This window comes from Hyperolius riggenbachi, chromosome 2 (assembly GCF_040937935.1).
Source record: "Hyperolius riggenbachi isolate aHypRig1 chromosome 2, aHypRig1.pri, whole genome shotgun sequence".
NCBI lineage: Eukaryota > Metazoa > Chordata > Amphibia > Anura > Hyperoliidae > Hyperolius > Hyperolius riggenbachi.
In genome coordinates, this window is record NC_090647.1 from 24,546,327 (window position 1) to 24,618,415 (window position 72,089).

Here is a 72,089-nt window from a genome sequence, read left to right on the forward strand (position 1 = left end):
ACCGGCCCTGTTTAGACCCCGGCATAACACAACTCTAACACCTAATACAGCCTTCCAAAATAACTACAGGTAACCTAGGACGACCTATACCTATATAAGACAGTAGGAACCGCTCTCTTATCTTTCTTTCCTCCCTTTCTTTCTCACTATAGTTAGGCCTAAACTTCATAGTAGGTCAAGTTGATAAGAATAAGTTTGATGCCTCTGATTACAGGATCCGACATAGATGATAAAACTTGTAAGAGTAAAAACTACGGGATCTACTATACCTAGCAAAATAGTACTCCAGGTTTAATAGCCTATCTTAAAGACCATACAACTTTCCTGGACCCTTTATAAGGATTATTTCCCTCAGATCCTTTCAGATTCCCCGATGGCTCTGACCTCCTCAGCAATGTACCAAGTGGGAAAATACTTTACTATTCCCTATTGTACTTCCTGTGATGACTTGCAACATGGTGCTTACCCCTCCCTCAACCTCCTCTTCCTCCTCTTCAGTGGTGTAGCTAAGGAGCTGTGGGCCCCGATGCAAGTTTTACAATGGGGCCCCCCAAGCACTCTGTACATATCAATTGATACGGCGCACCAAAACCTGCCAATGGCAACTACAGTGTCAGAGGTACAAGAAGGGGATGGGGAACAGTTTGTTAATGATTACCACTGTTCAAAGCATCTATAGAAGTGATTATTATGAGCACAGGACCAATAAAGAGCTAATACTGTAGTTGAGGGAGGGCCCTTCGGGGCCCCTCTGGCCCAAGGGCCCAATGCGTTGCAACCTCTGCGACAAGGCTGCATTTGTCATATGGAGGACTCAGTTATAGGGCATGGCTGGATGGGTTATGGAGTGGGAGGTATCCTAGATATACTTGCTCCCTGATTCGAGCACACAGCCTAGTTATTTGTGTGCTAGGCACTGTACATACCCATGTCTATCTCATCATGTCACATGTCACTTTGGGTATCCTTTAAAGAGAACCCTAGCCGGTGCGAGGGGTGGCAGATGGGACACAGAAGCATGTTCTCTGTTTCATGACATGCCTCTGTGCCCCGCCATTGCCGCGCTATAGCCCTCAGAAATTAGTGACAAATTTATTGCTGTTTCCGAGTGTAATGGGAGGAGAGGGATTCCCTGCTCAAAACTCCCACAGGGGGCGTTCCTGCAGGCTTTCGGCAGCTCTCTCTCCCCGGCCACGCCTCCTGCAGCTCCCCCGCCTCCTTGCACGCTGCAAGAGAATCTCTCTCTCCACCCAACGTCGTGACCCCAGAGGTCACAAAAGTGAGAGTGATCGAATGCAGGGGAACGGAGTGGTGGAGAGCAACGGGGGTGGCGGCTACCTGCTCTGCCCAGCCCCCCGGATCAGGTAGCATATATATATATATATATATATATAATTTTTTTTATTTATGAGCCCACCTCAGGCTCTCTTTAAGTACATTTTCAGTTTAAAGCTTACTTTATCCCAGAACTGAACAAGCAATGATCTGGACAGAATATCTGCTTCAAGGGCCAAGAATGAGCGTCTCCCTGCAGTACAGCTTGTGTCCTCTCCTCCCTGGATTCAGCCAACAGGCACGTCAATCAGGTGTGACCACGTGATGTCCAAAGCAGAAACAACAGATGCCAGAGAAGTGGTCGCATGCGGTATTGCACAGCTGTTAATGCTGGCCAATGAGATGCTAATAATTTAAGCTTGCATGCAAATGAAATGCAAGCTGCATACAATTTTCATAACATTTGCATGCAATCTAGAATTATTCATATTTCAATGACCATCTCTCCTGGTTGCGAACCAATTACAGTGCTCAAATGTATGCTTAACCACTTCAGCCTAACTGGACGAAAATTTTCGTCCGGTTAGGCTGCGCGCACTCCTGCGGGTCGCGCGCGCTCCCGCGGGCCCCCCCCCCCGTGCGCGCCCCCGCTGCTGGCCGTTAGCCCAGCGATCAATGAAAGGGATTATAAATCCCTTTCACTGATCGGGCTACCCCCCCCCCCCCCCCGGAGAAAAGCCGACAGCGTCTCTTCAGACGCTGCGGCTTTTCTGAGCTCTTTCTTCTTCCTGGGAGCGAGATCGATCGCTCCCAGGACTTCTTGACTGTGGCCATCTTGTGGCCAAATAGCAAACTACACCAAAAACACACTTTCTATTAAATAAATACATTTTTTAAACATGAAAAATCCCCTGTTTACCTCCCACACCAAAAAAAACCCACATACAAGTTTTAATTAAAAAAAAAAAAATTACAATAATTAAAAAAAAAAAAAAAACATAAATAGTTACCTAAGGGTCTGAACTTTTTAAATATTCATGTCAAAGGAGTATAACAATATGATTTATTAAATTATGGGCTTCTAAATAGTGATGAACGCAAATTGAAAAAATGCACCTTTATTTCCAAATTGAATATCGGCGCCATACATTGTGACATAATTTTAACGGTGTAATACCCGGGACATATGGGCAATTACAATACGTGAGTTTTAATTATGGAGGCATGTATTATTTTAAAACTATAATGGCTGAAATCTGAGAAATAATGAATTTTTTCAGTTTTTTTCTGATTCTTCCTGTTAAAATGCATTTACAGTAAAGTGGCTCTTAGCAAAATGTACCACCCAAAGAAAGCCTAATTGGTGGCGGAAAAAACAAGGTATAGATCAATTCATTGTGATGAGTAGTGATAAAGTTATTGGCAAATGAATGGGAGGTGAAAGTTGCTCAGATGTAAAAAAATCTCAACCCTGTAGGCTGAAGTGGTAGTAAATTGGAGGTGGTAAAAAAAAAAAAAACTAGCTGTACTTACCTGGGGATTCTTCCAGCCCCTAGAGGTCACGTGTGTCCCTCGCCGTAGCTCTGGTCTTCTCTCTGGTCCTGCTGGCAGCCTCTGAAGTATCACCGAACCCCTGCAGGCGCAGTACGCTCCCGATGACATTCGCACGCATGCACAAAAGACGCCAACCTCCTCCGGGGGATCAGCGATATTTCAGAGCCTGCCAGCAGGACCAGAGAGAAGACCAGAGGAATTTTAATCATTTCGTAATATTCAGTTAAAGAGAAACCGTGACCAAGAATTGAACTTCATCCCAATCAGTAGCTGATATCCCTTTTCCCATGAGAAATCTTTTCCTTTTCTCAAACGGATCATCAGGGGGGTCTGCATGGCTGATATTGTGGTGAAACCCCTCCCACAGGAAACTGTGAGGACCATGGTCCTGACAGTTTCCTGTCTGTGAACCTCATTGCATTGTGGGAAATAGCTGTTTACACCTGTTTCTGATTGCCAAAAAAAGCAAGCAGCAGCTATTTCCAGTGACATCACCTGCCAGCAGTAAAAATGTCACCATGTGATAAATGTCAGAATGTAAATCAGGGAGAGGAAAGATTTTATAACGGGCACACACCGACTAAATCATTTATACATAATTATTGTAAAAAATTAAGGAGAATCTGTATTGTTAAAATCGCACAAAAGTAAACATACCAGTGCGTTAGGCGACATCTCCTATTACCCTCTGTCACAATTTCGCCGCTCCTCGCCGCATTAAAAGTGGTTAAAAACAGTTTTAAAAAGTTTGTTTATAAACAAACAAAATGGCCACCAAAACAGGAAGTAGGTTGATGTACAGTATGTCCACACATAGAAAATACATCCATACACAAGCAGGCTGTATACAGGCTTCCTTTTGAATCTCAAGAGATCATTTGTGTGTTTCTTTCCCCCTGCAGCTATCTTCCACTGAAGTGTCAGGCTGTTTCTTCCTGCAGAGTGCAGACAGCTCTGCCTGTATGTAATTCCTCAGTATGTGAAAGCCCAGCCAGCTCAGAGGAGGATTTATCCAGCTTGTAAAAGATAAGAGAGAAGAGAGAAGCTGCCCTAATCTAAATAATACACAGGCAGGGTGCAGAGAGAGGCCTGGAGGGGGAGATGCATCACAGAACCACAACACTGAAGAACTTGGCAGCCTTCCAGACACAGGCTGACAAGTCTGACAAGAGAGAGATAAGTTGATTTATTACAGAGATGGTGATAGTAGAATATGCTGCAGTAAGCCAGAACACATTAGAATAGCTTTTGGAACTTGTAGGATGATAAAAAACAGGATGCAATTTTTGTTACGGAGTCTCTTTAAGCACTTTTTTATTACATTTTTTCAGTGGAGCTTTTCAGTGAGGCTCTGCTACTGTCAGTGAAGGCATGAAAACCTGCACATAGCAGAATGTAATGCACACATTGGCTCAGGGTGGCCTTTGACACATTAACAGTTAGAGCAGAGAATATAATTTATTGTCTTATTGTTTCCTTTCCTGAGATGGAAGGAAATTCCCTGACATGATGCGTTGCCATGGAAGCACAGGGGCGTTAGGATTGCTGTATTTATGCTTTAGAGATAAAACATGCCAGTCCATTAGCAGTGACAGAGATTGCAGCAGCCATTGACACCCCCACCCCCCCTCCTTACTTCCCCCCACCGCTTTATATCTTGCCCAGGTAGTTCAGGGTTAACCCATCGGCACCTGTGACAGAGCTATAATGCTGGTCCTCAGGACGGTGTCTAAGCAACAAGTGGCGTTTCCATGACAAAGTGTGCCCACACAGTCACAGGCCTGCCACCGGCGAGGCGCGGGGCTGCGGCAGATGTCCGCTCACAGGAGCACAATTCACATAATCTGTCACTGGGGAACAATGCAGGAGAGGAATGTGTGATGATCTGTGGCCTGTGCCTCCAACATCACCAGCGTGTGAGCTGCCACTCTGCTCTGTCTACCAGGACTCTGTCTCTGTATATGTAACAATCACTTCATACATACCACAGACAGTCACACAATGTCTAAATCTTTGCTGCCCTCTAGTGCTCAATTACACTATTACATTGTCCAATAATCTATCAGTTTATCCACCAATACAGTACATCATAACATCAAGGTATGATACCATCCAAACAGGAGCACATGTAAGTTTCAAGACCACATACTACAAACATTGTCATGTGTATTAAAGCGGGACTGAAATAACCTAAAAAAATAAGAGTTTCACTTAAAGAGAACCAGAGATGAAGCAACCTCATGTATTTTACCTTATAAATCAGTGGGAACATGACAGTAAACACCTAATCTGCTCTTTGTTACATTGTTCTCTGTTTAATTTGCTTGTTATCACCTCTAAGATAAGAATCCCGACTAAGCAGTCGGTCTGGCTTTGCTACAGAATAATTATAGCTGAGACTGTGTTCTTTGCTGTCTTCAAGTCCAAGCCTGCCCCCTGCTGGCTTTGCTCAGGAATCATTATAGCTGAGTCATTATAGCAAAGCCAGAATCAATGCTCAGTCCGGGATTCTTATCTCAGCTAGATAACAGACACTTTTAGCAGTGAGGATGGAACAGAGAGCATGGTAAATGTTTTCTCTAATGTTCCCACTGATTTCTATGGTAAAATACACAAGGGTGCTTCGTCTCTGGTTCACTTTAACTGGGGCTTCTGCAAGTAGAGATGTCTCGAACAACAAATTTCTTCTGCAAATGTTCGCGAACAGGCAAATATTTCAAACCGCCATAGACTTCAATGGGCGGGCCAATTTTAAAACCTACAAAGACTGTTTCTGGCCACAAAAGTGATGGAAAAGTTGTTTCAAGGGGCCTAACACCTGGACTGTGGCATGCCAGAGGGGGATCCATGCCAAAAGTCTCACCAAAAATTACGGAGTTGACGCAGTCGTTCTTTAATGGCTAAAGGGCAGAAATCACATAACATTCCTACAAATAATGCACTGGAGTGGTTCTGTGCCTGCAATGTGGCCACAATAGACGTAGTGTGCACAGCTCTGGGTGCCAGTGGGCTGTGGAGTGTCACACACAGAGAAATGCAATAGTACTATCAGAATGCAGTGAAATAATAATGCACAGGAGTGGTACTGTGTCTGCAAGTTAATGAGGCAACAGGGGTAGTGTGCACACAGCTCTGGGTGTCAGTGGGCTGCGGAGTGTCGCACACAAAAAAGCACAGGGGACCGATATGCTAGCCCTCAAAAGGGCTGTTTGAGGTGCTTTCACAGCAAGTGAGGAACAAGAACACAGGCCTAGCTAATGCTTTCCCTACCTATCCGCAACAAGTCTGACCATGCTCTCATTAACAGTCAGCAGCCAGCAGAGAATGAATCCAATATGGCCACCACAACTGCATTTTAATAGGGGGTAGGGAGTCCAGAAGGGGGTGCTAGCTGATTGCCTGCCATGTGTCTGCTGACTGTGAGGTACGCAGGGCTGTGGAGTCGGTACAAAAATCCTCTGATTCCAACTCCTCAGGTTCGGATTCCACCGACTCCTCTAATTTGCATATTACAATCTTGTTGATCGAAAGTTTGTAACATAAAATGCATCTCTTAACTGCCAATTCTTAGGAATTTTAAAAGACAACTGAAGTGAGAGGTATATGGAGGCTGCCATATTTATTCCCTTTTAAACAATACCTGGCTATTCAGCTGATCTTCTGCCTCTAATATTGTAAGAGTGAAAAGAGGCGCCAGCAGGATAAAAGGTTCTAAAAGGCTTAAAATCCCTCAGGAGGTTGTGGTGGACTCGCCTTCCCGAAGCAGACAAGGTACCGTCAGTTTTATGACAACAGGTTTATTAATATACTCCAAAACAAACAGTGCAACGCGTTTCACGGGTATGTTCCCGCTTCCTCAGGCAATAAACAGATAGGAGTACACAGTATAGTCTCAAGGTCACGAATAGCGCCTCTGCCTCTAATACTTTTAGTCATAGACTTAGGCCTCGTTCACATCATATGCGCTTCCATGCACATTTAGAAGCGCGCATGACGTGATAACATGCAAGAGCGGTAGAAGGTTATAGACAGCCCTTCTGCCATTCACATCTAATGCTCTGCGCAGCAGTACGATGCCCTATGATGTGCTTGTGTACTGCTGCATGCATTCTGCCCGCAAGCACAGAGCTGACCCATTCACTGTCAATGGATGGGATCAGCAGTGCAGCGGGTAGCAGTGCAGATGGCGTGCGATTGTACGCGTTGCGTTCCGATCGCATGGCCATCTGCACTGCATAGATGTGAATGAAGCCTAAAACTAGTCCTTGTTAAGAGTACTTGTAGAAGGTACAGACTGGAACAAAGACCAGCTATCAGGCCCTAGGCAATGTAACTGTGGGTACATGTAAGAATGATGTGCAGGTACTCTGCAGGGGAATGAGGAGATTCTTCCTCTATTACACATTGTTAAAGAGACTCTGTAACAAAATTTTCAGCCTTATTTCTTCTATCCTATAAGTTCCTATGCATGTTCTAATGTGCTCTGGCTTACTGCAGCCTTTCCCAGTTGCACTGTCTCTGAAATATATCTAATCTAATTTCGTTTGTCAAGCTTTGTCAACCCAGGGAGGAAGGAGCTGCCTCTGTTGTAATGAATACAAGTTATGCACGCCCCCTGCAGGCTCACTCCTGTGTGCTTTGTTTATTCTTCACAGAGCTTTGTCTGCTGTCAGTCTATAGGAGTGTACACACGCACTACAAGAGGCAACGACGGGTCTGCCGGACCCTCCCGCGGTCTTTTAGCCGACAATAGTGTTTGTGCACGCGCTGTCGGCAGACTGATAAGGCTGTTTCTGAACGATCCGCTGTACACGATACTGCCGGCTAAAAGACCGCCCAGCGGGAGGGTCTGGCGGACCCGTCGTTGCCTCTTGTAGTGCGTGTGTACGCACCTTAAAGGAATACTGTAGGGGGGTCGTGGGAAAATGAGTTGAACTTGCCGGGGCTTCTAATGGTCCCCCGCAGACATCCTGTGCCCACTCAGCCACTCACCGATGCTCCGGCCCCGCCTCCGGTTCACTTCTGGAATTTCAGACTTTAAAGTCTGAAAACCACTGCGCCTGCATTGCCGTGTCCTCGCTCCCGCTGATGTCACCAGAAGTGTATAGCACAGGCCCAGTATGGTCTGTGCCTGCGCAGTATGCTCCTGGTAACATCAGTGGGAGCGAAGACACAGCAACGCAGGCGCAGTGGTTTTCAGACTGAAATTCCAGAAGTGAACCGGAGGCGGGGCCAGAGCATCGGTGAATGGCTGCGCGGGCACAGGATGTCTGCGGGGGACCATTAGAAGCCCAGGTAAGTTCAACTCATTTTCCCCTCGACAGTATTCCTTTAAGGCCCCATTAACACTTAAAAGCGCAAACTTGTGGGAGTGATTTTTCCGCGATTTAACGTGAAAAAATCACTGGACACTGCAGCGATTTTCCCACGATCACGTTTAGCGCTTCTATAGCACTGAAACGCGATCGCCGGGAAATCGCCTGAAAATGGTGCAGGCTACACGTTTGTTTGGCGGCGAAATCGCCGGCGATTAACGCAAATCACCTAAGTAAGAACGGGCCCATAGGGTTTTATTGCACTAGCGCTTTTAAAAGCGCTTGTGTGTTTGGCTGAAATTGCCGGCAAAACGCTGTAGTGTGAATGGGCCCTCAATGTGTCTGTGTGTCTGCTTCACAGACCTTCTGCCTCCCACTGCTCTGTGCTGCTCAAACATGTCAAGAATCCTGTAACCTGAGTCCATAGTAATCACAGCTGATCTTCTGAATCCCATGTCTGGGCTCTGCACTGTTTCTGAGCTCTGCTTTTCTCAGTTTTCAGTGTGTGACATCTCTCCCTCAGTCTCACAGCCTCACAGACACACTGAAAGCTAACTGTGAATAAAAATACACCACTACAAGCACTGGGGCTTCTTCCAGCCCCCTTCAGGCTAATCAGCCCCTCGCTGTCCTCCTCCGCCTCCTGGAGCTTCTGCTATGAGTCCAGGTACTCGAGCCAGTCAGGCGTAGTGCGCATGCACACACTCCGCCGCCAGGAGCATACTACACCTGTGCAGCACTATTGCGCAGGTGCAGAATGTTCCTGGCTGTGGAAGCGGCACGCGGCCGGACAGCGCTGACTGGCTGAATTACCAGGACTCATAGCAGAAGATCCGGGTGGTGGAGGACAGTGAGGGACTGATTAGCCTGAAGGGGGCTGGAGGAAGCCCCAGTTATGTATAAAACTTTTCTTTTCATCCTTCTCAGGTACCATTTAATTCGTAGTCACCAAACCAAATTTTAATAACATATCAAATTATTTGATTTCATGAGCAAAGAGAGTGCATACATTTGCATAAATCAGCATCAATGCAGAATTATTTCCATCTCGTTGACCATCTCTATTAGTAACACGGCTACACATCAGGCTTTATTCTTACAGCATAGATGTTATTTAGTATATATAAGAGATTCCTGTGTACACATCATATATACAGTCACAATCAGATGTGTATATACGGGGACTGCTTTATTGAAGCAGCACAACTAACTAATTTTGATTGGTTTATTTTATTTTTGTAGACTAAGCACAGCTATTACTGTATGTATAAATTATTTATGATGACTATTATCTGAGAAATAGAACATTTTATCATATTTTCTATTTTAATTACAGTTTAAATTCATTAATGCAGATTGCCTTCGTTTTTGTGGGTTAAAAACAGTCCAAATACCCTCAAGAGGGGGATGTAGAGATAAATGCTTGCGGAGGGAGGAGGCTAGGTTTATTTCCTTGACAGATGCGTGTGGGAGGCTAGGCCTAAATGAACGGAATGAACTTTGGCGCTTTTTGGATAAACATTGATTGAGTACAGGCTGTGGGCTCTCACCGGACGTTTTGGCGCTTTTATCTCTTTCTTGGCTTTCTATGTCTGCCTGGTCTCCTTTTCCTTCTCTTGTCTTTTCTCTTTTTCTCCTCTTTACCAATTGGTCCGGTGGTTTCCCCCAGCCTTGATGACCCCTTTAAGTCCAAAAGTAAACTTATTTTGCTTATGGGTGATATATCCTAATTGTCCTTATATACTTCCTTTGATTGTTAACCCTATACTTATTTGGTTATTGCCAATCAGATGATTCTATGTGTTATGTCCTGGTATGCTAATTGCCTGCTATATATTAATTGGTTTTATTCTCTTCTTCTTCTTCTCTTTTTTTGGCTGACACAACAGGACGGGTTGCCTGGACAACCAGACGCCCGTCAAGACACTCCCCCCTGATACTGCGGCTATTATTTTTGGACTGCGAGTTTGGTAAGGTAGGATCCCCATTGATATGCCTCAAGGAGGCGGGGTTTTCCTACGGCGGCGGCTCGGGGCAGCGTCTTTTGACATCTGCTCGGCTGGGAGGAGCGACATTTGAGGATGCATACTCTATGGCGGGTTGCCCTGACTACAGGACGCCCGCCGGGCCACTCCTCTCTGATACCGCGACTTTCAACTACGCAATCCGCGTAGCTTCCGGTTTTGGATACGGAATCCCCTATGACGTGCCCGGAAGGGGCGGGGCTTCCTTATGGCAGCGGCTCGGGATGGCGTTCTCACTCTCATTTGGCTGGGGGGAGTGACACCTGGAGTGGTAAGCCTATTTTAGGTGCTGTTGTGATGTTTAAAGATGTAATTTTTCTTGCCTCTGAGGAAGCAGAGCCAGACTTTGCGAAACAGACTGTTAGGCTATAACATCCAATTTTAATCTTTGTACTGAGGATGGAATAAAGGTGTTTTTCTGCTATCCACTGGTGCCCGGAAGATTCTCTCTTGTTGCTGCTACATTGGATCTCAAATCTGGAGGCACAGTGGTTACACCGTTCCCTCAGTGGTTCAACCAATGATCTAGTGCCAGTCCGCTTTTTGATCTCCCCTTACATAAATTCATTAGGAGTTGGAGTCGGTGCATTTTTCCCAAACTCTGACTCCGATTCCAGGTACCCAAAAATTGCTCTGACTCCGACTCCTCGACTCCAACTCCACAGCCCTGGAGGTACGGGTTCAAAGTTTAGCTCAATGATGATGTATAGGGGGCGGTTGGAACACGCCAAATGTTTGCTGTTTGCCGCAAATGCGAACAGCGGAAGGTTGCAGAATACTGTTCGCCAACGATAAGTTCGGGCCATCTCTATCTGCCAGCCCCCTGCAGCTGACCTGTGCCCACGAAGTTACCATACCGTTCTCCCGCCGAGGCTCACTTTCACTTCACACAGTTGGAGTGCACTGCCCCTGCGCGGCCGCGCGCGGCCAATAGAGATTTTCTCATACTGCGACTGCCCAGGATGCTCCTGGCTACGGGAACGTGTACAAGGATATGCGTGGCCTGGGCGCAGTGGACGTCAACTTAGAAGTTGGCTTTCACTGCAAGAAGCAAAGTGAGCCACAGTGTGGGACCCAGGGCCGGTTTAAGCAACAATGGGGCCCCAGGGCAAAATAAACCTGGGGGGCTCCCCCAACAGATACCCCAGAACAAAAATCGGCATTAGGGGACCTTTTTTGCAGCCGGTATAGTCAGGGTGTGAAGTCCCAATCGGTCAGAGCTCCACATTCTGGCTATCCCAGCCTGCATGGGGGACAAGGGGTTAAAAAGTTTCAGGAGGGGGGACCCCACATAATTTAAAAAAAAAAAAAAAACTACCACACTCTAAACATAAAAAAAAAATTGGGAAAATAGGAAAAAATGCCAGGGATCTTCATACAGCCATATTGCGGCTGTATAGCGATCCCTGGCCAAAGCGCTGCGGCTGCGTATAGACCCCCTGGAAACCCCATCAGGAAATTTATTGCGCTTTCGTTTGATGCATGTAAAATTACACTACCGTTAGGTTTGCGACTAAAAGTGACATTTACCACATTTAAAACTATACTTTTTTCCTTCTAAACTTTAAAATCGATTTTCTCAAAAACTATAAGGTCTTTTTGAAAAAAAAAAATTTCCTCTTATTCCTAATGATCTCCTTAACATATCCTGAAAATTTAGGGTTTCTAGCATTTAAGGTGGATTTGCTATTAACCATTAAAGTCGGCAGGTTTTTAAATGTTTGTTTTTTTCCTTAGAAACTTTAAAATCGATTTTCTCAAAAACTATAAGGCCGATTTGAAATTTTTTTTTCCTCTTGTAGCCACTGGGGCCCCTACAAGCTCTGGGGCCCTGGGGCAGCTGCCTCCTTTGCCTTAATGGTAGCGCCGGCCCTGGTGGGACCGTAACATCGGTAAGTGGCTGCGAGGGCACAGGTCGGCTGCAGGGGGCTGGCAGAAGCCCCAGGTAAGGGAAACTCTTATTTTTTTAGGTTATTTCATTTCCACTTTATCAATATGTTGTCAGTTCAGTTGCTCTTTAGACTCCTTTCACACTTTGCAAATTGCAGCTTGGGCAAAAAGTTGCATCACGCGATACCTTTGCAGCACGACAATACTGTGAAGCACCCAATACAATGAAAGTATGCCTCACTGCCGCCGTACACATGCACATTGCCCTGTAAACATGCTGCATGCAGTGTGCTACCCCGACAGAACCCGCCGCACCACACTCAATGTGATAGCCCCATAGGAATATCATTGCACCGCGTTGCGATATTATCCATTACGATGCGAAGCAAAGGACGCAGTGTGAAAAGAGACATAAAGAGCAGAGAGTCTTATGTATCCGAAAGAAGTTATTCCTCAACACACCAACTTCTATATCCAAAATGATCTTTTGATTACATTTTAACTAGGTACTGCACCAAGTGCCGTATATCTACGTCCCATAGGACTTCATCTGAAGTCCTAGGGTAGTAGATATTAGTCTCTCACCGCTGCGTGTTCGGTCCTCCGTGCGTTCTCGTCACTGCCCATGGGGAGATCAGTGAATGGGAACACGGTTCCCATTCATCGATCTAAGTCCCCGTGTCAATGATCGTCGGCATCAATGAGATTCCTGCGGTCATTGCAACAAACACAATAACAAATACATACACACACACACACACACTCAATTTTGTATGTCATAAGGGTATATTGCTGTTATCTTTGCAAACAAGTACTTGTAAATAGTGATGGACGCAAAACTGAAAAAATACACCTTTATTTCCAAATAAAATATTGTCGCCATACATTGTGATAGGGACATGATTTAATCAGTGTAATAACTTGGACAAATTGGCAAATAAAATACAGGGGTTTTAAATACAGTAGCATGTATTATTGTAAGAATATAATCAGGGGCGTAACTAGGCCCCACCTGCAAAAATTCTGAGCGGGCCCCCCCCCCTCCCCGGGACCCGCTCGGCCCGTTTTGGGGGGCTGGAGGGGTCGCTACACGAGGGGAAAGCCATGCCCACAGTTGGCGGGGAGGGGGGGAAGGTCCCCACCCTCCCTCACCTCGGGGCTTTCCCCTCTGCGCTCCCCTCCAGCTTAATAAGTGTGCGGGCAGCGGCTGATACATACCTTCCTTCCCTCTTCCGTGCGGTCCAGCGTGCGTTCCTCACTCTAGTCTCTGACGCGACTTCCTGTATAACAGGAAGTTCCTCACTCTAGTCTCTGATGCGACCTCCTGTATAACAGGAAGTCGCGTCAGAGACTAGAGTGAGGAACGCACGCTGGACCGCACGGAAGAGGGAAGGAAGGTATGTATCAGCCGCTGCCCGCACACTTATTAATCTGGAGGGGAGCGCAGAGGGGAGAGCCCCGAGGTGAGGGAGGGGGGAGACCTTCCCCCCTCCCCGCCGACTGTGGGCATGGCTTTCCCCTCGTGCTGCATCCCCTCCAGCCCCCAAAAATGGCCCTGAGCGGGCCCCTGGCAGGGGTCGCATCCCCTATTGTTACGCCAGTGACTATAATGGCTGAAAACTGAGAAATGCATTTTTTTTTATTTTCTTCTTATTATTTCTGTTAAAAATACATTTAGGATAAAATAATTCTTAGCATAATGTACCACCCAAAGAAAGCCTAATTAGTGGCAAACCCCCCCCCCCAAGATATAGATTTTTTATTTGAGATAAGTAGCAATAAAGTTGTTGGGGAATGAATGAGAGGAGCGCTGAAATTGCTCTGCAAGTCTGAAGCCTAAAAATAAAATAAAAAAAAAACAGATTTTTACCTAAGGAGGGGGAGGGCTCTGGGTCCTATAGAGCCTTACCAGTCCACTAGTCCCCCCACAGGCTCTTCCGTTTAAATCTCCTGCTGTGGGAGGCTTCAGCAGTCTTTGGAGCCCGAGTGCAGTTTAACTGCCAAAACAGTAAGATACCAGACAGCTTCCCAACTCACTTGCACACTATTTTGGCAGTTAGACTTAGCAACTGCTGTTCAGGAAATGCCGTTGAAAACAAAGAAAACCCTCAGAATCCCCCATGTGGAAATTAACTGTCCCAAAACCTGTTGGTTCGGTCAAATTTTAACTGCCTACTTTTTTTTCGTAATAGTGGTCCTACGATGAAAAATGGTGAAATTTAAAATATGTGCAAACATATACAAATAAGAAGTACGTTTCTTCCAGAGTAAAATGAGCCATAAATGACTTTTCTCCTATGTTCCTGTCACTTACAGTAGGTAGTAGAAATCTGACAGAAGTGACAGGTTTTGGACTAGTCCATCACATCATAGGGGATTCTCAGGGATTAATTTTATTTTAAAAAGCACTTAGTGAATGGCAGTTGCTCTGTCCAACTTCCAAACAACTGTGTAGTGAGCAGGGAAGCTGGCCAGCATTGTTGTTTAAATTCTTTTTAGGGAATAGCTTTATAAAGAATAAAAGCATTGCTGAGAATCCCCTATGAAGAGATGGACTAGTCCAAAACCTGTCCCTTCTGTCAGATTTCCATTACCTACTGTAAGTGACAGCAACATAGGAGAAAAGTAATTTATGGCTCATTTTAATCAGGAAAAAACATACTTCTTATTTGTCTATGTTTGCACATATTTTAAATTTTACAATTTTTGCCGTAGTGCCCCTTTAACAATTCTGCACAGCACAACATATATTGCACAGTCTGCCCTGGTGGATTATAGTGGAGGAAATCAGGAATGCTGGTGGACAAGTACAGAAAAGAAAAATAAACTACAGTCCAAACGCGCAATCCAAACGGAGTCTAATGACCCATACCCACGAGGGACAATTGTCGCCGCAACACGCAGGTCGCCCGTGAGTATGGGCCGCGCGCACACCGAACTGTTGCCCGGAACGGGCGCGCACCCCGAACTGTCGCCCGTCGCTGATGTCGCCAGGCGATTGAAATGTTCAATCGCCTGGCGACAGTCGCCGAGGCAACTCCGCCGCAGCTGTCGCTAGTCCGCGTGAGTACGCAGACTAGCGACAGCAACCTCCATTGAGCTACGCATAGCTTCCGGCTGGGGGAAGAAGGAACGTCGGCGACAGCTTCCGTCGCGCCTCTGGTCCCTCTTCTGTGTGTGTACGCAGGGGGACCTGGCGAGGAGCTGTCGCCGGCCTGTCACCCACACGTTCACGTGTGCTGGCGACAGGCCACTTTTGATGCCCGTGAGTATGGGCCATAAGGCCTCTTTCACAGTGCAACGTTAAAGTCGCACGTTAAAACAACATTTAACGCAGAATAACTCACTGCAATGAAAAATCAATGCCCCATTCACAGTGCACACGTTGCGTTGGTGACTAACGCTGCACGTTAAGTGAAAGTGCTGCATGCAGTGCGTTATACACGTTATTAGTTGCGTTAGACTGTTTGCACATGCTCAGTAATCACTTGGAAGCATACTTTTCATTGCCTGTATGCTCTACTGTATGCGATGATAACAGGGCATTAAGTTGCGTTGCGACTTTTTTTGGGCGTTACGTTGTAATTTGCGTTCCGACTTTAACGTCACGTCAAAACGCAATGTCCTACTGTGAAAGAGACCTAAAAGGTATAAGTGTTTATTGAGCTGCAAAATTCTACTCTACTGATCATAGGAACAAAGCGCACTTACAAAACACACTGTATTATTACTAATTTATATATCGCCAGCATCTTCCGTGACGCTGTACAACAGCATACAGGGTATAACGATACAAAATAAACAATGCAACAGTTAATACAAGATAATGGTGGATTATCGCTGATGCAGGGAACAAATAAACAACAGATTTGTGCAGGGGCGTAACAATAGACCCTGCAAGGGATACAGTGGCAGGGGGGCCAGAAGCCACAGGAGGCCCTGTACTGAGAGAGTGACAGCTAAGGGCAAGGAGAGGAAAAAACGTTCTGCTCTCTGCACAATTGTTTTAATGACTGCATCTGCTCAGCCACTGATAATGAATCATACAAGGCTTTGTAGACAAATATTTGTAGACAGTCCCTATTTAGTGTGCAGGGGGAGGGGGCCCCATCCAAACTTTTGCAGGGGGGTCCATTGATTTCGAGTTATGCCCCTGAATTTATGGGGGAGCCAGCAGTGGAAAGCAGGGACCGTAGGAACAACAGGAAGACTCTATAGGACCCAGAGCCTCCCCTTGTTAGGAGAGTATCTTTTTTTTTTTTTTTTAACGCTTCAGACCTTTACTGCAGTTGCTACCCTTGGAAATGATGCTAGATTATGTTCCGGGATAACAGAGGGTTTAGTGACCAATGGCTGGCCAGTTCTTCTGGGAGTCCAAAATTTAATCTGCTAGGTTCTGATATCAAGGATAGGCCGGGTAGTCAGCTGTCATATGTTAGAAATTGTTTATTGTTTTCTGTAATTGTAATAATTTCTGTGATCATGTTATGATCAAAAGCGAGGAATTGTGGAGATTTCAATATATTTGCAATAAATATTCATAATAAAGTTACATATACATATACAGTTCATAAGCCAATATAAAAACTAATAATAGGTTCTCTTTAGAATTAGCTCTAGAGATGTCTCGAACCTCCGATTTTAGGTTCGCGAACCTCGAACTCGAACTTCCCAAAAAGTTCGGGTTCGCACAAACTTTTCGAACCGCAATAGACTTCAATGGGAAGGCGAACTTTGAAAACTACAAACATTTATGCTAGCCACAAAAGTGATGGGAAAGATGTTTCAAGGGGTCTAACACCTGGAGGGGGGCATGGCGGAGTGGGATAGAGGCCAAAAGTCCCGGGGAAAAATCTGGATGTGACGCAAAGCAGCATTTTAAGGGCAGAAATCACATTGCATGCTAAATTGCAGGCCTAAAGTGCTTTAAAACATCTTGCATGGGTATACATCAATCAGGGAGTGTAATTAGAGTTCTGCAGTACATCAATAGCAGCCGGGCAACTGTATCCTTATTCCGCTTCTTTGTTTATTTCATCTTGATATTAAACATGATACATGCGTGCATACATACAGTTCTGGTGCATCAAAGCTATTGCAGACATACAAGCACGTGAACAAGCGCCGGTCAGGCGCGAAACGGCGTTGTGCTGTCCTCTCACCCTGGTCACCCACACCCTGATACACCTCAACGCGGACATCTGCAATAGCTTTGATGCACCAGAACTGTATGTATGCACGCATGTATCATGTTTAATATCAAGATGAAATAAACAAAGAAGCGGAATAAGGATACAGTTGCCCGGCTGCTATTGATGTACTGCATGTGTTTATACTCTTCTTTAAAGTGAATATACCGGCTGCACGTTCCTTTGCTTTTTATTACATGGTGCTGCACAGAGCGCAGAAGTAAAGATTTGAGGGTTTTATGCAGGCTGTTCTTCTGTTGTCCTTCAAGAAAAAATACTGAGTGCCGAGTGGCGTGTGTTTGCTACAGTGTACTACGTAATTAGAGTTCTGCTTCACACTGACACACCAAACTCACTGTGTAACGCACCACAAACAGCTGTTTGCGTAGTGACGACCGTGCTGGACTGGCGCGCACCGTGGCGAGAGTGCAGGCCGTGGCGGTTTTCAAGTTCATATGGTCGCCGGGCTGTGGTAGCTCAATGATAGAACAACAGTGACTGTCCAGCTGATCAAATTTGGTCTGTCCACAATGAAACAATGACCTTATTATCTTTGGTGTGCCCCCCCTGCCCCCCGAGACACTCAAATAGCCGGCGGTCATTGCTTCATTGTGATACGCAAGCCCCTTCACCGCGGCAAGGTAACGATCACGAAGGGGAATTGACACATGTACATGCCTTTGTTTTGTTGTTGCAGCCTAGGTGCAGCCAGAAAAATTAGGCAGGCATGCACCAGAAAAAAATGATATTGTTTTTGTTAGCGGCCGGTGCTAGCAGTGGCCTTAAAAATTCAGGAATCCACCTGGAATCCTGGACCCTATTGGTGGTGGCGGAGAAGGCAGTCACACGGCATGCAGGCAGAGATGCTGTGTGTGGGGACTGACTTAGTCTTCGGGCAGGCCTGACCGTGCTTTGCAGACCACGTGGTCAGATGGACCCTTGACCCAAAGCTGTGTGCCAGAGATGACACCACTTGCCTTTCAACATCACGGTACAGTTTGGGTATTTTTGAGAAAAAATTGCGGCCTGGTTTCTTCCACTGCGGTGTGTGGCTTTGCTTTTGTGTGCTGCTTTTCCTCAGGTGGTCATCCCATTGCAGTTTGTGCTTTGTCATCATGTGCCTTCGTAAGGAAGTTGTCCCTATGCGGGTCTTGGTCTTTCCATGGCTCAAGTTTGGTGGCAGAGAGTACAGATGGCATTGCTCTCATCTGAGGCATACACACAAAAAAATGTCCACACAGCTGAGCCCTGGGATGATGGCCCTTTGGTGGTGGCGGCCGAGTGAGTGTTAAGTGGGGTGCCAGAATCAGAGCAGCAGGAGGAAGATATGTTACGGTTCCGTGCGGAAGATGAGGTGTTCTGGGTTAAATAGTCAACTACATCCTGACAATCTTGGGGATTGATGGCACGTGCCTTCAGAACACTGTACTTTGGTCCAGGGCCACACGAAATCACGACAGCGCGACCTCGAACAGACCTGCCGGGTGGCCTGCCTCTGGGTCTGCCCCTTCCTCTTCCTGTTGTTTTGTCTATTTTGGGGGGGGGGGGGGTATAAAGTGAAAGGTATGCACTGACTTGACTAATACAATGTGCAGCTATCACGCAGGTGCACTGAACAGGTATGCAGTGAGTAGTATTACAAATGAGCAGCTGTCACACACTCAGGTACCGTCAGCAGGTATGTAGTGACTGCTATATAACACTGTGTGCTGTCACGCAAGTGCACTGAACACAGGTATGCAGTGAGCCAGTGACTAGTATTACAAATGAGCAGCTGTCACACACGAGCAGTGAAAAGGTAGTCACTGAATGTGCTGGAACTTGCAGTATAGGAATTAGCAAGGACCAGTTGGGACTGACTGACAGACAGGGCTGTATATGCAATGCAAGTGTCAGTGAGCCACGCAAAAAAAAAAAAAAAAAAAACAGGTCACAAGAACAGCATTATCTCTCAAAAGAGCTTTTTTGGGGTGCTTCTTAGCAATAAGTATTAGCAAGGAGCAAGCTAACAAGCCTTTAGCCTAACTAAGCTTTCCCTAATGTCTCTCTGCAGCACCTCTCCCTTCTCTAATTACTGCAGCAACACCGAGTGAGGGAAATGGCCGACGCTGCTGCTTTTTATTAGGGGGGGTTCCAGGAGGGAGTGTAGCCTGATTGGCTACCATGTGTCTGCTGACTGTGATGTGGAGGGTCAAAGTTGAGCCTAATGATGTAATATAGGGGGCGGGTCAAACTCACCATTCACCGCGAACGCGAACCACCGAAGTTCGCGTGAATCTGGTCGAACCGTTCGGGCCATCTCTAATTAGCTCAGATGGTAAAAAACCCATAATTTTAGCTATAAAGAAGAAGCTAGTTATTGATTTTTACATAGAGAAATAAATCCAAAGTTGTTTTATTTTTTGTTTTGTATGTTTGATTAAAGTGAACTGTAACTGATGAAATAAAAAAAGTTTAACTTACTTGGGGCTTCTACTGGCCCCCTGCCGATGTCCTGGGCCTGGACCATGACAAGGTGATCCTCCAGTTCCCAGTTTTGTCTCTGGCAACTGGCCAGTCAGTGGCCACTGAGCCTGGCCACACATGACCTCGATCACAATACCGTTGCTAGGAGTGTCCTGCACATGCGCAGTACGAGATTTCTCATACTGCGCATGTGCAGAATGGCGATGGCAGCCAAGCCCGGTCCGCCCATGATGCCAAGTGAGGTGATTTCCTCAGGCAGCAGAAGTCTGGGGGCAGCACCAGGCAGAAACAGTAAGTGAAGAGAGTGCCTGGCCAACCTATACTGGGGGCAACTGTACCTAGCTAACCTATACTGGAGGCAATTGTACCTAGCTACCAATATTGGGGCACCTATACCTGGCTACCTACCTATACTGAAGGTGTTTTGGGGGGGCTTACCGCAGCTATAACGTGCAGTGCAAATTGCCGGGTGCTTTGCGATCATTCCAATTTGGGGGGTGGGGGCACATTCTCACAAGTTTGCCTCAGGCAGCAAAAAGTCAAGAACTGATGGCAGCGTGATCGAGGCGCAGTGGCCACTGACTGGCCAGTCACACGAAACTAGTGCGCTGAGGGGGACTGGAGGATCGGTTTGTACCAGTGTGGGCACCGGACATCTGCAGTGGACCAGTAGGCGCCCCAGGTAAGTTGAACTCTTTTTTTTTGTCCTTTCTTTTTTTTTATCAGTTAAGGTTCACTAGAAATGACCCAGCTACAAGCACAGTTAGGACATGTAAAACCGATAAAGTATTTTTCTGCTAAAATATTCTTTTTTGCTAAAATATCTGCTGACTTGCTTTTTAGGATCACCCTCCTAGAAGTAATAATTAACTAAATAATGTGATTTTTATGCATTTGAATGTTATAAACATGGCTGGATTTAGGGCACCAGGAAAGCTAGTGGGCAGCAGGCTGGCATCAGCAGTAGCCTGCCAAACATTCCTTCTATTATACACAGTTTGCATATAGCGGAGGGCAGCTACCAACAGGGGGCAGCGAATGTGCACTGACAGTGATCTCTGAGCTTCCTGTCACTTACCAAAGACCTTTCAATCAAATCCCTGCCATCATGTCACTAACTATCCTCAAAAGAGCCTACAATCGAAATCCCTGCTGTGTTGGGGTGTTGGGATGCTGTTGGTGTGGGGGCAGCTTGTTATAGTGGGCCTTGGACAGTAAAAAGTACAAATCTAGTCTAGTCTGAATAAACTTTGGGAAGCCTATTGGGCACCGATACTGAAGGTTACTAGGCCTATGCTGCGGCCTTCTACTGGGAGTCCACACTGCCAATGTAACTCTGAGGTGTTGGGCCTCGCATTCAATTCACAGGTCCTGAGTATGAACTTAACCATTTAAGCCTTCTGGACGTAGAAGCTACGTCCAGGAGGCCATGTGCACTCCCTCGCACTCCCGCGGCCGATCGCATGCATACACGCGTGCTCCCGGCCGCAGATCGTTAGCCCAGGAATCAATCAATCGGGACATGGTGCCCGATGATTGATTCCTCTCCCCGCAGAAAAAGCAACCCCTTCCTTTGGAAGCCTAGCTTTTTCTGCCTCTTGCATCCCCCTACGTCTCTCTAAGCGTACATGTAAACAAACTCATGGCTGCCATCTTGTGGCCAAAAAGTAAAACTACATCTACATGTAAAAAAAAATAAAAATAAACATATATTTACATAAAAAATTACTATTTACATCTCACCCTCCCAAAAATACCCAAATAAAGTGTTCAATAAAAAAAAAATGACAATAAAAAAAACACCTAAATATTTATAAGGGTCTAAACTTTTTAAATAGCAATGTAAAGATGAAACATTTCTATTTTTTTTTTTAATTTTCTTATTATTATAAGCTTGTAAATAGTGATGGGTGCAACAAGGTGTGTATTGAGATCTGCAGATATCATAGACTATGAATGCATTTTGCAGGAACGGATCTTTTGCAGATACTGATCTTTTGTGTCTGTACAGCATCTTTGTGTGAAGCATCTTGCAAAGATTTTTATCCGATGGGGAGTTCAGCTCCATAGAATAGACTGTGTAGGTGTGGCTATCATACTACATGGAAGGGGGTAAAATTGGTCTGTGATCTTGTCTTTTCCAAAGACTTTTATTTCAAGTGTGTATGTAAGTCAGTCTACTGTGGGGGATATTCTGATTTCTGTATTTATGTCACATGATTTCATTTTGTATCAGGTAAAGATAAGAAATTTACAGACGTTCACAAGAAATGAGGATTTCATGGTATGCTTGTTCAAAACAGAACTCCAGGGATGCTTTCAGTGACAGAAATTCTTATGACAGGACGGTCCTTAAAAATCATACATAACTAGCAAGTATTTGTGACATAATGAGTCAATCAGAGTTACCTCCCTGTGAGGTCGCCAGTGGGTGGATCTCTCACATACCCTCGATTCCCCCCAGTTATCTTTAAAGTACTTCCCCCTACACATAACACAGCATGGAGGGGCTCAGTGAAGGCAGCAGTGAAGGTGTGGAGGAGTCTGATCGGGTCACACAGGGCATAAAAGGAGATCTTCCCGGCCTTATAATCCAGCTCTATCCTGACTCTATTACTGGGGGACTCGTCAGGTAACCGGATAACATTCCTGTCATATGTCACGAAATACTGATTATACCTCCTGCACAAACCCCAGGACTTGTTATTATCTCCAATCCCTGACTGATCTCCTCTCCTGGCTATACTGGGGTAACACATCCCAAGTACCCAGCTATGTGATCCCCCAACATCCACTTCCCAATAATGTTGCCCTGAGGAGAATCTCTGGCTGCTCAACACCTGAGGTACATTATGAAATCTCTCTGGTGTTTCTGGGCGATGCTGCCTTCTGCCTGCCCTGAATGCAGATCTCCTGTCAGCTGATAGATGTAGATCATTACTAGCTGTGTTTACATCCAGTAATATGTCTGCATACACTGGTAGCCCTGATGTTTGCTGTGTACCCCCAATATTTGTCCCCTCAGCCTGGCGCTGTGGGTGATGTGTGGTAGGAGTGGGTTGGGGTTGTGGCACAGCAGTGATGGGAACTTTGTCCTCTGTACTAGAATGTGAATAGGCCTGTGTGTGTTGTGCGGTGGGGGTGGGTTGGGGGCGTGGCCTGGATAGTTTAGCAGTGATGGGAACTTTGTCCTCTGTACTAGAATGTGGATAGGCCTGCGTATCTGTATGTTTCTGCACAATTACCCCAGACATGATATCAGATAGTCCTGTGTGTAATGTGTGTGAGATGCCGGCCACATCCAGATCCCCTCCATCATGGAGCTGTTTATCATGTCTCTCTCTGTCCTCCGTGTCACACAAGTCACCTGTGTCTGATTCCTGTAAGACAGGCAGTGGATCAGTCATGTTACACAGCTCCTCAATGTGACGCATCTTCCTGGACAGCTCCTCCTTCTTTATCTCCAGCTGCTGAATGACGTCATTGTATGATTGTGACACCTGCTCTGCCTGCCTAATGATGTCACCCAGGACTCTCTTCTCCAGATCTTCCAGCCGTCTCCTGAGGTCTCTAAACAGGGTAGTGACTCTCTCTGTTTCACCATCTGCTTTTTCTTGTGCTTTTCTCCTGCGTTCCTCCAGACTCTGGACTCTTTTCTCGGCCTCCTCTGTCTCTGCCATCAGTTTCTGCAGATCATTTCTCAGCTTCTTTTTCTTCTTCTCAGAGGCCTCATTCAGCATCTCCACCTGGTGTCCTCGATGTTCTAAATCCAGCCTGCAGGACACACAGATACAAGCAGCATCCTCAGTGCAGTAATTCACCAGGATCTTCTTATGGACGGAGCATTTCCTGTTCACCGGGGGAGTGTTGGGGTCACATAAGACATGTTTTGGTGCCTTGCTGTGGACGGTCAGGTGTTTAACACACAAAGAAACGTCACAGTGCAGACAATATTTAACAGCCTTCACAGATGAGTCCACGCAGTTACTGCAGCAGACTCCAGCCTCCTCCTGATCTGGATGAGTAGACAGGAAACTCTCTGCTATCTTCCTCAGAGCAATGTTCCTCTGCAGTGTCGGCCGTTCCATAAACCCCTCTCTACATTCAGGACAGAAATAAACTCCAGACCCCTCCTGTGTATCCAGCACACGATCAATACAGCCCCGGCAGAAGTTGTGGCCACATCTCAGGATTACAGGATCGGTATAAATGTCCAGGCAGAGGGGACACTCCAGATCCCGGCTCAGATCAGCAGAAGCCATCGCTACAGTAAAAGAGAGGAAATGAAAGTTAAATGTTTGTTAATGCAGTATGGCCAGTTGCTTAATTATTGCACATGGTGTAGCAAGGCTATTGTGTCACAGTTATTTAAAGAGGAACTTTAAATTAACCCTGAACAGCAACAGTTGAAAGCTTTTGTACTTATAAGCCTGGGATTCTAGCTGTCACGCTCGGTGGTATATTCTCCACAGTCAGCACGTAATGCATATCCTGACGTGAAGGAGACACACACGCAAGCACAAGGAACCAGGATATCCCCAGTTGTAGTGCGAACACACTAGTGGAGGAGAGGACTGACTCCAGTAGGAGATGTGGCACACAGAGCAGGCGTAGATCCGAGCAACCACAAACAATACTTAACAATAGTGGCTCAGCGCAAGGTAGTGCTGAGCGTATTAGCCAGAACTCAGAAAGATAAGGACAGGTAGACAGAATGAACGCTTGCTAAAACTAGTCACTGCCTCAGTGACAGCAAGCACTCATAAACAGGGCAGACTGAAACGAGGTAGCCAATCGCGGACACAGTGATGGCCTACTTCGCAATAACAGGACTGAGCTAACAAAGAATGGGTGATCACGATAAGCACAACCTACCGAAACATGCTAAGACTGACTGACTGAACATAGGATATAAACAGTTCGAGTACCTATATATCAGCAGCACTGATATATTAACGTAACACGAATACAAGGAAAATAACAAACGCGCTAGTATGCGTATATATCGGCGAAGAACCAATATATGATGCAAAACTAGCAAAGTAACAAATACTGATAAACAGGAACAGGACTAGAAGGACTCACTGACTCCTACGCAGGAGATCAGTGCCGTCCACATGAAAAAACACTAGAATTAGGAACACGATCTGGGGCCAGAGTAACAGCGAGACAGGCTGATGCTGAAACTATGATAGCCTGTGGAGCAGTGCAGGAATAAGCTCTTAATACTGAGGTCATCCAATGGGAGCAGACATGCAGATTCCCACACAGGTGAATGATGATCAGTCACAAGCTGGCAGCAGGAAAAGGCAGACAAAACTATGCAACCTGCATGAAAGGGATTGCAGCTCCACTGCAACAGACAATGGCTTCAATTCATCAAGCATTACCGCATTCGGTAATGCTGAAAACAGCTGACTTAACGAAGCACTTTAGAAAATGTTAATTCATCAAAGCTGTTACCGAATGAGAAGCTGAAATGACACAGCAATGAGATAAATTACCGACATGTGCTCAACAAATGTTAATTCATCAAGGTTCCCACATTCGCTAACACATTCGGTGTTTATCTCAAGCTCTCCCCTGTCGTTACAGGCTTCGAAAGCCTTCTGTGTGAATGTTTTCATGATTAGCAGGAGCAGGCAGCCAATAGAAACAGCCCCTGTTCTCCTGCAAGTGCTGCTGATAGGTCACACAGGCTTCTCCACACAAGCTTTCAGACCCCCCAAGCAGTGAGCAGAGAGAACGGGTCAAAATATATCCCCAGATTCCCTTCGGTGGTGTAACCCTTTCAGGCCCTGTTTGATAATGCAAAGATGCTGGTGGTGAAATCACCAAGCATGGCATTTGTAATGTCTCCAGGAAGTTCATCTACGTTGTGGCAAATAAATAAAATGTTAAGAAAGACTGATCGACAGATTCAGAGCAGCAGAGGCAGTATAAATAACAGTAACTATAACACCTTTACATCTAAAGGGATGTCTGGATGCCTTCTATTGTTATCAGCTTGTAACAACACACGGACATTCCAAGCTGCTCTGCACCACTCTGCAGTTATCCGAACAGCCTTTGATGAATTGAAGCCTAGTAGTTCGGTAACTTAACGAACCTCTACCACACATGGGAAAATATTGATGAATTAGCACAGTGAAGTGTAAAATACCGAATGCGGTATTTTAAGGACTGGGGTTTTGTTATCGAACACCCTTTGATGAATTGAAGCCAATGTTTGATTTCACAAGAGCATCCCAAACTGCCATGAACTGCAGAGCGACTGCAGATGGAATCAACACTTAAGGTGCGTACACACATGCGACTATAGTCGTTTGAAACGATCGTTCCCCGATCATTTCAAACGACGATCGTTTGAAAAAAAGCAGCCAACGACCATGAAGTCGAACGACGGACGAGCTAGATCGTTCAAAACGAACGATCTAGCTTGGCGGATTTTTCCCAACGACGATCATTTGCAAAAGTAGTACATCGTTGGAAACGATCGTTCGTACTAGGCTTGACATGCGCATTTCACTATTTCTCCTTGGAACTTTTCATTTTTATGCGCAGGCGCAATAGGTGCTTTTACGTGGTGTAACGTTCGTTCTAACGATGTGACCGTTACACACCTTTTACAACTAACTTTACTTAGGTCGTTCTTCCGTCAATTAACAGTTCGTTCGTCGTTGACAACGAACGATCGTTGTCGCATGTGTGTACGTAGCATTTGAGTGAATGCAAGCAAAACTATGCGTGCAAATGCATGTAAAGAAATAAAAAACTGCTTGTCTACAGAACAACTGCAGCCAGCAGTACATGCTGCAGAAGCGATCATAACACTAGCAGAACTGTTCATCACAGCTAGATACTGGTGGGGGAGCGGCTGTGTGCCCTGTATTGTGCTGTGTGCAAAGTGATTGCCTAACAGACTGTGCATAGTGTCTAGACCAGTAACCCAGCAATGACCACTGTGAAATCCAGGCTGGAATAATGAGGATTGTGTGGTATATCATTAGATGTAGGGTCAGCTCAAGGCAAAGCCCCGGAGCTCTGCCGCGGTGTCAGGCTTATGGAGATCACTGTATGGGTAAACCAACCAGTAGAGACCTGCTCTATCTGCATCAGGCTCAGCTAATACGGTGCCCACACTGATGGGAATATGTTGGTGCCAGTAGTGCTCATAATGGTAATTATGTTTAAAGTTGGATCAGATGTCAGATTCTGATTCCGATAACGATGTGTATTTACGCGTAATTACGTGCAGAATTTAAACGTAAAATTTGCTTGCATTGGGCATGATCTCATACAGTCAGGTCCATAAATATTGGGACATTGACGCGATTCTAACATTTTTGGCTCTATACACAACCACAATGGATTTGAAATGAAACGGACACGATGTGCTTTAACTGCTGACTGTCAGCTTTCATTTGAGGGTGTTTACATCCAAATCAGGTGACCAGTGTGCAAATGTGCCTCCCACTTGTTAAAGGACCAAAAGTAATGGGGCTGAATAATAATCATAAATACATGTTTTCACTTTTGAATACTTGGTTGCAAATCCTTTGCAGTCACTTACAGCTTGAAGTCTGGAATGCAAAGACATCAGCAGACCAGTGGTGGGACGAAATTTCGCATCTAAATTCGCATTTACACATCGTAAAATTGTAATTAATTTATATAAAATAGTAGTATTTCAAGGTTTCGCATAATTTTTTGCGTAATTTTCGTGAAATTTTGCATAATTTTATACCGATTTTAGAGGTTAATAGCAAAGCCCCATACATGCAATTTCTACCAAAATTGCTACATCTGTTAAGCAGAATAGTGGGTTTAAGTCACAAAAATAATTTTTCAAAAAGTATGTTATGGATACAAGAAAAATTTTTTTTTGCAAAAACACCTTGTAGTTTTTGAGAAACTCGATTTTAAATATGCAAAGAGAAATGGTTTTTTAACTGTCATTTTTCTAAGTTTAAAAACCATTTTTAACTTGCATTTTTTAAAATCGAGTTTCTCAAAAACTATAAGGTGTTTTTGCAAAAAAAATGTTTTCTTGTATCCATAACATACTCCTAACATACTCCTTAACATATGTAGCAATTTTGATGTCAATAGCATGTATGCTTTGCTATTCACTTCTAAAGTTGAGAAAATAAATTACGCAAAATTTTATACGAAATTACGAATGACTACACAAAATCAATTGAATTTGCAAATCGTAACTACTAGGGATGGGACGAATCCACAATTTCTTTGAATCCAAATCTAAAAAGGTTCTTGCATATCTCGAACCTTTCGAATCCCGAATCTAACGAATCCTGCACATAAGAATTGTGTGATCCGTGATATAATTGCCTGCAGTATAGGTACACAGGCATAGGTACCCACAGTATAGGTAGCTAGGTAAAGGTGCCTTCAGTATAGCTAGCTAGGTATATGTGCCTTCAATATTGGTAGCTTTCAGTATAGGTAGCAAGGTGTATGGGCCTTCAGCATAGGTAGCTGGGTATATGGGCCTTCAGTATAGGTAGCAGGGTATAGGGGCCTTCAGTATAGGTGGCAAGGTATAGGGGCCTTCAGTATAGGTAGTAAGGTATACAGTGTTCTCCCCAGGCTCTTTTAGCCGGGTGCTTCACCCGGCTAGATTTGTTGACCACCCGGCTGTCATTGGCTCACCTCCTCACCACCTCCTATGCTGTAAGCAGAGTTGACCTGCATTTTCATCTCTCCCCACCCGGCTGCTTTTTCATGCCACCCGGCTACAATTTCTTGCCACCCGGCTGGAAAATAATTCTGGGGAGAACACTGGGTATATGTGGCTTCAGTATAGGTAGCAGGGTATAGGGGCCATCATTATAGGTAGCAGGGTATATGTGCCTTCAGAATAGGGTGCAGGTTATAAGGGCCTTCAGTATAGGTAGGTAGGTATAGGGGCCTTCAGTATAGCTAGCAAGGTACATGTGCCTTCAGTATAGGTAGGTAGGTAAAGGGGCCTTCAGTATAAGTAGCAGGGTATAGGGCCTTCAGTATAGGTAGGTATGTAGGTAGGTACTGGGGCCTTCAGGTAGGTAGCCCTGTGCTCCCCCAACCCCCCCATGGCCTCCACCGTGTCTCCTCCACTCGCCCCCCCTGCATAAATACAGTGGTGTGAAAAACTATTTGCCCCCTTCCTGATTTCTTATTCTTTTGCATGTTTATCACACTTAAATGTTTCTGCTTATCAAAAACCGTTAACTATTTGTCAAAGATAACATAATTTAACACAAAATGCAGTTTTAAATGATGGTTTTTATTATTTAGTCAGAAAAAAAACTCCAAACCTACATGGCCCTGTGTGAAAAAGAAATTGCCCCCTGAACCTAATAACTGGTTGGGCCACCCTTAGCAGCAATAACTGCAATCAAGCGTTTGCGATAACTTGCAACAAGTCTTTTACAGCGCTCTGGAGGAATTTTGGCCCACCCATCTTTGCAGAATTGTTGTATTCAGCTTTATTTGAGGGTTTTCTAGCATGAACCACCTTTTTAAGGTCATGCCACAACATCTCAATAGGATTCAGGTCAGGACTTTGACTAGGCCACTCCAAAGTCTTCATTTTGCTTTTCTTCAGCCATTCAGAGGTGTATTTGCTGGTGTGTTTTGGGTCATTGTCCTGCTGCAGCACCCAAGATCGCTTCAGCTTGAGTTGACGAACAGATGGCTGGACATTCTCCTTCAGGATTTTTTGGTAGACAGTAGAATTCATGGTTCCATCTATCACAGCAAGCCTTCCAGGTCCTGAAGCAGCAAAACAACCCCAGACCATCACACTACCACCACCATATTTTACTGTTGGTATGATGTTCTTTTGCTGAAATGCTGTGTTACTTCTACGCCAGATGTAACGGGACACGCACCTTCCAAAAAGTTCAACTTTTGTCTCGTTGGTCCACAAGGTATTTTCCCAAAAGTCTTGGCAATCATTGAGATGTTTTTTAGCAAAATTGAGATGAGCCTTAATGTTCTTTTTGCTTAAAAGTGGTTTGCGCCTTGGATATCTGCCATGCAGGCCGTTTTTGCCTAGTCTCTTTCTTATGGTGGAGTCGTGAACACTGACCTTAATTGAGGCAAGTGAGGCCTGCAGTTCTAGAGATGTTGTCCTGGGGTCTTTTGTGGCCTCTCAGATGAGTTTTCTCTGCGCTCTTGGGGTAATTTTGGTTGGCTGGCCACTCCTGGGAAGGTTCATCACTGTTCTATGTTTTTGCCATTTGTGGATAATGGCTCTCACTGTGGTTCGCTGGAGTCCCAAAGCTTTAGAAATGGCTTTATAACCTTTACCAGACTCAGAGATCTCAATTACAGTACTTTTGTTCTCATTTGTTCCTGAATTTCTTTGATCTTGGCATGATGTCTAGCTTTTGAGGTGCTTTTGGTCTACTTCTCGGTGTCAGATAGCTCCTATTTAAGTGATTTCTTGATTGAAACAGGTGTGGCAGTAATCAGGCCTGGGAGTGGCCACAGAAATTGAACTCAGGTGTGATAAACCACAGTTAAGTTATTTTTTAACAAGGGGGGCAATCACTTTTTCACACAGGGCCATGTAGATTTGGAGGTTTTTTTCTCACTAACTAATAAAAACCATCATTTAAAACTGCATTTTGTGTTCAATTATGTTATCTTTGACTAATAGTTAATGGTTTTTGATGAGCAGAAACATTTAAGTGTGAAAACATGCAAAAGAATAAGAAATCAGGAAGGGGGCAAATAGTTTTTCACACCACTGTAGGTACCCACTCACCTTCCCCATGGAGCGCAGAGCGGCAGACCTTTTCCTTACTTCCCTGTTCCCCCTAGTTGCCAGACCGACTTTTACTGATGATGTAATAGTAAGAGCCAGTCACTAGGGAAAACAAGGAAGTCAGCGAGAGGTGTGCCGCTCTGCACTCCGCTCTGGATAGGTGAGCGGATACTTCTTCTTAACTATGTGGGGGGCGAGCGGAGGAGGCGCGGGGGGGACGGAGGAGTACGAGGGCGAGCGGGGGGAGCCGTGGATGCCTGGGGATGCAGCGTCTGGATTCGGCGGATTGCAAAGGTGTGTGTGTGTGGGGGGGGGGGGGGATATATTGGCTACCTATACTGTGGGGTAGGGAGCATCCGACTATCTTTACTGCAAGGGGGAGGAGAGCATTTGGCTGCCTGTAAAGCAAAGGGGGGTTGGGGAGAAGCATCTATACTGCAAGGGGGAGGGGCTACCTATACTGGAGGAGGGGGGTGCATCTGGCTACCTATAATGCAGGGGGTGGGGGGTTATCTGCCTACCTACAGGTCCTTTTCAAAAAATTAGCATATTGTGATAAAGTTCATTATTTTCTGTAATGTACTGATACACATTAGACTTTCATATATTTTAGATTCATTACACTACAACTGAAGTAGTTCAAGCCTTTTATTGTTTTAATATTGATGATTTAGGCATACAGCTCATGAAAACTCAAAATTCCTATCTCAAAAAATTTGCATATTTCATCCGACCAATAAAAGAAAAGTGTTTTTAAAACAAAAAAAGTCAACCTTCAAATAATTATGTTCAGTTATGCACTCAATACTTGGTCGGGAATCCTTTTGCAGAAATGACTGCTTCAATGCGGCGTGGCATGGAGACTATCAGCCTGCGGCACTGCTCAGGTGTTATGGAGGCCCAGGATGCTTCGATAGCGGCCTTAAGCTCATCCAGAGTGTTGGGTCTTGCGTCTCTCAACTTTTTCTTCACAATATCCCACAGATTCTCTATGGGGTTCAGGTCAGGAGAGTTGGCAGGCCAATTGAGCACAGTAATACCATGGTCAGTAAACCATTTACCAGTGGTTTTGGCACTGTGAGCAGGTGCCAGGTCGTGCTGAAAAATGAAATCTTCATCTCCATAAAGCTTTTCAGCAGATGGAAGCATGAAGTGCTCTAAAATCTCCTGATAGCTAGCTGCATTGACCCTGCCCTTGATAAAACACAGTGGACCAACACCAGCAGCTGACATGGCCCCCCAGACCATCACTGACTGTGGGTACTTGACACTGGACTTCAGGCATTTTGGCATTTCCCTCTCCCCAGTCTTCCTCCAGACTCTGGCACCTTGATTTCCGAATGACATGCAAAAGTTGCTTTCATCCGAAAAAAGTACTTCGGACCACTGAGCAACAGTCCAGTGCTGCTTCTCTGTAGCCCAGGTCAGGCGCTTCTGCCACTGTTTCTGGTTCAAAAGTGGCTTGACCTGGGGAATGCGGCACCTGTAGCCCATTTCCTGCACACGCCTATACACGGTGGCTCTGGATGTTTCTACTCCAGACTCAGTCCACTGCTTCCGCAGGTTCCCCAAGGTCTGGAATCAGTCCTTTTCCACAATCTTCCTCAGGGTCTGGTCACATCTTCTCATTGTGCAGCGTTTTCTGCCACACTTTTTCCTTCGCACAGACTTCCCACTGAGGTGCCTTGATACAGCACTCTGGAAACAGCCTATTCGTTCAGAAATTTCTTTCTGTGTCTTACCCTCTTGCTTGCGGGGTTCAATGATGGCCTTCTGGACAGCAGTCAGGTCGGCAGTCTTACCCATGATTGCGGTTTTGAGTAATGAACCAGGCTGGGAGTTTTTAAAAGCCTCAGGAATCTTTTGCAGGTGTTTAGAGTTAATTAGTTGATTCAGATGATTAGGTTAATAGCTCGTTTAGAGAACCTTTTCATGATATGCTAATTTTTTGAGATAGGAATTTTGGGTTTTCATGAGCTGTATGCCAAAATCATAACAATAAAAGGCTTGAACTACTTCAGTTGTGTGTAATGAATCTAAAATATATGAAAGTCTGTTTATCAGTACATTGCAGAAAATAATGAACTTTATGTAACAAACGAGGCAGCTTTCGGCGAACAGGACGCCGAGGACGGAACGTACATTTGGTAGGGGGGGTCACCGTCTCGCGCGGGCGCACGCACAGACGGGACCTTTATGCTGGGAGGAAGCCAGTCAGCTGACCTGCTGGTCAGCTGATCGCAGAGGAGACTCACGGCGCCCAGGATTGGCTGTGCGCAAGGGGGCGTGCCAGTGAGGTCTCCACTGATTCTTAAGCCTCCGGGCTTCATTCAGAGGTTGTCTGTTGTCGTACATACATAGCGTGTTAGCGCTCAGACCTTAGACTAGATCCCAGGTGTTGATGCCAAGGACTTCACACCTAGACTAGGATATTGCTTGTATTGTATTGATTTCCTGTGTATGACTCTTAGCTAAAACTTTGACTCTGATCCTGCTTTCTGATTCTGTACTTCTGCCTATCTGCCTTATTAGTTGCTGAACCTCCGCCTGATTACCGATTACTCTCTTGCCTCACGATTCTGTACCGATACTTACCTCTCTGTTGCTGAACCTCTGCCTGATTACCGATTACTCTCCTGCCTCATGATTCTGTACCGATACTTACCTCTCTGTTGCCGAACCTTGCCTGTCAGACCATTCTACTCACCAGTGGGCCCTTGCCACTGGTGAGGTGCTAGCTTCACCAGCTTCTCTGGTGAAGTTATTCTTTAGTGCAGTACTGTTTGCATTTTCTGCTCCTAGGCTGCAGTACAGTCTGACTCACCTGTTTCTCAGGCGATCATTAGTGCAGTACTGTTTGGGTCTCCTGCTCCTAGGCTGCAGTACGGTCTGAGTCACCCGCTCCTCGGGTGACCACTCGGCTGCAGTACACTCCGAATCACCCGCCCCTCGGGTGATCCGGTTTCCGCAGTATCGTATCTCCAGCTTGCTGGGGTTTGAACTCTATTACACGGTCAGTGTACCGATAGTACCTCACCAGCCCTCTGGTGAGGTCTCATAAAACTATTAAAGTTACGGTTGCACCAAACACTATACACTCAGCTCTTTGTGTTGCTATACTGGCATTATTGGTGATTCTGCAGATCACACATAACCAGGTATAGCGTCTGTATTGTTGGTGATTCTGCAGATCACCAAATAATCAGACATCTGAGTTGCGACACCCTACCGTTACAGAACAACAGACCAATAAAATATGGAGGCACTCTGCCACCGGGTTGATGTGTTAACCACCACAGTTAATGAACTCATTAAAACGGTTAACGCACAACAGACTCAGATTGAGCAACTGACTGACTCAATTAACCGTTTACTAGACCCTAATGCACGAGTGTCACCCTCTTCTGTGATCGAGCCGAGGTTGCCCCCACCTGAGAAATTCTCGGGGCATCGCTCAGATTTTCGTAATTTTAAGCATAGATGCTTATCATATTTTGAGTTACGACCCGTTTCTTCAGGTACAGAAGGTCAGAGGGTCACTTTCATTAAGACTTTATTGTCTGGAGATTCCCAGTCCTTGGCGTATAGTCTCCCTACGGGGCATGAGGCCTTGACCTCAGTGGAGGAGTTCTTTAAGGCCATGGCCGTAATTTACGACGATCCTGATTTAGCAGTAACTTCTGAAAGGAAGTTAAAAACCCTCAGGCAGGCTCACAGTCCCGTTGAGGTTTATGCTGCTGAGTTCAGGAGATGGGCAGTGTCAGCTAGGTGGGGGCAGTATGCACTCTTAGACTGTTTTTTGTCAGGATTGTCTGACGCCGTGTCTGATCTCATGTTGGGTCATCCAGAACCCAAGACTTTGGATGAGGCCATATCTTTGGCCATCAAGATTGATAGGCGAGTTCGCTATCAAAAGCAAACTCGGGCTAAGCCCTCAAGAAGCTTCGCTTCTTGTACCTTCTTGGCTCCTACGCCTTCCTCTCCACCCGCTGACGAGCCAATGCAGATTGGACATGCCAAGCTCTCAGAGGTCGAGAAAAATAGAAGGCATATAGAGAAACTATGTTTGTATTGTGCTGACAAAGGGCATAGAGTTTCCGTCTGTCCCAAGAAGGCGGAACTCTATCGCCTAGGAGTAGCGGGAGGTACTACCCTAGGCGATCCAGATTTACCTCTGAATAATAAACGTGTGTTGCTTCCATGTACTATCACCTGGGAGGGTCAGGTTCACACTACTCAGGCTTTTATAGATTCAGGTTCTGCTGTAAATGTCATGTCTACAAAATTCGCTAATCAATTTGGATTTCCTTTGATTCCTGTGGGGGATTAGATTAAGATTACAGCTGTGGACGATTCTCTACTGCCACTCACCATCACTCAGACTCCTGTATTGTTATGCCAGATTGGGGCCCTGCGTAGGGAACAAATGCAGTTTTTGGTGTTAGAGATGTCCACATCCACGGTCATCCTGGGGATGCCGTGGTTAAAAAAGCACTCCCCGGACATTGATTGGAGTACCAGACAGTTAATAAGCTGGTCTCCATACTGCCATGTCCACTGTCTAGAACAGATTCCCCTTGCAGCTACTGAAGCCCAAGTAGTTGAAACCGTTGAACAGGATGTGGAACCCTCTGGGGAAGAGGTTGGGTTGATTGGGCATCACAGTTGGCCCCTTTTCAACAGGAAATCCCTGAAGGCAAACCAGAGGGGGTTCTTTTTGTTCCCCTTCAGCTTAGATTTAAGGTCTTGCAGACATTTCACGCCCACAAAAGTGCTGGTCACCCTGGGGTGGCTCGTACCCAGGAATTATTAAGTCGGAGTGTATGGTGGCCCTCAATCAGTTCTGATTATAAAGAATTAGTGGGAAGCTGCGCCGTTTGTGCCAGGAGCAAGGCTTCTAGGCGAGCTGCTGCAGGCACCTTACAGGCTCTTCCAGTGCCCGAGGAACCTTGGACCCATGTGTCCATGGATTCCGTGGGCGAACTGCCTCTCTCTGAGGGTAAATCGGTCATATGGGTGGTGGTCGACAGGTTTAGTAAGATAGCACGCTTCATCCCTTGAACGGACTCCCCTCTGCACAGGAATTGGCAGAGCTGTTCGTACTCCACATCTTCAGGCTGCATGGGATTCCCCAGGATGTGGTGTCAGATAGGGGAGTCCAGTTCACTTCCCGCTTCTCGAAAGCCTTCTGTCGTCAATTGGGGATGAAGTTATCGTTTTCCTCCGGCTACCACCCACAGACCAACGGTCAGACCGAGAGGGTAAATCAGGCCCTTGAGCAGTTCCTCAGGTGTTATGTGGCTGATACCGAGACCGATTGGGTTAAGTTTTTACCCTACGCCGAGTTCGTCCACAATAACTTGAGGTCTGCATCTTCAGGATTCTCTCCATTCCAGATTGTTACGGGGAGATCACCTAAATTTTCACTACTGCCAGTGGTGACGTCACCATTTCCAGCTCTGGAACACTGGTCACAGACCATGAGAAACATCTGGGAAAAGGTGAAGGGAAATTTAAAAAAAGGCTTTTTCGGTCCAGAAAAGGCAAGCTGACAAGAGACGTTCCGTGGAATGGAAATTCACACCGGGAGATTTGGTGTGGATTTCCACTCGGCACCTGTCCTTAAGGCAGCCCTCTGTCAAATTGGGTCTCAAATTTATAGGGCCCTATCCTGTTTCTAAGAAAGTGAATAATGTTACCTACATGGTGTCGCTTCCTCGCAGTTTCAGGGGTGGTAGGACATTTCACGTGTCACTTTTGAAACCTGCCGTGTGTGTGGATTCCACTCCCCCCTCCCGTGGTGGTTAATGGAGAGCCCGAGTACGAGATAGAAAAGATCTTAGATTCCCGGCGAGTGCGTAACTCTTTGCAGTATCTGGTCCACTGGCGAGGGTATGGTCCAGAGGAGAGATCCTGGGTACCACTCTCTCGCATGCATGCAGAGGAACTCAGGGTGGAGTTTCATAGGTTGCATCCAGATAGGCCGGGAGCCTCCATGCCGCCACCTGTCCTCCCAGCGTCTAGGACGCCGAGGACGGAACGTACATTTGGTAGGCGGGTCACCGTCTCGTGCGGGCGCGCGCACAGACGGGACCTTTATGCTGGGAGGAAGCCGGTCAGCTGACCTGCTGGTCAGCTGATCGCAGAGGAGACTCACGGCGCCCAGGATTGGCTGTGCGCAAGAGGGCGTGCCAGTGAGGTCTCCTCTGCTTCTTAAGCCTCCGGGCCTCATTTAGAGGTTGTCTGTTGTCGTACATACATAGCGTGTTAGCGCTCAGACCTTAGACTAGATCCCAGGTGTTGATGCCAAGGACTTCACACCTAGACTAGGATATTGCTTGTATTGTATTGATTTCCTGTGTATGACTCTTAGCTAAAACTCTGACTCTGATCCTGCTTTCTGATTCTGTACTTCTGCCTATCTGCCTTATTAGTTGCTGAACCTCCGCCTGATTACCGATTACTTTCTTGCCTCACGATTCTGTACCGATACTTACCTCTCTGTTGCTGAACCTCTGCCTGATTACCAATTACTCTCCTGCCTCACGATTCTGTACCGATACTTACCTCTCTGTTGCCGAACCTTGCCTGTCAGACCATTCTACTCACCAGTGGGCCCTCGCCACTGGTGAGGTGTGAGCTCCACCAGCTCCTCTGGTGAAGTTATTCTTTAGTGTGTCTCCTGCTCCTAGGCTGCAGTACGGTCTGAGTCACCCGCTCCTCGGGTGACCACTCGGCTGCAGTACACTCTGAATCACCCGCCCCTCGGGGGATCCGGTTTCCGCAGTATCATATCTCCAGCTTGCTGGAGTTTGAACTCTATTACACGGTCAGTGTACCGATAGTACCTCACCAGCCCTCTGGTGAGGTCTCATAAAACTATTAAAGTTACGGTTGCACCAAACACTATACACTCAGCTCTTTGTGTTGCTATACTGGTATTATTGGTGATTCTGCAGATCACACATAATCAGGTATAGCGTCTGTATTGTTGGTGATTCTGCAGATCACCAAATAATCAGACATCTGAGTTGCGACACCCAACCGTTACACTTTATCACAATACGCTAACTTTTTGAGAAGGACCTGTATATTTAGAGGAGGGGGTTGTTGTTTGAGATTTGCTGTTGATCAGGGGTGACTGGTGACAGTTTTCTTGGGTGGTAAAAAGTACAAATCTGGCCCTGACTGAACTCTATGTCCATAACACATGTGGTAAGTATTAGTACTGTAATGCAAATAAAGGAATACAAATATTATTTTACTTTTCAGATGTTGTCATTTTCTTGTCGGCTGTCTGGTGCTACCAGAACATGGGGGCATTCGGTGAGATTTTGTTCGTTTGGCTGGCGCAGTTGTGCTCTGCACCGCATTCCACCTTAAAACTACCCGGTTGTGATGGGCAGAAATTACGAACATGCGTAATTACGCATCGTAATACGCAATTACACATCGTAATGCGCAATTTTGGGGGAATAGCGTTATCAATTTTGTAGTTAATTGTTCCGGTTCGTAATTACGCATGAATTTACACGTAATTTACGCATAATTTTGCGCCGACTCTGGCGGTGAATAGCTAAGCCTCCCATACATTCCATTGCTACCAAAATTGCTACATATTTTAAGAAGAATAGTGGGTACAAGTTACAAAAATAATTGTTCAAAAAGACCTTGTAGTTTTTGAGAAAATCGATTTAAAAAAAAAACAAAAAAATGGTTTTTAAACTGTCATTTTTCTGGGTTTAAAAACCATTTTTCTTTGCATTTTTAAAATCAATTTTCTAAAAAAAAAAAAACTATAAGGTCTTTTTGAACAATTATTTTTTTGCATTGTACCCACTATTAGTAATTGTAGTATTGAAGTAATTTTGATAGCAATAGCATGTATGGGGCCTTTGCTAATCACTACCAAAGTCAGAATGAAAGTACGCGTAAATTCATGCGTAATTACAAATGATTATACAAAGCCAATCGAATTATGAATTTGTAATTACGTGTATGCATAACTGCGAAAATGTACGCGTATTTTTGCGTAATCGTAATTAGCAGATTACGCCCATCACTACTCAGGCACGAAACAGGGATGCCCTCTATCCCCCGCCATTTACGCTCTAGTTAAGGAACCCTTATCGCAAGCCATTAACTACCTGCGGATCGAGCGAGTATGAATCTACGGCGGGCAGGGGGCGCTGCGGTCCTGACCGGACGTAAACTCTACGTCCCATTAACAGCGCGCCCCCGCCCGTCCCCGTCGCTCGGTCCGCTCTGCCCCCACCGCAATGTGCTGCCCTGCCGCCTCTATGATGGCAGAGCACTGTGAGCCGGGCAGGAGCCGCTTTCATTGGCTCCTGGCCCTGTCATTACTGTAAGCCGTTCCCATTGGCTTACATTGAGTGACAGTGAAAACGGCTCCTGACCGGCGCACAGCGCTCTGCCGTCATAGCGACGGGAGAGAGAGCAGCCTGCGGCGGGGACAGAGCGGCGTGACCGGCGGGAACAACGGTAATGCGGCGGTTCGTCGGGAAGCGGCGGTTTGCTGGACCAGCACCCTCTGGTCCTTAAGGGGGCAGAGGGTGCTGGTCCAGAAAGGGTTAAACTCCATCAGGAAATCCTGGGTTATACCATCAATGGTTATTTGAACAAAATCAGTTTATTTGCAAACAAATTCCTTCTAGCCAGTGTTACACTGAGAATGAGAACTTTTTTACAAAGAATTAGTTTGTTATTTTGAGTAAGTTTTCATGGTTTCCATGAAAATGAGTAAAATTAATATTTTTACTGTATAAAAGCGAAAAAAAGCATATATTTAACATGAGAAATCGCAAAAACACTGCAAAATTATGTTTTTACCGGGACTATTTTCGGTGAAAATGCGAAAACAAATCAACATTTTTACCATGAAAAATCGCGGTACATGCAACAAAACCCCAAAACTTATTTTCGATGGAATTTTTGCCCGAAAATCGAATTTAAGATTTTTTGCGAAAATCAATGTGAAAAAATATTGGCATTTTCGCTCATCGCTGCTTCTAACGCTCACCAATCCAGATGTTTCTATTCCAAACCTAATTCAAAAACATTATCTTTATTTGGCTCACTCTCAGGCCTTGGGATTAATGCAGATAAATCAGAGGCTCTGTTTTGCGTGTGGTCCGGTGTCAGTCATGGAGAACATCCAAAGACATAACAACAAAAGTTGTTCAGGCGATTACTTTAATGACTAACTGTATAAGTTCTTTTTTGCAAGCTTTCAAAACTTTAAATGGAGCCCCAGGTAGGCTCACAAAAAAAAAAAAAAAAGTAGGCTACCTGATCCAGGGGGCTGAGCGAATCAGGTAGCCGCCAAAACCGTCGCTCTCCGCCGCTCTCCGCCATTCCTGTGGGCCGCAATGGCCCACTTTCAGTTTTGTGACCTCTGAGTCACGACGCTGCGAGGAGACACTGTGTGTCTCTCATAACGTGCAGGGAGGCAGGGGGTGCGGCATGGGGTGCGGCCAGGGAGAGAGAGAGCTGCCCAATGGCAGCTCAGGAAACACTGCCGGAACGACCCTGACGGGCGTTTTGAACGGGGAATTCCTCTCCCCTGATTTACCTCCAAGATGGTGACAAATAATGTTGCCAATCTCAGGGGTCTATAGCGCAGCGGTGGGGGGCAGAGGGCGGTGGTGTGGGGACACAGAGGTATGTCATGAGGCAGAGAACACGCCTCTGTGTCCCATCTGCCCACCACGGGTTCTCTTTAAGTTTCTTCTGTAAGCATTTTTTAGCAATGGATCAGAACCATCGAAGAGAACGAACCATGTTTCTGATCCAGTTCTATAACATGCCTGGAGAAGAAACTTAAAGTTTCGAAAGCTTGCAAAGTCATTAAATGTATCACCTAAATAACTTTTGTTGATATGTCTTTCGGAGGCTATATTCTGCAACACCTCTACTGACACTGCAAAATGCATTACGTTTCAATATAAGGACCACTACCTTCCCTACCTGAGAATAAATCTCACTAAGAATCTCCAGACATTAATATAGAGCCTCGCAGTTGGCCATCCTTTCCCTCACTTATGCAGGAGACCACACTCCAGCCTGGGTGGCCCTGGAGAATGAGCTGATTCAGTCTATGACATGGAGTGGGGTCCTGAGGTCTGGAGTTTGGGCTCCTGAGAGCACTTATCCCAACTGTCCACCATATTTCATCAGTGGCTGGATACTGTGCTGGTTCTGGTATAGAGTTAGAGTATGGGTGCAGTGGTAGTTATGCTTATCTCACTTCTTTGTCAATCTAGGAGGGACAACTATGCCTGGCTACCTATACTGGGGGCATTTATACCCATCTACCTAAATTGGGGGCACCTAAACCTGGCTACCTATACTGGGGGCACCTACACCTGGCTACCTATACTGGGGGCACCTAAACCTGGCTACCTATACTGGGGGCACCTATACCTGGCTATCTATATTGGGGGCACCTATACCTGGCTACCTATACTTGCCTATCTATTCTGGGGCACCTACACCTGGCTACCTATATTGGCATATGTTCCAATGTCACGATCTGCGTGGTACTTTCACAGGTCGCAAGGCTGTGTCCTGTGTCATGCAGCAGCCTTCTTTATATCCCACTTCAGCCTGAAGCAATACAGCCGACAGCACCTTGACAACAAAAATCCCTGCTGTGGGTAAGCAGAGCTCCTGTTGGCAGGCTGTATTGGCTGGAGCTGGTGTCAATCTAGATGAGACAGCCCACGGCTCTTCCTGCTGGCAGAGATGTGGGGCTGGTGGCTGTGCAGCTGCTCTGTTCTCTACTTTTGCTGCAAGTTCTGCACAGCTCTACAGTCACGTTCTGTATGGTACAGTCTCTGTAGGCTGCAGCCTCACAACTTTCCTGACAGCTAAATGTCCGCCTGCTGTCACCCTGACCCTGCTCAGCTAGGACTATGGCTGACTGGACTGTAAGTGAAATAGTTCTCCATTCAGCTGTGTAGGGTATTTGAGGCAGCCCCAGCATCCCTATAGACATGCATTCTCCTCCTTACATTGGATATGAACAGGCTGCTTGCTCTGCTAATGTCTATAAATCAGGAAATAACACAAGTGGGCTGCCTGTTCATAAAGTGAAGTACAATTTGAATAATCTAGCACTATTGTTAACTACTACTGCCATGTTCTGAGGAGTTCCAATGCTGGTAATTATGGTCTGGGGAACTAGTATCTGAAACCTATATTACCCCAGCAATGCAGTACATAAACACCCCACAAAAATGTGCATGAGCAGCCCCGGGCCCCACAAAAGCAGGGCCCTTTCCGGGAAGCTCCCCCTTTGCCTTTGGCGCAGAGGGCTTTTGGGTCCTTTCGACACCCGAAGGATTGGAAGCCCCCAACTTGCCCTGTGGTTACCCACAGGGCCTGGCCATGTGGCCGGTCAGGCGGACACATGGTCTGGGTGGCTCCCCCAAGAGGGAGCCAGGTCGGGGACCGAGGTCCCCAGGGGACAAGTCCCCAGTGCAGCAAGCTGGCCCCGACCTTGCGGCCGGCGTTATAAAAATTCCGCACTCTTCCTAGCCAAAAGGCCGGGAGCTGCGTTAGTTGGCTAAGCATACAGGTAGTATAGTATAGTATAGACCTTAGTGCCTTACCTGTCCACGGGGTTTGCCAGGCCCCCGGGACTTTCAGACACTCCTGGCTCACCACTCCAGGGGCAGTACACCTCAGCAAAGCCCTCAGCCCTTCAACTTCAATCATAGTGGATCCATTCAGTCAGCCTCTGGGGAATTATGACCCGAGAATGGACACCTTTACTAGAGGATCTGAGGTTCCCCCTCCCCCTCAATCACTCGTTCAAGGCGTGTCCCCCCCTCCCCCAGGTAGACAAGTCCGGGTGGGGGGGGGGGGTCCCAGTAACATGCCTCCCTGAGACTGATAAGATCAGATACTACACTACTGTTGTCGCTACATTAACTTGCAGACACAGCGCCACTCCTGTGCATTATTATTTCACTGTATTCTGATAGTGCTATTGCATTTCTCTGTGTGAGACACTCCACAGCCTACGGACACCCAGAGCTGTGCATAATGTGATTTCTGCCCTTAAGGGGTTAAAAAGCCCGACTTTGCATCAACTCCGTAATTTTTGGTGGGACTTTTAGCATGGATCCCCCTCCGGCATGCCCCTGTCCAGGTGTTAGGCCCCTTGAAACAACTTTTCCATCACTTTTGTAGGTTTTAAAATTTGCCTGCCCATTGAAGTCTATGGCGGATCGCCGGTTTGTGAATATTTGCGGAAGTTCGCATTCGTGAACGGAAAATTCGATATTCGCGACATCTCTAGCAAGGAGTGCGAAAAGCAGGTTACTAGTGCTCAGCAGCAGAGTCAAGTATGGGTAGAGTTCAGGACACAGAGCAAAAAATAGCACAATTTGACACAGCATGCTCAGTAGCAGCGGTAGACTGAGACAGCAGCATAGCAATGGGAGCATAGAGATACAGCATGTGCAGGGAAGTACAGCCATACCTCCCAACTTTTTGAGATGCGAAAGAGGCACACGTAAGCCACGCCCCTGCCACACCCCCGATCACGACCAAATCACACCCCTTGTCACGCATACCATAAAGATTTCATAAGAAAAATATGTTGTTTTATAATTCAAACCACACTGGTCTCTTCTATCCTGGTTCATTTTCCTTCATATTAGCATTTTAAAATTAGTAATCTATCAATTTAACCTCCTGGGCGTTACGCACGCCGGAGGGTTTGCAGCCGACAGTCCCCCACCCCAGAATGATTTTAAGTCATCGCATAGTTGTAACAGCTTCAGCGAGCACTAGGCTAGCTAGCAGTGGTGGCCGGCATCCTCAGATTATTGATGATCCCCCCCCCCCCCCCCGGATCCAGCGATCAGCGCAGCCTCTCCGGACAGCTCCCCTCTTCTTTATGGGGAGGATCGAACATGACGTCATGACATCGGTGACGTCATGCGCAGACCCGATCCTCCCCATAGAGAGGACCAGAGATGTGCAGAGAGGCTGCGCTGATCGCTGGATCCAGGGGGGGTAATGTATTTAGCGGCGATCGGGGGGGATCATGAGTAATCGAGGGATACTAGCCACCACTGCTAGCAGGGAACAGTAAAAAAGGGCGCAGGAGGCTAGTGGACAAATCGGGCGCCGCCATTCACTCCCATAATAAATATCGTTTAATGGGCGCCCGATAGGAAAAAAGGGCGCCGGAGAAAAATAACATTTTAAAAGCGGCGCCCGGAGACAAACTTTATTACTGCTTCTCATGATTACACATTATTTAATGATTTATACATTTTTTAATATTATTTTTAAACGAAAAACAGTACAATATTTTTTTCAAACATTATTTTTAAACAAAAAACAGTACAATTTTTTTTTTTACATTATTTTTAAACGAAAAAACCGCACAATATGTTTTTGAAACGTTATTAATGCTTATCACAGGTTGGTCTTAGGTTTAGGCACCAACAGGGGGGTCTTAGGTTTAGGCACCAACAGGGGGGTCTTAGGTTTAGGCACCACCAGGGGGGTCTTAGGTTTAGGCACCAACAGGGGGGTCTTAGGTTTAGGCACCAACAGGGGGGTCTTAGGTTTAGGCACCAACAGGGGGGTCTAGGGGTAGGTACAGGGAGAGTTACTTAGGCACCAACAGGGGGGGTCTTAGGTTTAGGCATCAACAGGGGGGTCTAGGGGTTAGGGGTAGGTACAGGGAGGGTTACTTAGGCACCAACAGGGGGGGTCTTAGGTTTAGGCATCAACAGGGGGGTCTAGGGGTTAGGGGTAGGTACAGGGAGGGTTACTTAGTAATTTTTTTTTTAAACGTTATTATACGTTTCACTATTTAAACGAAAGATTAACGTTTTTACAATTGCCGATTTAATGCACATTATTTAATGATTTATAACTTTATAAAACATTAATTTTAAACGAAATACAGTACAATACATTTTTAAACGTTATCCATGCTTATCGTTAAAAACCCGGCGCCCTTTTTTCCCAGCGCCCCTTTTTAACGTACGCCTGCTAGCAAGTCTAGTGCTAGCTGAAGCTGTTACTATGAATTGACTTAAAATTATCCTGGGGGACTCCTAGGGACAGCCGGCGGTGTCGGGCATACCGCTAAGGAGGTTAAAGGATGGGAATAAAGTTTTGAGTCAATCAAACACATTTTTAATAGAGAAATATACATATATATATTTACATAGATAGAGGGACAAAGTCCTGAAAGAGGGACAAATGAGGAAAGAGGGACAGAGGGACAGGGCTCCCGAAGAGGGACAGTTGGGAGCTATGAGTACAGCAGTACCGTTTAATTCTCACAGCATGTGCGGAGCTGTACAGTTCTAACCATGCATCGATCAGATACCAGCAGAGGTTGGTGGTGGCCGGATTCCTCGAAGCAGCGTGGCCAGCTCCCTGTTGGCAGGCTGTATTGGCTGGAGCTGGTGTCAATTTAGATGAGACAGCCCACGGCCCTTCCTGCTGGCAGAGATGTGGGGCGTGTAGTGATGTCCGGTTCATGAGTGATTGGTTCATTTGAGCCAGTTCTTTCCTGTGAGTCGAGTGATCCGACTCATCACACTGAACCGAATCAGTTCAGTGGATGATTCAGGAACTGCAGCTGCACAGGGTCCTTTTCCACTGCAAAATGCTTTTGACCAACTTTGATGTGCATTTTTCGTGCGTTTTTTTATGCGTTTGCATTTTTATGATTGGCAAGTGTCTTGATTTTTGAAAAAAAATACTTGTGGTTAAATCAATACAAAACGCAAAGCGTTTTTCATGCGTTCCTATACTTTATATTGAAACTCAAAACGCATCATAATCGCACAGACATGCGTTTGCGTTTTTTTTTTAAATCGGAACGCAGCAGTGGAAAAGGCCACCCAGGATTATTATTATAAACAGACTGCACTTAAGGACCCGTTCACACTGCATGCTTTGCTGTCCGGATTTCGGCAACGCATGCAGGAGGCAGATACGCACGACATTAGACAGTGCATAGACTGCACTGATGTTCACACTGCATGCGTTCTGGACCAGTGCGGTCCACAAACGCATGCTGCAGGCATTTTTTAACAAAACGCGCGGCTGACCCATTCACTTTCAGTGAATGGGATCAGCCACGCAACGCATACAAATGCAGATGGCGTGCGTTTGTACACGTTGCGTTCCGAATGCACGGCCATCCGTGTTTGATGATGTCAATGTGGCCTAAGGCCTCGTTCACATCTAGCCAACGCAGATGGCTGTGCGATCGGAATGCAGCGCATCCGATCGCACGCCATCTGCGCCGCTGCCCTGCTGATCCCATCCATTGACAGTGATGGGATCAGCTCTGCGGTGCGGGCAAAATGCAGGCAGCAGTACGCAAGCGCTTCCCAGCGCATTGTACTGCTGCGCAGCGCAGTAGATGTGAACGGTAGAAGGGCAGTCTATGCCCTTCTGCCGTTCCTGCGTTTCAGCACATCATACGCGCTTTTATATCCGCACGGAATCAGCAAACGCATGAGTTTTGCGTTTTTGGCTAAAACGCAGCTAGTGGGAAAGGGCCCACACACACAGCTGAAGGAGAAGGAGCCAGGAGGAGGAATAATAGATGTGGGGCCAATTAGCAGGGGAAGGGGAGTGACTAGCAACTAGTTACTGCTAGCCACACTCTCCCCAGTCAAATGAATCAAATGATTCGGTTCATGATCCGGTTCTTTTTAATGGATTTAATCAAATGAATCGATTCATTAAAAAGAGCCGGACTTCCCATCACTAGGGGCGTGGCTGTGGCTGTGCAGCTGCTCTGTTCTCTACTTTTGCTGCAAGTTCTGCACAGCTCTACACTTAAGTTCTGTATTGTACAGTTTCTGCAGGCTGCAGACACACAACTTTCCTGACTGAGCTAAATGTCCGCCTCGCTGTCACCCGACCCTGCTCAGCTAGGACTATGGCTGACTGGAATGTGAGATAGTTCTCCATTCAGCTGTGTAGAGTATTTGAGGCAGCCCCAGCATCCCTATAGACATGCATTCTCCTTACATTGGATATGCACAGGCTGCTTGCTCTGCTAATGTCTATAAGTCAGGAAATAACACAAGTGGGCTGTCGGTATCTAATTTATTTTACCTGAGGGAAATGATGGAGCCCACTAGAGCTGATGTTAGCTGAGTTAGACTGTATCCAGCGCAGAAGAAGGAATAGGAGGAGAGTTGTTTTAATGGCTCCACAGAGATTTAGAATTCGCACTGTTCTGGATGATCTGACAGACATGGAAATAATACAAACCTTCAGGCTTTCACGAGATATGATTCACGAGATTACGAGATAGGACTGTATGTTGAAATTGCAGCAGATCTTGAACCAACATGTCAGCGTAGTAATGCTGTTCCTGGAATAGTAAAGTTTTTTGTCAGCATTAAAATTTTTTGCCACAGGTCCTTTCCAGCAAGTTTCTAGCTGTATTGTTAGAATTTCTCAGGTGTCTTTTTCTAGAATTTTAACGCGAGTTATTGGTGCCATTTGTAAAATTGACTGTAACTATATTAAAAGACTACTGTAGGGGGGTCGGGGGAAAATGTGTTGAACATACCGGGGCTTCTAATGGTCCCCCGCAGACATCCTGTGCCCGCCCAGCCACTCACCGATGCTCCGGCCCCACCTCCAGTTCACTTCTGGAATTTCAGACTTTAAAGTCTGAAAACCACTGCGCCTGCGTTGCCATGTCCTCGCTCCCAATGATGTCACCAGGAGTGTATTGCACAAGCCAAGTATGGTCTGTGCCTGCGCCGTGCGCTCCTGGTGACATCAGGGGAAGCAAGGACACGGCAACGCAGGCGCAGTGATTTTCAGACTTTAAAGTCTGAAATTCCAGAAGTGAACTGGAGGTGGGGCCGGAGCATCGGTGAGTGGCTGCGCGGGCGCAGGATGTCTGCGTGGGACCATTAGAAGCCCCGGGTAAGTTCAACTCATTTTCCCCCGACCCCCCTACAGTAGTCCTTTACATTTCCAAACACTCATGAAGAATGGAATTGTGAAGTTGAAATTTTTTAAAGTTGCTGGATTACCGAATGTTTCAGGCGCAATTGACTGTATGCATGTGCCTCTTACACCGCCCAAATCTAAGGAACATATATATCGGAACCGTAAAGCTTACCATTCAATGAATATTCAAATTGTATATGATTCAGAAATGATTATTACAAATGTTCTGACTGGATTTCCGGGTGCATGCCATGACTCACATATTCTGTGCCAGTCAGCACTGTTTGCTAATTTTGAGTCTGGACAGATGTGCAGAGGATGGATTTTAGGGGAGTGGTGTTCAGTTGCATTTTGCATGAGGTTCTCTGAGGCTGGGTTCACATATGGCATAGCGTGACAAAGGAGCGTTTTATGCAGATGTGTTAATGATTTTTGTAATGCTTTTTATTTTTGGTGTGTGTGCGTTTTGTGTAAGGCCCGGTGCACATTAGCGTTTTTTATGGAACGTAACCGGATTGTATACTGTACAAATGAAACGGATGTGAATGGATCCAATGTTAACCTATGGATCCATTCACATGCGTCCATTGGTACGGATACGTTCCGTACGTTCCGGTCCCCGGATCTGAAAAGTGTTGCAGCCCTAATTTTCTGGACCGTTCTGCCCAGCGGAACCGATCCGGCCAAAAAATACTGCAGCATTGGGGGCAATGGGAAACGGAACGTTTCTTCACACTAGTGAAGAAACGGACCGTTCCATGGGGGATGGGGGCATGGGCCGACGTGAGGGTGAGGGGAGGGTGCAGCAGCTGGGCGGGTGGGTAAGGGAGGCTTAATACATACCTTATCTTCATAGGCAGCGGTGGTAGAGGCTTCCATCTTCTTCTTCTTTGACTAGTCACATGACACGATGTGTAGTCACAGCGGAAGAAGAGGAAGCCTCTACCGCCGGCTGCTGCTGAAGCTAGGTATGTATTGCCGGGTGAAAACGGACCCGATCCATCATTGATCAGATCCGTTTTCACTAATGTGAACAGGGCCACGGATAAGCCATACGGATCCGGTGAAACGGACACTGGATCCCCTCACCGGATCCGTTTGGTTCAAAACACAGATGTGAACCGGGCCTTACGCGATGCATTTTCATGCGTTGTGTTGTAATGCGTTTGTGGATCGCATGTGTTTTTTTATTTACATTTATGCAAATCACTAGGAAGACTACAGGAAGCACAAACACATCCGAAATTTTTATGTAAAAGAAAAAAAATGCATTGAAAACGCATACAAAACAATACATTGCATTTCCTTTGACTTCTAATATGTGCATTTTGGCAGCTATACTGCTTAATATACAACAAAACCAGCATTCTGTAAATGCATACTGTAAATTGCAGGTCTCTGCGTTCCATTGACTAACATCGCTGCATAAAATGCAGCGTTTTACGCAATGGTAGCGTTTCTGCTATGTGTGCACACAGCATCAATGAAACATAAAAAAACACCTTTACTTACCTGGGGACTTCCTCTAGCCCCTGGAAGCAAGATATGTCACTCGCCATAGTTCTGCTGGTTCCTGGTTCCCTCTGATACAGATGTGAACCTGTACAGCACCTGCACCAGCGCTGCTCACGGTGGCACAAACAGTGGCAGTGTGAAACAAATAGTTATTTTACGGGGCCCTGCTGCATGCCTGTATTTCCTACTTCTTCCTGTTCTTGCGTTCCATCTCCCTCTAACACCACCCCGAGTGTTGTCACAAGGTGATAGAATACGACAATATGAAGTAGGAATAAAGCGTGCAGGACCTCATCAAATGAGTATTTGTTTCACCCAGCCACTGCATTTCTCTTCCCCTCACCAGGCTCTCCACACTGCAGGCACTTATCCTGACCACCTATCCCTGGCTACTTATACTTTGGTCACCTATCACTGGTTGCACCTTTTCTGTCTATCCAGAGCTGGGACAAGGTCCTCCAGCACCCAAGGCTGAGACACCAAAGTGCGCCCCTCCATCCCTCCCACCCCAGCTGTCACACACTGATTGCTATTAGACTAAGAGGGCCACAGGGCCCCCAACATCCCCAACACCTTAATATCTAGTTATCTGGCTTGCAATCACTGCTATGTATCCCCTTTTCTTATTTCTTTCTGCTTCATACACAATTAGGAATGACAGCTGAATGAATTGTGCGCCCCCTCCTACACTGCGCCCTGAGGTTGGAGCCTCTCCAGCCTATGCCTCGGCCCGGCCCTGTGTCTATCCATAGTACAGCCACCTATTACTGGCTGAACCGATGTTGGCTACCTATACTGCAGACACCTATTACTGGCTGAACCCTTTTGGTTACCTATTACTGACTGCACCTATACAGGCTATGTATACTTTGGTAACCTATTACTGGCTGTACCTATACAGGCTATGTATACTTTGGTAACCTATTACTGGCTGTACCTATTCCTGGTTACATGTCAGGGAACCTATTGCTGGCTACACCTATTGCTGGCTATGTATACTTTGGCCACCTATTGCAGCCTAGAACTGTTCTTGACTATACCCATTTCTGGCTACCTATACGGTGGCCACTTATTACTGGTGGCAATTATTCCTGGTTTCTTATACAGGGGCACCTATTAATGGTGACACCTATTCCTGACCACTTATATTGGGGGTACCAATACCTAACTAGCTATATTACATGTAACTGGCTATCATACAGGAGAGGAGCTCTATAAAAACAGTGCTGGAGATTTGGGTCCTGCATGAATTATGGCTACAGTGGTGCTAAGTGAGTAATTTTTGCGCTGTAAAAAGATAGCACAATTGTAGTATAAAAACACTCTAATTTGATTGCCAGCAATAGCTAGAAACCGTATTACATGATTCACCACTATCCATGGTGACCTGAAGGGAGAATAGTATTTAACGCCGCCATGAAATTTGCAGGAGCAGGGTGAGCAGTTTACAGCTTTAACCAACCAAATTTTGCAGCGGCTGAGAGGAAGCATAAAGCAAATTGGGCTACCCCATGATATACTTACCCGGGGCTTCCTCCAGCCCCTTGAAGCAGATGTCCCACGCAGCATCTCCTTACGTGGCTGTTGACCTGCTGTCCCCTCTAGGATGACCTAGAGGCTAACCTCAAGGTCATCCTTACTGCGCCATGTGTAATGCGACTGTCAATCAAGTCCACGTTGCCCGCAGTATACTGCACAGATGCAGTAGTTCTGGGTCTGTGCAGTATGCTATGGACAATGTGGACTTCATTGACAGCAGAGCTCGCGTAGTAGAGGTCGGCCTCTGCAACGGTGGGGTGGACATTAGGGCGGCAGCTGCCAGCGGAGATACTGCGAGGGACATGTGTGCTTTAAGGGGCTGGACAAAGCATTGGGTAATTATATCACAGTGCAGCCCAATTTGCTTTATGCTTCCTTTAAGCGTATGTATGCCGAGTGAGTGGGGCATGTCCGTCCACCACACTGGTGTTTTGGGGGTGTCGGGGGCAGGTGTAAATTAATATCATTTTAACCCTAGTAGGTAGCATAAAGCATAACTGATTAAATCTCTGCTTATTAATAAGAAGGGTAATTCAGGTGTACTACAGGTACACAACCCTCCCTACTGAACCTGGCTGCACTCTCCAGGGCGCCAGGTGTACTTCCATTTGGTTGAAGGGGAAGTGGACCCGGCAGTGTGAGGGAAGGCGCTGTTGGTTCACAGACATGTAAATGCAATTTATACATCTAGTTTTTTTTGCTTTGTATTTTCCTTTCTACAATACAGGTGACTCTGGATATCCATGCCTACCTTGGCTTCTCACTCCAGTGTTGAGACCTCGTACACAAGCAGAAGTTGCATATAACATAGCTCATACTAAAACCAGAGTTGTGGTTGAGCGTACTTTTGGTGTGTTAAAAGGACGTTTTAGAGCAATTTCTCATTCTAGAGGATTCTTCCACTACTCACCTGGAAAGGTTGGAGATATTTTTGTAGCCTGCTGTGTACTTTGCAATGTTCCTCGCAAAGGTGGACTACAACTTCTGGATGACTGGCAGGTTGAAAACGATAAAACTGTACCTCAGGGGTCTCAAACTCAATTTACCTGGGGGCCGCAGGAGGCAAAGTCAGGATGAGGCTGGGCCGCAAAATGGGTGTGGTCATGACATCATGTGGGCGGGGCTAACTAATGTAGTTGCGTAAAAAAAATATGAAGTAAATGCACATCATGACAGACAGCGTTTCACCAGTAAATGCACATAAGAGACAGCTTTTCACCAGTAAATGCACGACAGACAGCTTTTCACCAGTAAATGCACATAAGAGACAGCTTTTCACCAGTTAATGCTCGTAATGACAGATAGCGTTACCCCAGTAAATGCACATAGGAGACGTCGTTACCCCAGTAAATGCACATAGGAGACAGCGTTACTCAGGTAAATGCACATAAGAGACAGCGTTACCAGTCCAGGGGAGTGCTCACTCAGAGTCAGGCAGGCCTGATGGTGGTTGGTGGTGGTGCCTGCTGCTGGTGCTGCTAGGCCGCTCAGCACAGGAGGGCAAAAAAACAATTTGGAAGTTGGCTGGCTACAGGACAGGAGTCAGGACACCCACCCACCTACCCACCGCACCCTGCACCCACTGCACTCACCTTGTCTCGTCGGAGTTCCGACTTAAGTTCTGAGCCTGCCTCTGCCTGGCTGTCTAGCTGAACTTCCGGGGGGCTTCAATAGGGGCTAATGATGCGCCAGCCGGGGCTGAAGCCTGGGTAAGCCCCAGCGTGGCGCTGCCCCTGGCTGCAGAGCCCCCAATTCCCCCGGGGGGCAATCTGTCCGGCATTTCCTGGAAGGGGCAGAGCTTTCAGCTTCAGCTCTGCCCCTCCTGACGTCAATCGCGGCGGATCGCCGCCTCTGCCCGCCCCTCTCACTCTTCCTTCACAGAGAGGGGCGGGCAGAGGCGGCGATCCGCCGTGATTGACGTCAGGAGGGGCAGAGCTGAAGCTGAAAGCTCTGCCCCTTTCAGGAAATGCAGGCGAATTGCCCCCTGGGGGAATTGGGGGCTCTGTAGCCCTCGTTTTGCGGCGGGGACAGGCATATTAACTATGGGACCACTGAAGCGAACAAAAGTAGTTCGCTTCAATGTCTTGCCGGCGCGGGCCGCAAATCAATGTAACGAAGGCCGCAAATGGCCCGCGGGCCGCCAGTTTGAGACCCCTGCTGTACCTGTTGAGCATATTGATGAAGATGCACCTGATAATGCAACTAGAACCAGATTGATCAATTCTTTCTTTCAAGTAAGTATAATTTTTTAGTATATTGATTTTTTTATGTATGTCAATTATATAGAAGAATAAAAGAGAATGTATACATTTTTGATTTTTATTTAAATAACAAATTATAAAGTGCAAATAGCAATACAATTTTACCAAGTGGTCACATTTGTAAACAGAAGGTACAATTTGTCAAAAATAGGTACAACGAAACTTTGACACATTGAACATTGATCTGTAAAGAGTTGATTCATTAACCACTTGGCAGAATCCAAGCTATCAGGATCAGAAGGACTTCACTGTATCCCCGTAGATACAGCAAACGTCCAAGCAAGAAACAAGATTAAACAATGCAATGTACAATTCACCTGAATGACCCAGCAACAACTCAGGGAGCTGAACGCTATGTCGGGCGGGGTCTGAAATGGGAGGCAGACTTTTATGTGGACATCAGCCAATGGATGCAGACATGCAAATTCCCACACAGCTGAATGGTAATCACTCAATCCTGAGCTATCTTGATTACAATGACTTTGATGAACAGAGGCGCTATATGTGCTACCTGAGAGCTACTGTTTTGTCCCCTGTTTTGTTGCCTGATGAGGCAGGCTTGGTCCTGCGAAACGCGTTATTGGGGTACTAATAAAGTGTTTATTTATGTCAGACAAGTAGTCTAGTCTGCTTTCGGAGGTAAGTCCACCACTGCCTCCCCAGCATATTTTAAAACTTTTAATTGTTGTTTTTATTCTGCTGGCGCCTCTGTTCATCAAAGTCATTACAGTGTCCACCCTTGGTGGAAGGGGGACCCACCCCTACCTTTCTTCTATCTACAGAGAGCGACTTCTTAACCCTGAGTGAGGACAGGTCTAATCTCCTCACCTGCATTCACAGTGGTTGCCTCAGCGGTAACCCTTGTTTGTGAGTATAACCTTCTCACATTACATTATCCACTATTGTCCTGAGCATACTACACCATATTGGGCTCTCGGTGTCTTTTTCTTATCTTGATTACAAGTTGCTAGCTGAAGGACTCTCTGTAATGATCGCTGCTGCAGCAGCTATTGCTGGAAGTAGTGCTGCAGCTCAGGCAGTTCTGATGTCTTTCCATGCAAGCTGCATAGGTTTGTCTGTCTTTCCCTGCTGTCAGCTTGTGACTGATTATCATTCACCTGTGTGGGAATCTGCATGTCTGCTCCCATTGGATGACCTCAGTATAAAGATCTGCTTCCTGCAGGGTTTCCTTGGGTTTTCATAGCTTCAGCTTAAGCCTGTCTTGCTGTCGCTTTAGCCCCCGATCGTGTTTCTTGTTATAAAGATACTTTGCTGGTCTTTGCATCATATATTGGTTCATTGCCAATATATATGCATACCAGCACGTTTATTATTTTCCTTGTATTTGTGTTACGTTAATACATCAGTGTCGCTGATGTATACGTACACGAACTGTTTATATCCTGTGTGCAGTTAGTCAGCTTTCCAGCACGTTTTGGTAGGTTGCGCGTACCGTGACCACCCGTGCTGAGGTAGTTACCCTGCTCCTGTTACCGTTTGTGGATTGCGTTCATCTCTGCGAAGAGATAACGAATCCTTCTGAATCCTGTTCTGTTACTGTTTGTGGATTGCGTTCATCTCTGCGAAGAGATAACGAATCCTTCTGAATCCTGTTCTGTTACTGTTTGTGGATTGCGTTCATCTCTGCGAAGAGATAACGAATCCTTCTGAATCCTGTCCTGTTACCGTTTGTGGATTGCGTTCATCTCTGCGAAGAGATAGCGAATCCTTCTGAGTCCTGTTCCCTGTATTACTCTAGTCCTAGTCAGCGTTCCTGCTTATGTCATATATCGGTTCATTGCCGATATATACATATGTTAGTCAGACGTTACAAATAGTTTCATTGATAGCTGTAATTGTAATACGCTAGGAAAACATACTTATTGTATATTTATCTGTGTTACGTTCATCTATCTTAATCCTGCTATTTTCTGACTATCCTGTCCTGTCTTTGTGAGGCACGCCATCGCCGCATCGCATTGGCTGCCTCATTCCAGTCTGTCTGGTTTTGGACGCTTGCTGTCGCTAAGTAGCCGCTAGCTAGCAAGCGTTCATTCTGTCTACCTGTCCTGATCTCCTCAGTTCTGGTTTATGAGCTCAGCGCTACTTTGCGCTGAGACGTTATAACGAAAGCATTGTTTGTGGCTGTCAGATCTGCACCGGCTCTGTGCGCCACAATCTCCTATTGGAGTCAGTCCTCCCCTCCACTATACTAGGGATAGCCTGTTTCCTTGTGCTAGTGTGTGTACCTCCTCCACGCCAGCTCATGCGTTGCATGCTGACTGTGGAGAATACACCACCAAGCCTTACATTATGAAAACCCCATTACCAATCCCCATTGTGGGGGGGATTCCCAGAAAGTATGACACTGTTAATTATGGTTCCTGTTCCTTTAAGAAATTTGAAGAACTTAGCTCTGAAACAGAAAATGAGTTTTTCTCTGAATGTGCCAGGTTCCTGACCAATCCTGATCTCCAAGCGACTCCTGTTTCAACCTGGGCACTCCAACTAAGTTATATTTTGTTTAAAGGGGAATTATTCCAGTGGGCATTTGATGTTCTCAATCATTCCGATTTGAAAGAGAGACCGCTGGAATTTCTAGCGTTTGTGATCCATAACTGGTTGCGCATAGATCCATTGCCTTGTCCTCTTAATGAACTCCTGGCAGCAGGCCAATCAGCTGCTCCTTCAATTGCTTGCAAGAATGAGCAGCAAGCAGAAAGTGTTACTGATAATTTTCCTGCAGCTTTGAATAAATTACCAAAAACCGCAAGGTCAAAGGCAAAACGCAAACGTTCTAAGAAACGTGTCCAATCTGCAGAATCGTTATCCTTAGCGACTGAGACCTATAATGAGATTCTGCCATTAACAGATAATGAAATGCAATTGTCTTTCAGGGGAGTTAAATGGACTTATGAAACTACTAATGAACTTTCCTCCCTGGCTAGGGAAAATAAAGATTTTTGTTTAAAAAAATTATCTGAGTATGATTATGATGAGATATTACAGAGTATTGAACAAATCAACTTATTTGTGAACCAAGGGAAGTTTGCATACACTACAGTTCAACACTTGCTACAGGTATTAGAGATTCTTAAGAATAAGGAATCTGCCAATCACCTGCTAATTAACCCTATACATGTGCCTGCCACAATCATATCTGCAAACCATGATCTGCCTGTTAAGTATGCTTGGAATCCTCCATTTGAGAAAGGAGAGATGGAAGCTCTGGTCAATGAATGGAAGAATGATTCAAGTTCATTTTGTCAATTTTACAGTGCAAAAAGTGAATTAGTATTAAATGCATGCATTAAGTCTGCCTATAACCTAATAAAAACTGGTGTGTGTGAGTATGACTTTGTGGCTCCATTGATTGATGTGTGGGAACTGATTTTGGATGATTTTTTTGTGACTCCGAATTCGCAAATTTGGCGTTCTGACCCGCCTGCTTCAGCACCTTTAGCTGATTCAGCAGGTGATTCGGAGCTCTTTTTGTGTGAAATTGAAGTTCCTGCAATTCCACCCTGTACCATGGATAACTCAGTGTTACTTCCCAGTAAAACAGAAGCCACTGATACATTCTTAACCTTGCCCTGCGCAAATTTCTCAGCAGAGAATCCAGAGGTCCTGCTGACTTCCGAGTCCAGCCTAGCCAGTACTCATGACTCTTTGTTTAGTGAAACAGACACCAGAAAAATCTTGCCTGTCTCTGCAAACACTTCTGCAGAAATTACCTGTGTTAATAAAGTTCAACTCCTGTCTGATCCAGCAGATGCGCAAACATTGTGTCTTGATCTTCCTGTTTCTACACCTCGCTCTAGTTTCGTGAATAGCTCAGAGCATCTGCTATGTGAACCTGAAATCGCAGAAGTATTACCTTGTTCAGAAAATTTTCCAATAAATTTGCCCTGTACCATGAATTGTGCAGTAGATCTCTCCAATGAAACTCAGGTCACAGAATCATTATGCTGTCCAGCAGGTGCTTCCATGGTTTTGCCCTGCAATATGGACTGTTCAGTGATCCTGTCCAGTGAAGCTGTGGTCGCAGAGTCTTATGCTTCACCCAGTACTTTGGATACTTTAAACCCTCTAGCAGAGGAGGCTGAAGCACTGCTTACCTCAGTTGGTGTTGCAGTAATATTCACTTGTCTAGCAGCTGTTTTGGAATTACAGTCTGCTCTAATAAAACTTGATGAATTTCTGCCCAGCAAAGCAGAAGCCATTGAAATATTGTCCTCGTCAGCAATTGTGTTAGATACCTTGCCCTGTACACAGTCTGATTTAACCAATGTTGAGTCCCTCTCCAGTGTTGTAACAGCCGAGGAACTCCAGCCCTGTCCTCTGAATGTTTCAGAAGTCTTGCCCTGTAACATGGATAATTCTGATTCTCTGGTCAAAATAATAGAAATCTCAGAATTTCAGTCCGGTCTGATGTGTGTTCCTGAAACCCAGCCCTGTATCCTGAAAGATTCTGGTTCTCTGGCCGCTGTGGCAGAGGTTCCAGAGTCCCCTTCCTGTCCAGGGAATTCCTCAGTTTTGCCTAGTCCAGTGGGGGCTGCTGCAATGCTGACTTGTTCTGCAGCGCCTCATGAGCTCCAATCCAGTGTATTAGATGAGTCTCTGTCCAGTCCAGAGGTAGTTGTGGAGTCCCTATCTGGTTCAGTGCATACATCAGAAGATTTGTCCTGTCTTGTTAGTGCCCCTGAATCTGATTTGTTACTGACTTTGCTGGAATCAGCGACATCTAAGTCTGATCCTGCATTCTCGTGTAAAAATCCAGTAGTTGCGAAGTCTAGTCATGATGATTTTTTTTTGGCCAGTCCTGGTTTTGGTCCTGTCTTGGCTGACCCTGAGGCTCACAGTTCCTTGACATGCCCAGAGGTTTCTCTTGTGCCAGTGTGCCCAGATGTTCTTTGTGTGCCAGAATGCCCAAGTGTGTTTAAGGTGTTAGCGTGCTCTGATGCTTCCTTAGTGGGAACATGTTCTGATGTTGCCAGTCTGCCTGCATGCCCAGAGATGGTTCTGGTCCCTGAAAGCCCTGATATTGATGTTTGTCCTTGTGGCCCTGACTCAGGAATTGCCCTAGGTTCCATAGGGGTTCTTGATAGTTCTCCATGTGAGCCTAAGGGGCATTCTGACCTATGGGGATCTCTTTGGAGCTTCAAGGTGTTCTGGGAGGTCTCTGAGAAAACTTGTCCTGGTGCCTTGGACTGGTTCAACAGTGGGTTTTGTGTTGGTAAAGACAGTACCGGTGGGCATTGCAAAGGCTTTGGCGTTTCTGAACTGTTCCTGGAAGGCGGTGGGTATCGCTCAGGGAGTTTCGGAGGGCTTTCTTCTGGAAATCATGGTTCTGATGGGTGTCACACTGGGGCTTGTAGTACTGATGGGCATGGTTCTGTAGGTTCTGGTTCTGATGGGTCCAGTCTTGTGGGGACTGATTCTGGAATTCGGTCTTGCCGGGCTGTCCCGGTCATCATGAATTATCAGTCAGACTGTTTTGTTGGAAATTTCAGTTTTGAAAAGCGTCTGGAATCCGCTTTTAAAGGCGGGGGTACTGTAATGATCGCTGCTGCAGCAGCTATTGCTGGAAGTAGTGCTGCAGCTCAGGCAGTTCTGATGTCTTTCCATGCAAGCTGCATAGGTTTGTCTGTCTTTCCCTGCTGTCAGCTTGTGACTGATTATCATTCACCTGTGTGGGAATCTGCATGTCTGCTCCCATTGGATGACCTCAGTATAAAGATCTGCTTCCTGCAGGGTTTCCTTGGGTTTTCATAGCTTCAGCTTAAGCCTGTCTTGCTGTCGCTTTAGCCCCCGATCGTGTTTCTTGTTATAAAGATACTTTGCTGGTCTTTGCATCATATATTGGTTCATTGCCAATATATATGCATACCAGCACGTTTATTATTTTCCTTGTATTTGTGTTACGTTAATACATCAGTGTCGCTGATGTATACGTACACGAACTGTTTATATCCTGTGTGCAGTTAGTCAGCTTTCCAGCACGTTTTGGTAGGTTGCGCGTACCGTGACCACCCGTGCTGAGGTAGTTACCCTGCTCCTGTTACCGTTTGTGGATTGCGTTCATCTCTGCGAAGAGATAACGAATCCTTCTGAATCCTGTTCTGTTACTGTTTGTGGATTGCGTTCATCTCTGCGAAGAGATAACGAATCCTTCTGAATCCTGTTCTGTTACTGTTTGTGGATTGCGTTCATCTCTGCGAAGAGATAACGAATCCTTCTGAATCCTGTCCTGTTACCGTTTGTGGATTGCGTTCATCTCTGCGAAGAGATAGCGAATCCTTCTGAGTCCTGTTCCCTGTATTACTCTAGTCCTAGTCAGCGTTCCTGCTTATGTCATATATCGGTTCATTGCCGATATATACATATGTTAGTCAGACGTTACAAATAGTTTCATTGATAGCTGTAATTGTAATACGCTAGGAAAACATACTTATTGTATATTTATCTGTGTTACGTTCATCTATCTTAATCCTGCTATTTTCTGACTATCCTGTCCTGTCTTTGTGAGGCACGCCATCGCCGCATCGCATTGGCTGCCTCATTCCAGTCTGTCTGGTTTTGGACGCTTGCTGTCGCTAAGTAGCCGCTAGCTAGCAAGCGTTCATTCTGTCTACCTGTCCTGATCTCCTCAGTTCTGGTTTATGAGCTCAGCGCTACTTTGCGCTGAGACGTTATAACGAAAGCATTGTTTGTGGCTGTCAGATCTGCACCGGCTCTGTGCGCCACAATCTCCTATTGGAGTCAGTCCTCCACTATACTAGGGATAGCCTGTTTCCTGGTGCTAGTGTGTGTACCTCCTCCACGCCAGCTCATGCGTTGCATGCTGACTGTGGAGAATACACCACCAAGCCTTACACTCTCATAACAAATACATGCAATATTATGCAACAACATGCATGTAGGAAATCCAGGGCTATTTGGCTGCAGTTCAACTGCAGCAAGCAATAGGAGGAGTCATGACAGCATCCTGAGCTGCTCTGAACTGCAGAGTGATTGCAAATGACAATGAGACTTATTGCGAATGGGCAACCAAATGCAAGCAGATAAGTCAGAACTGCCCGGTTGCAGTCCCACTGCAACTGACAGAACATGCTACAGGAGAGATCCTGACACCTTCGTCCTAAAACATCTTTCTTCTTGGCTCTCCTGTTCTGCCATTTGTTATGTTGGCAGAGCTCTGTGAGTAGGTTAGGAGTTGTTTTCATTAACATTTGACCCTGTCTAACAATGTAAGGCAATGGAAATTGCTAACATCGATGGGCTGGGTCACAAGCCAATGAAATCTTCTCCTGACCTTCTCACAGTGATCTACCGTCAGAGGGCAGAATGAGTGAACTAAGATGGCTTCAGAGCGACATGATGGTCGGGAGCGACCAGAGTAGTGAGTTAGAGAGGCGGCTGTCATTTTAAATGTACACCCGTGTTGCCAGAACAACATAAAAAAAGGATGTAAAATTAAAGTACTATTGGTCTTTAATGGTTTTCTTTCGTTACATGAAGTAACGCAGCTTAAAGGATACCCGAAGTGACGTGACATGATGAGATAGACATGTGTATGTACAGTGCCAAGCACACAAATAGCTATGCTGTGTTCCTTTTTTTTCTCTGCCTGAAACAGTTAAATATCAGGTATGTAAGTGGCTGACCCAGTCCTGACTCAGACAGGAAGTGACTACAGTGTGACCCTCACTGATAAGAAATTACCCTTTTTATCTCATTCTTGCTCTCAGAAGCCATTTTCTGCTAGGAAAGTGTTTTATAGTTTGAATTTCTTATCAATGAGGGTCACACTGTAGTCACTTCCTGTCTGAGTCAGGACTGAGTCAGCCACTTACATACCTGATATTTAACTCTTTCAGGCAGAGAAGGAAAAAAAGGAACACGGCATAGTTATTTGTGTGCTAGGCACTGTACATACACATGTCTGTCTCATCATGTCACATGTCACTTCGGGTATCCTTTAAAGGTAACCTAAACTGAGAAGGACATGGATTTTCCTTTTTTACAATACCAGTTGCCTGACTTTGCTGCTGATCCTGTGTCTCTAATACTTTCTACCACAGCCCCTCAACAAGCATGCAGATCAGGTGCTCTGACTGAAGTCTGACTGGATTAGCTGCATGCTTGTTTCAGGGTGTGATTCAGCCACTATTACAGCTAAAGAGACCAGCAGGGATGCCAAGCAAATTGCATTGTTTAAAAGGAAACATCCATATCCCTCTCAGATAAGGTTCCCTTTAATGTCAATAGCACAAGTTACAAATCCCGAGCACACGTTATGCTGCCTTTCTGCAGCATAACCTGCGCTGCTAACTGGCTCAAGTTCTATTAAATTTGCAAGCACACCAGGGAGCATGCTGCTTAGTAGTGATGGGTGCAATGGTTTAAAACGGAGCAGATTTATACATTAATTGGCCCCATACCATGACTGTGATATGAAAGTCAGGCTATGGGGCCAATCAAAGAAAAGCAATCTGCTCCTTTTGAAAACATTGAAACCAATCGGTACTCAGGGCATGTTCACTGGTGCGCTTTTTAAGTTAATAGAACTTGTGACAGCAGTGCAGGCTATGCTGCAGTAAGCATAACATCTGCTAGTGATTTGAAACTTGTCATAAAGCTAGTCTTTTAGCTTCAGTGAAGCATAATGAATCAACTCCTACATTTTGGTGAAGAATATGTATAAATGAAAAACCATGGCTTGAATCTGGAATATGATAGCCAAAAAACATGCAACAAACATAAACATTTCGCTTACATTACTACAAAGAAGTGTGTAAAAGAGTTTTAATACTTCACGTACTGTTATTGTAGTTTCATTTGTTTGAAAATTTGGAAATTAACAAGGTTTGGTATTGTTAAACATGTAGGAGAACTATATTCATCTCAATTTTCTGAAATTTTGCTGGTCAAAATAGAATACACGATGTAATGTATCAATAATTGATACATGAGCGTCTGGTTCACAAACGCCTGACCCAGTACCTCAATGCCAACTCATTGCTAGACCCACTGCAATCTGGATTTCGGCCTGCTCACTCAACCGAAACGGCTCTCACCAAAGTGGTCAATGACCTTGCCTTAGCTAAAGCTGCAGGTAAATACTCCATTCTCCTCCTCCTTACCCTTTCAGCAGCTTTTGATACAGTAGATCATCCCCTACTCCTCCAGTCCCTCCAGTTCATGGGCATTCATGATCTCGCCCTGACCTGGCTTTCATCCTACCTCTCCAACCGCTCCTTCACGACCTCCTTCAATGAGTCCTTGTCCACCCCAAACCACCTCCCGATAGGGGTCCCCCAAGGCTGGGTCCTTGGCCCCCTACTGTCCTCCCTATACACATCCTCCATTGGCAAGGTTATCTCCTCCATGGGTTTTAACTATCATCTGTATGCAGATGACACCCAAATCTACCTCCACACCTCTGACATATCCACCACTACCATGGACAAGGTCTCCTCCTGCCTATCAGCCATCTCCTCCTCGATGTCTGCTAGGTTCCTGAAATTAAATCGAGACAAAACAGAATTTATGATCTTCCCACCCCGGTCATCCCTGGACCTCCCAGATGTGCAGGTCACTGTTAACCACACTACCATTCGCCCTACCTCTCAAGCCCGCTGTCTGGGTGTCACCCTGGACTCCGCACTCTCCTTCACTCCCCACATCCAAAAACTCACAAAGTCCTGCAACTTCCACCTTTATAACATCTGTAAGATTCACCCTTTCCTGACCTCTGCCACCACCAAACTCTTCATCCATGCCCTCATAATTTCCTGCCTTGACTACTGCAACGCCCTTCTGTCTGGTCTCCCTATGACCCGAAAGCCCCACTGCAGTCCATCATGAATGCTGCAGCCGGAATTATCCACTCCTCCCATCGCTCCACCAGGGCGGCTCCCCTCCGTGAATCCCTCCACTGGCTTCCTATCCAGTCCAGAATCAGATTCAAGATATTGTGTCTGATCTACAAATCCGTCCACAAAACCTCTCCAACCTACATTTCTGATCTTACTTAGAGATACACACCAAGCCGCTCACTCCGCTCCTCCAATGAACTTCGCCTGACCGTCCCCTGCATCACCCAGTCCCATGCACGCCTCCAAGACTTCTCAAGAGGCACTCCAACACTATGGAACTCCCTACCTCCACCTATTAGGGCAGCCCCCTCCTTCAACACCTTCAAGAAAGCTCTCAAAACTCACCTTTTTACTCTGGCCTACCACCCCTCACAATTGCTTTAAACCCACAGCTGAACTCTGGTCCCCTACCTCTCGTATCCTTACCTCTTGTAAGCCTTTGGGCAGGGTCTTTCTCCTTTTGTGTCCTACCTGATCATGCACCTCCATTACTGTGAACCAATGCTATGCATCTGAGTGAACCTAACTTGCCTAATCTCCATGCTCCCATCCAGTGACTGACTAAGCATTACCTTGTACTCATACTGTGGTGTGTGATCTCCATGCTCCCATCCAGTGACTAAGCATTACCTTGTACTCATACTGTGCTGTGTGATCTCCATGCTCCATCCAGTGACTAAGCATTACCTTGTACTCATACTGTGGTGTGTGATCTCCATGCTCCCATCCAGTGACTAAGCATTACCTTGTACTCATACTGTGCTGCGTGATCTCCATGCTCCCATCCAGTGACTGACTAAGCATTGCCTTGTACTCATACTGTGCTGCATGATCTGGTCTTTCTTGTATTCCTGTATTGTCATATTGCTGTATGTTACCCCTAAATATTGTCTGTAACTTAAACTAATGTCCAGCGCTGTGTAATATGTTGGCGCTTTATAAATACAATAAATAATAATAATAATTTAATCTGAAATGAAAAAAAAACTGTAAAGTGATATTCCAAGTTATTTAAAAAAAAAAAAAAAAGAAAAAAAAATACACTTACCCGGGGTTTACTCCAGCAACCTGCAGCCGGCATGTCCGTTGCTGCAGCTCCGCTCTCAGCCGCTGGCCCATGATCCCGCAGAGGTTGAGAGGTTGTCCTCCACCGTGCCTGATCGTCTGTCAATAAAGTCCACGTTGTCCGAAGTGTACTGCGTAGGTTCTTCCTCTGACTCCTCCGGCGGCATCCCCAGCACTCCTGCGGTGGTGACTGGTAGTGCGCATCTCCCCTGCATCCCAGACAACGTGGACTTGATTGATGCAGGCTCGGTAGAGGACAACCTCACATAATCAGCCTCTGCATCGGGGGGATTATGGGTCAGCGGATGAGAGCAGAGCTGCGACATGGGACATATTGCCTGCAAGGAGCTGAAGTAAACCCCGGGTAAGGTGCTTTTTTTAAAATACAATTGGACATTCCTTTTAAATGTAAGAAGAACAAGGAATAACTCTTTCACACATTTCTTTAACAAAACAATAACAGATGTGTTTCAATACATAACTGTTTCAGAAACTAGTGATAACCTTTCTAAAGATGTACCTTGTACCAGTAACATTTGAGAAATTATGTTAGCCATTACTTATGTTTAAATAAAATATATTTAAACGTTTAACGAGACACTGAAGAGGAAAAAAAAAATGATATCATGAATTGGTTGCACTATGAATAATTACTAGAAGATTAGCAGAAAAGAAAATATTCTCATATTTTTATTTTCAGGTATGTAGTGTTTTTGCTAACATTGCATCATTCTATAATATGTGCAGATTACACAACACTCAGCATTCAAAATGATTCTTTCAGAGCAGTCTGTGAACTAATGACCTCTCCCCTGGCAGAGAAAAAGAAATTTGTTCACTAACACTTGAGATAATAAAGGTCAGAAAACAGCCCTCTCCATGACTTTGAAAGTCGTAGAGCTTAATGGCTTTTTTGCATAGAGATAACAACTGGAGTTTCTTAACTCTTCCTGTACTGGAAACAATTAGACTGTATCTGATCTTAATGTTTTATTTCTTAGCTGTACTACACATACAAATCATAATATCATAATTTCTTTCTTCGCTTCAGTGTCTCTTTAACTCGCCCCCCATTTCGAATTACTGTTCCTTTGATAATTTGCAACATGAACCATGTATCATATGTACAGGTACTTTTTGAATTTTAGTACTTTTGGATGTCATATGTTTTGTTTTATTTAACAAAATAACGAGTACTCATTCTTCCAAAATGTTTAAAAAGAAAATTAGATTTAATGGCTACAGAAGTAAGAGTTGAAATGGTAAATAGTGTTACAATATGGAATCAAAGATACTACAAATGTAGAGCTTGGATAATAGAAACAATATGGAAAAGGGAGGTTAGATATACTTGAACTTAACGTTTCATTGAAACAATTAACAACCATGTTAGGAACATGAACTTACAAATAACTTTCAAAAAAACAATGCAACGGTCCAACAGTTATAGATTTTTATCTTTTCTAAACCTGAGATAAATTGGTCCCCAGAATGTAAAGCCAAACTATACATTACCACTACCCCTTAAAGAGATTCTACAGAGGTGCTCAAAAAACAAAAATACAACACTTACCTGGGGCTTCTATTGCACCCCTGCAGCTGTTATGTCCCACACCATCCTCCTCCGATCCTCCATTCCCGGAAGCTGAGCCGTGTCTAATATTCGGCCAAGAAGATGAATAGTCTTCCCTCCCATTCCAAATCATCTTATTTTGGCATGCGGCTCTAAGCGTCGAAACTGGGCACCCCATAGCAGCAATGCTATGCAGCGTGGGGCGCGTAGCGGAAATTTGGGGCTCTGGCGGCTGCCAGACCCCGAATTACGCAACTCGGAGGGGGAATAGTATTTAACGCCGCCTTGGAGTTTAGCGGCAGCGGTGAGAGCCATCATTCAACTCTCACCGTGCCGAACTGAGCGGCACCGAAATAACATGCACCCCCCATGTGCAGTGGGAGCTTACTATGCAGCCACAGTACGAAGATTACATGCACTGTGCAATAACCTCCTGGTGATGTGTATGTCTGCACTGCCTAGTTAGATGGAAGATTAGACCTGGACCGGCGATGGGGTATGGAGGTTTAGAGAAGGACAGCGAGGGACATGACAGCTGCAGGGGGGCTGATAGAAACCCCAGGTAGGTGTTGGTTTTAGTTTTTTGAGCCCCTCCACACAACCCCTTTAAACAGTATTGCACCTACATATACTGTTCACCTACATTGAACAAGGGTCTGGGATAATCGACTGATTTAAAATCTTGAAATAGATTATCTTTGTGTTGACTTGTAATTGACTCTATAAATAGCATACTATACCATTTTTTTTTCTATATTTTTTATTGGTTTTTCAACATTAAACATTGAATATACAAGAAACAACATTTGTTAACTTGTTTTTCAGACATTACAGTTAGTTGTTTCAACCTTTCCATATGTCTTTGTCAACAAATAACAATCAATCAGTATGACCTGGATATTTGCTAGTACAACATAAATTTCAGATAAAATAATTAAGGTAGAGTAACATAAGGCGTCTGGTCTCTAGGCTGAGCCTTTCGACCGGGTGATAGAAGTATCTATCTATATCTTCTTCTGCATCTAGGTGGAGTAAGGTAGTCCTTTGCTTGAGGTGTTTGTAGAGCAAATTCTGGCCTTGTCCTGAGTTTACTTATATTGGAAGTATACTATACCATTTTAAACTACTGTGTATTATACTAGCCTGCAGCATCCCTAATTTTCCCTTTTCTTGAAAGAATGTTCCTCTACTTCCCCCTTATCTCTTATTATTCTATGTGTAGTCCAAACTGTTCCATGTATAGCCAAGGGGTCTGCTTAGCTTGTTTCTCAACAGTCGTGTAAGACTAATCAAGTGTTTAGTACTAGAAAATATGATATTGCCTCTTTCTAGTATTCCAAAAAAAAATTAAAGTTTCGTCAGGTTCAAGTACTGTAGAGTATGATCAAAAGTATTCACATATAATTCCCCTAGATATATGTATGAAGTGGCTAATGTCTCCAGATTAATGTACGCATCACTTTTGGTCAACAAATTGTTTTCCAAGAGAAATATAAAATATAATCTATGTAACAAACATTTCTTCTGACTTTTTGAAGTAATTGTAAGTTGCATTGGGATCAACAATTTAGCTTTTAGTATAATATTGAGTTTCTGACAACAAAATTATGATAGTTGACAATACAAACTACTAGTACTTTGATGAAAAAAAGTAAAGAAAATTGTACATGTTAATAAGTTTCAATGTATTTGTTTGGTAGGGGAAGAATTGCACATGAGAGAGTGTTGAAGCTTGTTGAGGTAACTTGCTTACTTAAGTAATACAGTTGAAGACAACAGACAACGCATATATAAATAAGGCAAATGATAAAAAGAACACTATCAACGTTTTTATTACATTTTTTTTTTTTGCAAAAATAACCATTCATAGGCAAGGCATGGAGACAGTGTACAGTGTTAGTTTAAAAAAAAGGTTCGGGTCCTAATGAGCCTTCCCTCTCCTCTCCCTGTGCCTGGCTTCCCCGTTCAAATCCCCACCCCGCAGGGGCTTCAGAAGTCTTCGGGAGCCGAGTCCTCCCGAAGACAGGTGGCCCCTTACTGCGCATGTGTGAGTGCGCCATAGAGGGCGCTCGCACGTGCGCAGTGTAGAGTGGCCCGTCTTCGGAAGCACTCGGGCTCCCGAACCATTTCCGAAGCTTCCCTTCGGCGGGGAAACAGCGGTATTTGACCTAAATGGTCGAATACTGCTCCAGGGGAGCCAGCGCAACAGTGGGGATCGGGAGAGGAGAGGGAATGCTCTATGGGACCCAGAGACTCCCTCTCCTTAGGTGAGTTTCTGACTTTTTTATTTCATTATGGGTTCCCATTCACTTTAAGTTGTTTAGTTAAAATAATAATTAAAAAAAAACTTTGATAGTTGACTTTAAAATAGTACTAGGAATAATTTTTGCAAATAGAAGTATATCTTAAACAAAAAAACAAAAAAAAAAAAAACTTGATCAACTAAGCACAATGTTTAAATCAGCATTAATGTACACAAGAAATGTATTGTCCTGTTGTGAATTTTGAAATTAGTGTTAAATAATAATAGACTGTTTGTCTTGTTTTCTATCCATAGGAAGAAGAAAGAAGATTGAAAATTGGGAGATTTCTTCAACACACTATCTTAGACACTAATGAGTAACATGTAAGGCCCGTATAGACGTCGGATTTTTTTAAACGACCGATCATTTGGACGTAAAATTGGGCGTGTGGATGGCCGGTCATTCACCTGATAAGACTGGATATGAACGATCCGCTTGACGAACGACCGGCCGTACACACGTCCGATTTTACTCCAAACAACCGGATGTTCAAACGTCCGAATGACCGGTGGTTTAAAAAAATCCAACGTCTTTACGGGTCTTTATACAACCATACTGTTTGTACCTGAACCTCACAGTTTTAAAAGAAAGAGACAAAATTAATTTCAATAATTAACCATCTTCCACAGTGTTTTTGGTAGTCTGAGTAGCACTTGTCAAGTTAGCATAGGTACGCTGAATATTATTTTGTTCTACTAGATACACCAATTTTTGAGCACGGTACCCTTGTGTATCATTGCAGTACTGTGTGTAGGTTTTATTGTACAAAATAAATTCCTGTAGTATAGCATGAAGAGTTGCCTTTAATGCAGCTCGATAATGATTGTAAGTGTTGTGGAATTTTTCTGATTGCTCCTTGTCCAACATGAACTGCTCCCTGTCAGCATTTCGTGTTCGACAAATAGAACAAGAAGTACGAGACAAACCTTGGCTTCAAAGTGTTGGAAATCTGGAATCTGTTTGCAACACTTGTGCCGGTGGCTCTTGTAAATGAACAGATTCTTCCTCACTTGTATTTAAATTTCCACCCTCATTAAAGGGAAGGTTCAGGGACACCTTGCAAAAAATAAAAATCGATATCCACTTACCTGGGGCTTCCTCCAGCCCGTGGCAGGCAGGAGGTGCCCTCGCCGCCGCTCCAGAGGCTTCCGGTCGTCTTCGGTGGCCGACCCGACCTGGCCAGGCCGGCTGCCAGGTCGGGCTCTTCTGCGCTCCAAGGCCCGGCACTTCTGCGTCCCAGTAGTTCTGCGCCTGCGCAGTACAGCCCGGAGGACGTCCGATGACGTCAGCGCTCCCGCGTGGGACGCAGAAGAGCCCGTCCTTGGAGCGCAGAAGAGCCCGACCTGGCAGCCGGCCTGGCCAGGTCGGGTCGGCCACCGAAGACGACCGGAATCCTTTGGAGCGGCGGCGAGGGCACCTCCTGCCTGCCACGGGCTGGAGGAAGCCCCAGGTAAGTGGATATCGATTTTTATTTTTTGCAAGGTGTCCCTGAACCTTCCCTTTAATAATTTCAGACATTTCAGGAACTAAGTGTATAATCTCATCTACATTTGGTAGTGTTTCATCTTCATGTTCTGCATCATACATGGGTAACGACTCCCTGCTATCTGCATTTTCAGTGAACAGTACAATTGACTCCGTAGGTTGATCAGATGACTTTTCTGACCCTAACAAAAGGAAAAAAAATGACCCAGTCAAGCATATGTTTTTCCAACATACATACATTCTTTAAAAAACATTTGGTTAAAAAATACTTCAGTGTAATCTGATTATATATAAAAAAATAACCGCGGCCTGAAATGGTTGGAAATGAAACTTCCAGATTTTCCCACAAATAAAATGTAAATGCAAAAACATCAATGTAAAGCTACAGTTGGATGCAAAAGTTTGGGCAACCTTGTTCATCGTGTCAGTTAAATATATCATATAGGGGACACACACAGTGATATTTGAGAAGTGTAATGAAGTTTATTGGATTTCCAGAAAGTGTGCAACAATTGTTTAAACAAAATTTGGCAGGTGCATAAAAAAATAAATTAAATCAATATTTAGTAGAGCCTCCTTTTGCAGAAATTACAGCCTTTGAACACTTTGTGTAGGTTCCAATGCATCTGCATTCTGCATTCTGCTTGAAGGTATTTTGGACCATTCCTCTGTACAAAACATCCTAGTTCATTCTGGTTTGATGGCTTCCGAACATGGACAACTCTCTTTAACATACACCACAGATTTTAAATTATATTCAAGTCTGGGGACTGGGATGGCCATTCCAGAAGGTTTTACTTGTTCCTCTGCATGAATGCCTTAGTGGATTTTGAGCAGTGTTTAGGGTCATTGTCTTGTTGAAAAATCCAAGCCCAGCGTAGCTACAGCTTTGTCACTGATTACTGGACATTGGTCTCCAAAATCTGCTAATAATGAGTGGACTCCTTGCGTCCCTCAACTTTGACAAGAATCCCAGTACCTGCACTGGCCACACAGCCCCACAGCATCATGGAACCACCACTATATTTTACTGTAGGACACAGGTATTTTTCTTGGAATGCTGTGTTTTTCCACCATGCATAATGTCCCTTGTTATGCCCAAATAACTCAATTTTAGTTTAATCAGTCCACAGCACCTTAATCCAAAATGAAACTAGCTTTTCCAAATGTGCTTTAGCATACCTCAAGCGGCTCTGTCTGTGCTGTGGACGGAGAAAAGGCTTGCTCTGCATCACTCTCGCATACAGCATCTCCTTGTGTAAAGTGCGCCAATGGTTGAACGTTGCACAGTGACTCCATCTGCAGCAAGATGATGTTGTAGATCTTTAGTGCTGGTCTGTGGGTTAACTATGACTGTGCTCACCATTCGTAACTTCTGGTTTTCCGAGATTTTTCTTGGTCTGCCACTTTGAGCCTTAACTTGAACTGAGCCTGTGGTCTTCGATTTCCTCAATATATTTCAGACAGCTGAAATCTCTGAGACAGCTTTCTGTATCCTTCCCCTAAACCATGATGGTGAAGAATCTTTGTCTTCAGGCCATTTGAGAGTTTTTTTGAGACCCCCATGTTGCTACTCCTCAGAGAAAATTAGAAGTGGTTAGAAACTTACAATTGACTCCCTTAAATTCTCTCTCATAATTGGATTCACCTTTGTATGTAGGTCAGTGGTCACTGAGCTTACCAAGCCAATTTGAGTTCCAGTAACCAGTTCTAAAGGTTTTGGCATCAATAAAATGACAACAGTACCCACATTTATGCACCTGCCAAATTTAATTTAAACAATTATTGCGCACTATCTGTAAATCCAATATACTTCATTTCACTTCTCAAATATCACTGTGTGTGTCTCCTATATGATATATTTAACTGACATCTTTTATCATAACATCCAACGAGGTATACAGGAAAATCAAGATGATTAACAAGGGTGCCCAAACTTTCGCATGACACTGTATGTTCTCCCAATTAAAATGAAGAACAGTTTTGCAAAAACACTTTATTTAACAGTAATCACTGTAATAGAATAGATAAGCAAAAGTAAAAATCTCGTATGAAGTCTGTAAGTGATACTTTGTTAAGTAGTTGTTGTACAAGTTATGTAAATTTCAATAAGTGTATGACTTAACTAAATCACTTGTTTTAAACAGTAAAAAATAGTGGATTTAAAAAAAATAATTTTTATATACGGTACATAATTTTTTGTTAGTTTTACATACAAAAAACAAACATACATACAAATAATGAAAACAAAAACAAGAAGATATTTTTTATTGTATCTTTTTCAGTACAGCACATACTTACTCATCTGGTCGCTTTTTGATTCAAACCGATTATCAAGTCCCACGATAAAATCCTGATCAATAATACACGTCAGCCTTTGTTTGTAGTCCTTAAAATAAACTTCGACTCCAAGTCCTCCAGTTTTTTTGCTGTAAAATTATTAGGGAAAGAACACTTAAAAAAAGTGAAAAACAATACCAAACATTTTTAATGGAAAGCAAAAGTGAAAAAAAAAATTAAAACAAAATTGGAAAATAATCACCTTTCCTTAAGGGCTTTAGTTATGTTTTCTCTTATGTCCCTTTTGATGTCCTGGTATCTCTTCTTGATGTTATAAACTGATCTTGATACCTCACTTACAGCGTTGACGGTTATATCTTTCCAAGCTTGACTTTTCCATTCAGAATCAGTGCTTGCCATTTTGCTACCCTTCAATTTATCAAAGACAGGTAATAAACTCTCCACCAATGCCAGATATTTTCACTACTTGAAAACCTTTGTTTTCTCTCACGTTCATCATTATTCTTTGTTATAACTTCATGCTCTGATTCTTCAGTTGAAGAGTATCGCGATTGTTTTTTCTTCTTCTTGTTAGGTTGCTTTTGTGTTTTCTTGTTTTGAACAGTTGTCTTGGATTGCCTTTGTTTTGGTTTCGAAGTGCTCTTGCTTCTTCCTCCATACTGCTTACAATCAAATTATTCCGTCCCATAC

General features: G+C 45.1%; 1 protein-coding gene across 1 annotated transcript; it reads right to left on the minus strand.

The window, feature by feature from the left end:
* Positions 1 to 21,611: 21,611 nt before the first annotated feature.
* Positions 21,612 to 44,865, minus strand: LOC137542728 (E3 ubiquitin-protein ligase TRIM11-like). The gene is made up of 2 exons (XM_068264629.1): positions 44,811 to 44,865; positions 21,612 to 23,977 (listed from the first exon to the last, which is right to left on the minus strand). The coding sequence occupies exon 2, from the start codon at positions 23,973 to 23,975 to the stop codon at positions 22,119 to 22,121; it is 1,857 nt and encodes a 618-aa protein (XP_068120730.1). The 5' UTR covers positions 23,976 to 23,977; positions 44,811 to 44,865; the 3' UTR covers positions 21,612 to 22,118.
* Positions 44,866 to 72,089: the final 27,224 nt, after the last annotated feature.

Bases quoted from the DNA above. Each gene is read 5' to 3' on its own strand.
- LOC137542728 (XM_068264629.1), bottom strand. From the start codon at position 23,975: ATGGCTTCTGCTGATCTGAGCCGGGATCTGGAGTGTCCCCTCTGCCTG.